Source organism: Calonectris borealis, chromosome Z, assembly GCF_964195595.1.
Source record: "Calonectris borealis chromosome Z, bCalBor7.hap1.2, whole genome shotgun sequence".
Taxonomy (NCBI): Eukaryota; Metazoa; Chordata; class Aves; order Procellariiformes; family Procellariidae; genus Calonectris; species Calonectris borealis.
In genome coordinates, this window is record NC_134352.1 from 87,340,491 (window position 1) to 87,410,198 (window position 69,708).

Here is a 69,708-nt window from a genome sequence, read left to right on the forward strand (position 1 = left end):
ATCAGGCTGTAATTGGAGGAGCTACTGTCTCAAAATATCACTTGGTCATTACATTTACATACTGTTGCTGTTAGCAAAATGAGCAGAGCCCTTTATATGCAGAGAAACGTCTCTTCATCACGCAGTGCCAGCATTGCTCCAGATGCTTTACCTCGCTGAGATGTTTCCCACCCATGATGTGCTCCACTCATGTAATGTCAAGCACTTTCCAAATGCTCATAAAAGTCAAGGCACTGGCATCGAATCGCAGACGCTATGGCCAGAGGCCAAATTCGTCTCCATTGAACTCAGTGACCCGGGGCCAGATCGTCTTATATGGTGCTATGATTGAGCCTTCAAGCGCCATCACATACATAATTTCTCTTTTGTTTTCCTAGGCAGTGTTTTAGCCTCAGTTCCTCAGTGCAGGTTAAGCAAATAGCAAATAGTTAATGAATATCGTTATCAGCCAGCGCGGTTGCTGGTGCAACACCGCTGATCTTCCCAGGTAATACAGTTACAGAAGAGAGAAGAGATCATGGAAAAGCCACAAGTAGTTCAAGACACTGAGGTGACAAGAAATTAAGAGCTGCAGATAAACTTCGGGATAAAAAAAAAATCAGAACTGTTTAGGAATTAAAATGCATTTGGAAGGCACAGAACCGACATCCGTAGAGAAATTACCGTCGGCCTGTAAGCTTTCCAGAACCTTACAGCTCTGGCTCTCAGAACAGTCATACCTCAACCTGGAAGCAGAGGTTTTTAAGGTGTTCCTGCTCTCCCTCCTCATCTTCACCCCTGCCGTTCTGTGTTCACCTCACCCGAGCTAAGGCTGAGGGAGCTGGCTTTATAAGAGCTCCCAGACCCTTCCAGAAGCAGTTTCACTTAGGCCAGGACATTTTCCGAAGATGTTCGATTCGGCTGTGCTGGAAGTGACCGACCGCAGGTCAGGGAGGCGGCAGCAGAGCTCTTGATTTAACCATCGATCAGGTCTGTCCCCTCGCATCGGTACGGAGTTACGCCTGGGGTCTGGGGGAGGCGGCAGCAACGCCCCACAGCAGACGCACGCACCGCGTCGCTGTCACAAAGAAGACATCAGCACATCAATGCCTGGGTGCACGGCCAAAAGCACCCAAGAAACATTAACCTTTATTGGTAATGCTTACTACAAACCCCCAAGACAACCTGTTTTCCTGCTTCACAGGAGATTCGTCAGGTATTAATATCACTATTGTGACTAATAAAAAAGCGGTAATCTAAGCCTGCCCTCGAATAAATGACGGGTGTTTTATTCAGCGCTGCTCTGCAGAGTCCCTCCTCGTTCGGACGCGGCGGCAGGCACTCTCTAGAGCTGTACCTGCGCCATGCTCTGGCAGGCGGTCACGTCTCGCCGTACGCCGCGGCCCTGGGGACGGGGCAGAGGCGGCTGCAGGCTGGCTGGCGGCGCCAGCAGAGCCCGGCATTCCCGCAGGGAAAGGTGGGAGCTGGAGGGGCACAAAAGAGAGCACTGGCACAGCGGTTGCTGCTGCTGGAAGATGGGGGCACAGAGTCCTGCTGAAGACTACCGCCGTCCCCAAAACACCTGCCCGCGCCCCCAGCCCTACTGCTGCCTGGGCAGCGGCCTGAGGGCCCAGGCGGCAAAGCAGAGGCGAGGCCGGTGGCAGGGACATTTGGGTCCCGTGCTGGCCGTTGCTGCCCTTGGCCCTTCCGGAGCCAGTGCTGACAGGAGGACATCAACCACGAGCAGGGCAAGAGGAGGCAGCGAGGGGGTCTGAACGCCAAACGCGGCCAGCACCAGAGCCCCAGGGCAACCTCAAGCCAGTGGCAGGAAGCAGAGAGGCAGAAGGCGGCAGCGGTGCCTTCTGGTCAGCCCCCGCCCAGCGTTGTGGCTGTCCCGAACCTACCCCAGGTGCTGAGGGTCTGTTCAGACAGCTTAAGGAGGAGGAGATGGGTCGTTCCCCACGTACGAAGGAGAGCAGGTCCGCAGAAAGATGACAAATTGTGGACTTGAAAGATACAAGTGAGGCAACTTTAGGAAGAGCTGTGTCAGATACTTCCAAGAGAGCCCAGTTGTGCTGTGGTCACAGCCCATCAGCCATGACACAGACGCACTGCACCACTCGGAAAAAGCGCGTAGAGCGGCGCACGAGGGAACCGGCGTGCAGCCTCCCGTAACTCACCTTCCACCCTGAAGAGGACCGTATTAGAGCAACACAGGAGCCCTGGAGGTGATGGAAGACTGCTCTTGGCTTAGCATCAGGCCTCCTATAAATACCAAACTGACCGGAGTTTCACTGAGAGGTGACAGGACGGTGGTCGGGTGTTTGGCAGTCACAGCTCCGGGACCTGCTGGAAGTCTCTCTCTCCCCGTGACCTCTGGACTCGGAGACTGTGCAGCGGGGTACGTGGGGCCGTGTGCTGCGGGGGCAGCTGCAGGGGCAGAAGCTGAAGGGACAGATTTTGCAGAAGTGTTCTGCAGGAGGCCTGCCGGTGCAGGCAATGGTCCTGCTGCCAGGGGCATCGCTTCTGCACTGCCTCTTGATGCGATGCAGCGCTGAGGGTCGGATTATGCCCGTGACACCGTGTCTGCGGGCTGATACAAGGCATGACAAGGGGAGAGAAGAAAATAAGTGACAATTAAGCCTGTCACTAGAGCTGAGAACCCTGGGGAAGGAGGTGGGTGAAACCTTTCTGAGGCTCGTGAACTTTATGGTCATCCCCCATTCACGAAGAATGCAAAAAGCATTTCAGATAATTTCAGATTCAAGCTAAGCTGGTTTTATACAAAAGCTTTAGCAGTTTTCATAGGAAAAAGAAACAAAACATCCCATAAGCCATCTCAGTGTTCTCCCCTCCCCCAGCAAAAAGCGAAACCTAACCCATTACACACATTTTTAGTTCACCAAGAGACTCTTCTTGAATAAGGATTAAATATTTCCCTTTGTTAGAATTTTTTTTAAAACCTTTTTACTTTCCCCTCATTTACTCTTGGGCAGTTTTAAAAATTAAACTTTTTTTTCACTTGGAAAACCCTAAACATATTTTCAAGTTGTTTCTGATTTTTTTTCTATTCCTTGGGGGTAAGGGAAGGAAAAGAGAACATTATTTGCTAAATTCAATTGAATGTTCAGATAGTTTGATCCCTCCCTCTCCTTCCCCTTTTCCCCCAGAAAAAGAAATTATTTTCACAAATAAACTGTTCCCTGAAACAAATGTACTCAGCTGTAATCAGGTTAGCTATCCAGATATTGGGTTGCAGAGCAGACTAAAAATGTTGACTCATACATTTAGAAACACAACCATGCAAAGTGACATTCTGGTTGAAAACTCTGCCTGTGAATAGACCCTTGCCAGCTACCAAGACAGATAATAAGATTCATGAGAGGAGTTACACAAGACAAAAGCCATGCATGCTCTAAAGCAGTGGTCTCCAAAGTGGGGTGTGTGCACCCATTGGGGTGCAGGAAGAAAATATTTTTGCACTGTTAAAAAATAAAATAAAATAAAATAAATCTTTAAAAAATGTTTATTTCACCTTTAGTTCACCCTTTTTTATTTTTGTGTATGTTTTATAATGCGCATAATCTATTAGTACAGTAGTACATTTATGCAATTTATAAATAAATAAGTATACAGATATTGGGGGTGCATGCTTACAAATTTTTTACTGATGGGGGTGTGTGATCAAAAACGTTTGGAGACCACTGCTCTAAAGAAACATCTGTCTCCTGGCACTATAGCATGAGTCGAAAAAACTTTTACTGTGGACAACAGTAAGCCTGTTTTTGCAGAAAATACTTCTAGGTTAGGGGCTCTGCCAGCGATGCAGGGGGGCACCAGGAACCCTTTCCGCTGGCAGCCCCAGGAGCCACGGGAAGGCAGGAACTGTGCTGGGGGCAAAACCCATCACACCTCCAGGACAAGCGCCAGACCCCCCTTTGGGAATCGCCCCCAGAAGGCATTAGACATTTGCCCTGCTGTCAGCATATTCTGGGTAAGGGAACGGCTTTTGAGGCTGCCCAGAGAACACGGAGACCCCTTCCTCGGCTGCAGACAGAGCCGATGTAGGCAGCAGCCCCTTCCTCGGCCACCTCTCCCGGGAAAGGTGCCACCTGGTATAACCTGCTCCAGAGGGGAGAGGAAGGAGTTCCTAAAGGCCATTTACAAAGGAATCCTTGCGGAGATGTTTTAAATTACAAAACTCTTGCTGTCCAGCTAACACTTACCCTTAAAGCAAAGAAAGGAATTTTATTGAGGTAAAGGGCAGATAAATTTGAATGCAATACAAAACCAAAATAAGAGACAATGGCAAAATAAGAATGGCCCTTGGAGGCATGCACCGAACACCACAGATAAATCAGAGCCTTCACGAAGCCCCAGGGAAATGTCTGTACTTAGATTTTCAGTGACTGAGAAAAAAGCCTCTCAGAAGAGTGAGACTTGAGCCAGAAAGACCCATTAATAACCCCAAACCTGCAGGCCTACATTTCCACAGTGACAGGTCATTCTGAGAGTCTTGCCTGTCGGGTGCCCAATTTTAAGGAACCTTAATGGGATTTCAAAGGCAAGGCATGCGGTATTGCCTGAGACTACTTGGTGTGTAGTCTAACAGAACCATCTGAAATAACTTCAAAAATCACTTTTAAGAGCAAAGGTGTGTACCTGGGGTCACATTCCACTGTACTGTTTTTCACACACAGGAAAAACAACCCTTCAGCACATCGGTGGATATTGTGTGTGTGAAAATGAATGAGACTGACGATGTGTTGAAGATAATGAAGCCACACGTAAACCACACAACGAGGAGGAAAGAGGTACCTAAGACTCCCTGCCGGCTGCCGCAGGAGAGCTGTTAGCATTCCTGTCATTGTCAGAAACGTGATTTCATGCAGAAGGAGGCAAACTGAGCCAGGGTTACATTCCCAGCAAGCTGGCTATCCCAGCACATACTGTCAGCTCAGCTTTGGGGCTCAGAGAACGGTATAAAATGTTCAGAGATCGATTTTTCTGAGAAACTGAAGAGACGTAGACACTGGGTCTAGCGTGGAGTTCCCGGCAGCCTTGCTCAAGTGCGTAATGTTGGCTGAAAACGTGGAGCAACGAGATCCGAAGACAGAGACACCTGGTCCTGCATAGTTCCTCTGACAACAAACTCAAGATAATGGGAGGAAGTGTTAGGATCATGATCCTGCTTATGGACATGGTAAAAGCAAATCAAACCGAGGCTGGCCAAGAAGGTGAAGAACTGTACAGTCTACAGGATGCACATGGGCCAGTGTTGCTTCCAGAGCAATGGGTTCAGAGGAGACGTGTTTAGTGAATACCCAAGCTGCCTGTTGACATTCATACTTTAGTCCCTTTTCTCTGAAATACAGCCCTTCTCTGACACATCTTTCCCCTTTCAACGCTATTGCTTGGCAGATAGAGCAGAAGCTCCTTTCAGAGCAAAGGAAGCTGCTTTCCACTTACTTGCACTCAGATGCAACTACTCAAATGGCTTAGTGCTCCAAGTATTAGAAGAATCCAGAAGAGAGTGCGATATTGGTGTAAGTGGCATCCTGTTGCTTTTGGACAGCACTGTGTGCATCACTGGCTGCTCTAACAGGCTGTTGAGCAACAGGAACGGGAAGCAGAATAGTTCCAAATGTATTTGGAACAAAAGAGTGCTCACTGGGGAAGTCAGTTACTGCATTTCTTCTGTGCTTTACTCTGAGTGGCTGCAAATGGACTTCTGTGGCTTTGCCTATTAACCTACATTTTCAGGTGCAAGGTGCTAGTTATTTGCCCATGACCAATCTCTTTGAAAACAAAGAGCTGTAATCCAAATATTATATATACAGGTAGCAGTAATGCCTGGATGTTTGCAAAGGTCTGACAAATCAGCCAGAATGTCAAGAGCTACATTTTTCTGTGTACTAAAAAATCAGCATAATTTTCTAGCTGCAGAGCTCCAAAAGATCTACTGTACAAATATTGAAGTCAAACATCCAGAGTATGGGAAGATTTCAAAATACATGTAACCTTTAATAATCTAAATCATCCAGATGGTAAAATAACAAAGCCACCAACCGAAGTGTGGGTGATTCCTAGCATCTGTGGAAAAGGAAGACAAGCACATTCCTAATATGTTTCCCTTGACTCACCATGAACAATGGGTGAGTAAAAGTGTTTTCTGAGCTTTGGAACTCTAATTAACAGCAAATTGACAGGCAAAGATACTAGCAAAGATACTATGGTCTCCGAATTAAGGGTGGGTTTGTGTCTTGGACAAAAGAATGTAGCATCTTTGTGAACAAAAAACTAAGCAGCTTCAATCCTACCGGGTCTCAACACAAAGTTGCCCTCTTGCTTTTCTAAGTTCTCCATACACTAGCTCTGCTTTCTCCCTCTCCTTGTTACAAAATTAGGTTTTATCATCTGAACTTCCACTTTTAATTCTCTCTATCAGGAATGACTGCAAGGAACGATTCTAATGCTGACCAGTCTTTGTCATTTGCTTTCTCTAAGATACTGCCATTTCCCTGCTAAATGGCTTGTCTTTCAACTCCAGAATTAATGTGTTCCTACTTCACAATAGGCAAGAATAATTTTCTGCCTGTTTTGAGAATTAAAGCACTACCTACAAATAATACTCAGAGATCATTCCCCTATCACAGCCATTTGCCTTCATTCGGTGTGTTGCAGCATTGCAACTCTAGTCCAGGATGCAAATTCATGCATTTATTTTCAGCCATTCATTTTGTGACTTCTTAACTACGGCGAGCTGTACCGAGCTATCTTTGCAGGAAGATGTAGAAGCACAATAGCATCCTAAGTCTTCCTGTCTCCTCTGCATCAACGAAATCCTGCAACAGCTTCAAAAGTCTCGTGATTTATTCCGGGTTGCAGCAGCCACGAGAAAGCACAGCAAGGCATCAGCTAGCCCACAGGCTTATCAGCCATACCTTCTTGGACCTGTCCAGTCCATTTTTCATACTGTAGTAGCAATATTTGAGGACTGCAGAGCATGTTTACAGTTGGAGAGCTAGAGCACAATCATGCACCACAGTACTGCACTGTTTAGTTGTTGAACCAGGAAAAACAGTCTGAAACAGTTTATTGGAGGAGATATTGTTAACCAACCCGAACCACTTTGAACATCACAACCAGTATAAAATAACCCTGCAAACAAGGTTATAAACTTGCTTAGAAGAACTGGATAATAGAAAATTGTCAAATACATACCGTTAAATGTAAACATATAATGAAATGCAAAGTAAGGTTTAAATCTGTTCTACTTTAGTAGGAATTTGGGTGTGGTACACAGTATTTTGGAACAAAAGCTGGTTTGTTGTGGGGTTTTTTTTATATTAAGGCAAATATGATACTCCGCATTAATATAATCAGTTATTTTAATAGCTAAAGTAAAACGTACATCTATAAGCACAAGAAATAACATAAAGATTTCTTCCAATGGCAAAGTAAATTTAACAAAGATTTAATTGTCAGATTGTTTTAGTCTAAACTCAGTTCTGCTACCCTAGTGGTATATTCAATGAGGTTTTTAGATTTACTCCAGGTACAATTATTTCTGGTGTAAATGAGAATTTCACCTTTTTTTGCTTGAAAGGCACAATTTTCTGGGAGAGAAATGTAATTAGACAATGGGTAGCTTATGTGTTATATATTTTAATTAGTAGTTTTGTGATCATCATTTCCCAGTTGTATAAATATCAGACATGTGGGAAATGCATTTATGGGAGCAGTCAGCCATTGAAAAGCAGGATTAGGTAGCACTGAAAGGCTTTACAGGCTCATAAATAGGCATGGGTTCTAAATCATCACCACAGTACGCATCTCACAACAATACAGAAGCAATTGCCAATTTATTCATCATGAAGAGACTAATTTGAAGCAGAAGAACATGTGAGACACTCTGAGTTCTTTTATGAGAATCAGCAATTAGCTACTTTCAGAGCAGCAAATGAAAAATCGAAGACCTGAACGACTACCCTCTTACAGTAACAACTCTCACATCTGTGTCCTGGGCAGAAGGGAACCGACAGGTAATTGGACTTTTCCTAAAGCTTCGCTGAACTATTACCTTTATCATTCCTTTTCTCTGTCTTATATGGACACCTCTGTAAACTCTGCAAAAGGATTCAATACGTCATAGAAGCAGCATGAAAAATACGTGGCTCCAGATTTTGTGGATAACAGTCACCCACAAGAGACTGTGATTTGTTAGTCTCCCTTAGACGGATTCCACTTCCTGATCATTTTGTCCCAGTCAACATTTTTAATCTTTGTCATTTTTAAAAAAAACTGGCAAGCAGATCATCCTGGTTCCGGCTGGGACAGTGTTAGCTTTCTTCCCAGTAGCTGGGGGGTGCTGTGTTTTGGGTTTGGTGTGAGAGGAGCGTTGACGGCCCATTGACGCTTTGGTTGTTGCTGGGCGGTGCTCGCACCTGGGGGCTTTTCGGCCTCCCATGCTCTCCAGGTGCAGGGGAAGCTGGGCGGGGAGCACAGCCAGGGCGGCTGACCCAGCTGGCCAATGGGGTATTCCACACCATGTGACGTCATGCTCAGTATATAATTAGGAGGTGTGGTCTGGGAAAAGTGGGCTCTTGTGGTTTGGGACAGGTGGGGTGTTGGCCAGTGGTCGGTGAGCAGTTGCATTGTGCATTGCCTGCTTTGTATATTCTGTTATTGTTGCTGTTATCATTGTCATTATCACTGTTCTACTTTGTTGTATTTCAATTATTAAACTGTTTTTATCTCAACCCGCGAATTTTCCTACTTGTGCCCTCCCGATTCTCTCCCCCATCCTACCGGGGGGGGGGGGGAGGGGGATGAGCGAGCGGCTGTGTGGTGTTGAGTTGCTGGCTGGGGTTAAACCATGAAACAGATTTGTACACAAAGGAGAAAACCTCTTTTTTTTTTTTTTTTTTAATCTGTCTAAGTAGCATGGTATGAAAAACCTACTCCAGGGAAATTGCAGAAAACCTTTTGCTGGGCAAAAATCTACCCAACATTTCAGTGGGCAGATGTCACTCTTAAAGCATAGATCTTTGTTCCACAACTTTTTAATTAAAATCTTAATTACACAAAGAAAATTCAGAAATCTTCTAGCCACCTTTGAGTTTGCTCTTGTGTATTTTCCTTCTCCATGTCTGTCTTAGTAATTACTTCTGAATACTACATCTGCTCAAAGAGGGATAATGACAAATTGTATCACCTATTTTGTTGTGGCTCCAGGGACATCTGTCAGCCATGTTCTGTGGCAATGGTGACGTTCCTAGTTTTAAAGGACAGCTGTGTGACTCAGGCTGAGCAGACAAGGCAGCCAGATGTAGCGCTATCTATAGAACCATCAAAACGAGAGTGCTTTGGCTGCAGCATATTGTCGAAGCCTGGGCGGCCAAAGGCCATCTAGGTCTTTTGACATACCAGTGTAGGGTGCAGCTGCTATGATGGGCTCTTCCCAGTGCTGCTGCTGAGGGTTCCTGGTAGGACAGTTGTCCCCGGGACCCACAACCAGGGTCTTGTCCAGGAAGGTTTTGAGTGTCTCCAAGATGACTCCACAAACTCTCTGAGCAACCTGTTCCAGTGCTTGACCACCCTCACAGTAAAAAGGGGGGGGGGTGTATGTTTAAATGGAATTTTCTGCATTTCAATTTGTGCCCATTGCCTCCCATCCTGTCATTGGGTACCAGCAAGAAGAGTCTGGCTCTTTGTTCAATCCATCCCATCAGGTATTTATATACATTGGTAAGACTCCGCTGGAGCCTTCTTTTCTCCAGGATGAACGACCTTGGCACTCTCAGCCTCTCCTTTTACATCAGAATTCGTCACACAATCCTTAATGGGTGCCCTGGGGGCATGGTTAACACAGAAAATCAACTTCAATATGATTTTCTCTTTTGAGTATTTAAAGGATATCAGAGAAAACTAACCTGAAATAATGTAAACTTAGAGGAACTCCTGTGTAGCAAGTAAAAGAATACTGGTGTCACTGAAAGAATAATCACGTGAGAAGATCAAGGATCTTGTCAAGATAATGCCTAGCTAAGTGTCCTTGGAGCTTTCTTTCCAATGTCCATTTGCCATCTCTGTCCATTCATGATACCATTACACGTTCCTCTGTGATCTAATGCCAGTTCTGCCACTGTTAGTCACTCTTTCCCAACTGTTTGCTAACAGAAAGTCTTGAGCAACTTCTGGCAAACTGTGGAAATACCTTTCCAATGCTCCTTCAGACAAACGATTTGCTTCCATTTATCTTAGTAGTATTTCCCTGTGTTCTTTGTCCTCCTGTTGCCATCCCCCGTCTTCAGGAGCTAATCCTGAACTTGGTGAAAACCTCATTTAGTTTGGTTCACTTCATTCCCAGGAAATCTACAAGCTCTGGGCAATGAACCTCTTTGGCTGCTGTTGTTTCAGATTTATGCAATCATTCAAATGCAGAACTGGAAGAGACTTCCAGAGATCATCTGGTCAGCCCTTCTGCATGGAAAGTTAACTTCCGGCGGATGATGGTCTGTTTGTGGAACCATGCAATGAACTGAATTTGGGAGAAAATACAGTTTAAAAATAGTCACCTCTTCATGATCCTCATCTTTTTTATCTGGAAGTATTTTTACATGGATTAGTTGAAAATCCAGTGCACTGCATAGTCATACAGTTTTAAGAGCAAAGCCACAGCAGTGCTATAGGGACAAGTGGCCTAACGATGGGCAAAACTCCTTCATCCGGCATTCCTGCTGAGAAACATCCACAAAACCACCCCCAAACCAAATCCAGCTCCCTCACCACTCTCTGTGAGGTCACATTTTTTAAAAACATCCGTTCCTGTGTGACGAAGGAGGAAGGGAAGACTGTATAGCTCTACGTATACATGGTCCCTGTCCTGCCTGCAGGACCTCAGCTGCTGCTAGCCATTTTGTGGCGAGCACGAACCCATTCCTGTCGGCAGCCAGGACGGCGGAAAGGACTGAGCTGCTGCCACATTAAGAGTGTACTTTTTTCTAGGACTTTGCGGTTTTCTCTTTTCAAGGCCTGTGTAGCGGCCCCTGAACAAACGCCGAGGTGAACGTTGGCTGCCAAAACTGGACGACCTTGGTCCCTCCCGCAGCCGCTGAGGCAGACTGCTGTCCCCCGGCTCCGAGTGCTCCCTGAGGGAGACCCCGCTCCCGCCGCCAGTGCCCGCCCTGCCAGCAAGGCTGAGGCCTTACCCCCACCACGGGCAAAGCCCCGCCCCTCGGCCACCGCCCGCAGCCGGCGGGCAGCCGGTGCCGCCCCGCCCCGCCCCGCCGCCCCTCAGCGCGGCGCGGGCCCCGCCCCGCCCCGCCCCGGCCCTCCCTCGCTTGACCCCGCCCCACCTGGCCGCTCTTCCCCCCTCGCCCCCCCTCCCGCCCCGTCTCGGCCCGCCAATGAGCTGCGCCCACGCAGCGAAGGCCGCAGAGAGAGCTCGCCGGCAAGCCGCCTGATCGAAAAGATATGGCTCAGGGAGGCCGGTGCCGCCGCCTTGCTGCTCCACGGACGATCTGGCTCATTCGGCCGTACCGTGGGGTCTCAGCGCCCACCGAGAGCCCCCTCGGACTGCGAACTGATCGGGCACCTCCAGGGGCAGGAGGCGAGGGGCCTCGCCTTCAGGGCCCTTTGCTGCGGTGCATGCTGGGCATTGTAGTTCGGGTGGCCGCAGAGGCCCACCGCGTATGAGCGGTGCGGAGGGAGGAGGAAGACTACAACTCCCGGGGAGCAGAGGGGCTGCCCGCGCCGCTGTTCCCCCGGGGCCGGCGGTAGTTGTGGCTAGCGGTCAGTGCTGGGCTTCGGGGTGCTGAGCGCCTTCCACCGCGCCCCCTCCTGAGGAGCCGCCCGGGAGGGCGCCCGTAGCTTCCCGCCGCCGGCTGGGTGCGGCCCTTCCCTGGGGCCCCGCCATGGATCTCTTCGGGGACCTGCGGCGCATGAACAAGCGGCAGGTAGCGGCCGGGGCTTGCCGGCGCCGGCCAGGCGGGGGGACCCGGGCCGTGCGGGCCGAGGGCGGGGTCGCGATGCGGAGGCCGCTCGGGGCTTCCGCAGCTTCGGAGTCGCCCGGGGCTGGGGCGGGCCGGGTGTCCGGAGCAGTGCGGCCCGCCGTGCGCTGGGGCCGGCGGGGGCGTGCGGCCCGCCGTGCGCTGGGGCCGGCGGGGGCGTGCGGCCCGCCGTGCGCTGGGGCCGGCGGGGGCTCACGGCCCGCGGAGCCGGCCGGGCTCCTGCGAGCGAGCTGGGCTTCCCGCTCGGCCGCGCTGGCGGGGCGGGAGGCGGCGGCTGCCCGGGAGGGGCTTTCGGGTCTGGGCTTTAAAGCTGAGAAACCGTATTTTTGCATTCCTGTCAGTAAGCAGCTTCGCTCTGGAGGTGCAGCGTGTGGAAGCACAGGGGTACTTTTGAGCTCTTGTAGTTCAAAATAGGTATCTTTGTTTTATCTTTACCGGGTGATTATGCAGATAACTGGTTGGAAGGGAGAATATAACACTGGTGAGAAACCTTCTGATTTCCAAGCTGTGAAAGTTCCCTTGCTGTGTTTCTTTTTAACATCCATCAATAATTTAAAAAAACCAAAAAACTTCAGAGCAGATTTTGAAGCTTGACCAATGCTAAGTTAAGTGGGTTGTATACCTGAAAATCCTAGCATATGTATTTTTAAACTGGAGCGATGGTCTGGAAATTTCTGGTTCTCTATTTTGCATCAGTGAGCCACATGATAAATAGAGATGGGCAGGGTTGTTTTCCACCAGAAGTATCTTCATATGTTGCCAAGGAGGAAAAAAAAAAGAGATAGTGTGAAGAAAACATATCCACTGCTGTAATGGCTGGCGAAGCAGTAGAATTTTGGGGCAGAAAATTAATCAAATCGAGAAAAGGTTTTCCACATAAGAAATTTCTGCCTGACAATAGCAGGAAATGATCATTGTCATCTCTTTTCTACTCCCACAGCTCCTCTTTTTAAACAAAAATGACTGTGCAAAGTACAAAGTCTGCTATTGCTAATCTTATAGTATTTCTTATGTGTGTTTTAAATACTTATGAGCTCAGGCAGGAGTCAGAGACGTGTGATCAAAATGGATTTGATCATTTGCCATATAGCTTCCTGTATTTTAGAAGTCTTTGCTAGTGAGTTCGGTAGCTTCTAGCACTAACAAATAGGACTATTGCACAGGCGTAATAAGCCAAGATTGAGGCACACAATGGATTAAAACTTTATGCTGCAGTATGGTTTATATGGTTGGATTGCCGATACAGCAATCTATTCCACGAGGCTTCTGTTGGAATACGATTTTAGCATAGACGTCCACATGCCTGGATTGTGATTCAGTGTTGCATATGGGTTGAAATTCTATGTTGTGCTCCTAAATACAACACAGTAACTTTTAAAAACAATTTTCTTGTTTCATATAGCTGTATTATCAAGTCTTAAATTTTGCTATGATAGTGTCTTCTGCCCTTATGATATGGAAAGGGTTGATCGTCATTACTGGAAGTGAAAGCCCTATTGTTGTGGTGCTCAGGTAAGTCAATGTAAAGGCTTTTTGTTAAAGTCCAAATATTGTTTTGTCCTTTGCTTCCTCCCCTTCCCCCTTGGATAGGTTTGGAGTTTGAAATCTCACTTACTCAAAAAAGTACTCAAACATTTATTTTCTTCTAACTCTGTTTTTGGACACTTAGCAAAGGCTGCTTTCATAATTGCAGTGTAGTTTTGATTGAAGTTTGTAGAAGCAGTAGATACGTGATATATAAAGAGCCAGTCCTGCAGGCCCCTGAGTGCTGAGCAAATACTTGAAGTTAAACACATGTTCGTGGAAGATTCAGCCTTGCAGAAATTAAACGTGCGTCAGCAAGGAATGTATGCAGTCAATAACAGTATTTTAATGGGAATCGTCTGTTCGTGTTATTAGTTATGGGATCTGGAATCCTGCCTTAAAGGTTGTTACCAAAAGATAACTATGGCTGGCTTTGAAAATAGGCATGGGTTTTGTGATCATTAATAGTAATCACTGATGTAAGCATAATTCGTGCTCATGTTAATTAAACTCTCTCTATGTAGAAGTACTTCCTGTTGTACTGTGAAACATTTTTGGCTTTTCGCTAGTGGATTGGTTTTCTTCACCAGAATGGCTCGTTTTGTTCCTTCCTCCTAGCTACAATACTGTTAGTTTTCCATACAGCTGCTTGCTTTCTTTCACTGAGGGAGTAAGAAAGTATTCTATAGCCTGGCTCAGCTTGGGACTTACTGAGGTTTGGGTTGTGTTAAATGTCTGTGTAATGTTACTGAATGGGTGAAGCTACAGATTTCAGTTAAAATCGTGAGTTTATCTGTAAGAATTAAATATTCTTTGTTTTTGTGGTTCTCCTTTCATTTACTATAATGCTAATAAACTCTTTCTTTTTATTTGTAGTGGCAGCATGGAACCAGCTTTTCACAGGGGAGACCTGTTGTTCTTAACAAATTTCCATGATGACCCAATCAGAGCTGGTGAAATAGTTGTTTTTAAAGTTGAAGGCAGAGACATTCCAATAGTTCACAGAGTAATCAAAATACATGAAAAGTAATGCAACTTGGCATTTTCCTTGTTTCTAAATATAGTTTACTTCACCGTGACTTTCACTTACATTTTAATTTGGTAGTATTTTATGAAAAAGGCAAGCGAGGATATGCTGTAAGATAAAACTCATCTCTAGGATGTGATCTGCTTTTGTCCAGAATTCTGTGGCACACTTCTTGAGACCCTGACTCCTGTCCCTCAGTGAAGTGGCTCAGGTTCGAAGTAGATAAACCTATGCCAAAGAGGAGTCCAGTAACACAAGCTATACACGTTATTTTTGCCAGCAGTAGCAATATGTGTGGGAGCAGAGTCCACTTCTGTACTGACTGTTGTAGCATTGGGATTTTGGTTATGAGAAATAGCTACTTCTAAAAGCAAATCTCTGAAAGAAGGTGAAGATTCAGAATCAGGAAGTTTTCCAGAAAAGAGATTTGACTCAGAATGAAAGAAGAGATTCTTATTCTTTTTGTGTCTGTTAGTCACAATGCCAACAACAATTCATGCTGAAAAGCAACAGGTAGATTACTTGTTTTTACCTTTATTGCATATCCCTGGTATGATAAACAGTTCCTTCTTAAGAGAGGCAATTCTGTTTCTAATTCTGCACAGCGAAAAGCTAACCTGGAGGTGGCAGGCATTGACATATTTGCTCCTCAGGAGGTCCTGGCCATGAACTGAAGGTGTTTATCTTTTGAGTAATACCTGTTCTGCAGTGCATTTTTGAAACAAATACATGTATTGAAGAATTACCTCTTTTTTTTTAATACCTAATTTGTCTTCATAAAAACTCCTTGTTTCTTGATATCACTACTTGCAATTAGCAGCTTCTTGAACAAAATCATTCTGAAGACTGTAAACTGACTTTTTTAAATGGGAGTGTTGAACCGAAGTCTTGCATGCATTATCTGCACATACGCCTAATGCTTGAAAGGGAGCGAAACATGGCAGGCTTTCTAACAGCAGTGGTTAAAGTATATCACGTTCAAAACGTAGCGTAAGATACTTTGTTCATTTGAAACCGTAGGGAAAGGTTACGATTTGGGCGTGTTCAGGGTTTTAAACCTCTATTCCTACAAAACGGAACGAGCCTCCTTAATGGCCAGGAGAGGTCAGGACGTCCGAGGGAGCAGCCTGGCTCTCTCGGCTCTGCAGGTGTGCATCTGTGGGGGGAAGAGTGCCACCTAATGAAGCGTTTCTGTCGCTTGGATTTCTCCATGCACTCCCCTAAAAACCCCACAGAATGTTTTGTCCACATGATGTTATTTGAAGACTGGTTACATGTATTTTTTATTTGCCACATTAATAAATATCAAACTAAGTGAGGTTTTGCCTGGAACTCACTATATTGTTTAACAATTAATGAGTGACCTAAAACTCTGTTACAGTGTTAGTGACAAAATACTGAATTTGATGCAGATTTGCAGCTACTTTAGAGGCTCTTCGGTATTTATTTCCATCAAAAGGAGAACAAAGCTTTATTTTGACATAAATATGATTACTAGGAGTTAAACAAGTGTATAGAACTTAGAGGAAATTTGCCTAAAGCATTGTATTATTATACCACTTTCTTTCCTAAGGGAAGATTTTTAGGGTCTACCTCATCTGAAATTTGTGATTAAAATTCAATTAAATTCATTCTCTAATGTGTGATGACTTCACAGGATCTTATTCCACAATTTGTAAAAAACCAACCAACAAAAAAACCCCCACAAACCCAAAAAAAACTCTTAGTAGGGTATTATTCAGTATTTCAGAGTTAAATTTCTGTTCTGTTGAAAATGCAGAGGGCTGGGGTTTTTTTTTTCCCCACACAGGCACATACTGCTTTTGTTGGGGAAGTTTAATGCCTGCTCTGGATGGACAATATCCCTTTCGTGTTCGCTGTGTAATTGCTTACATCAAATGACAATCTAGGAGTGTTTTAAAAAATACTTCTTGTTAAAATCTATTGACTCTGTCAGTGAAGTCTGTAATGTTAATGATTTAACGGTGTTTGTTAAATAAGCAGGACAAGCAGGACTGGAAGTAAATATTGTTATCTAATCTTGTAGCACTTTTCATCTTCATTGTGCTTTGTACATGTTAATTGAGGTTTTTAAATTAAGTGGTATTTAGTTTATCACCTCGTTGCCTTCTAGAGAAAATGGGAACATCAAATTTCTGACTAAAGGTGATAATAATGAAGTTGATGATAGAGGCTTGTACAAAGAAGGTCAGAACTGGTTAGAGAAGAAAGATGTTGTTGGAAGAGCAAGAGGGTAAGTAATGCAAAATGTCTATGTTCTTTGTAACTAAAATGGAAAATTTAGAATTTAAATCGGTTCTGCTGTTGGTACAAACTAGATCTGGTATGGTATTTTTTTAATTTCTTAAGTAAAATAGTGATTAAAAAATTCGTTTTACCTGGAAAAGTTGCTTTCTGTAGTCCTCTCACTGATGTGGAGAGTGGAAATTAATTTTTTGAAAAAAAAATTTATTTAACAAATAGTTCACCAATAGATACAAAATTAACCAGCTTGTCCTTGTCATTTCTAGAAATTACTAGGAAGTTATTTCCACATTCCACAGGAATTTTTTGCAAGGTTTGAGCTTTTGACTTTGTTCCCTTCCCCAGTTGAGATGAAATCTCTAAGATTTTTCTCAAATAACTTGATTAAATTTTTATCTAAGAAAAAAAAAAAATTTCGCATTCAGATATGCATTAGTGACAAGCGTTAATGATTGTTTTACACTGTTCTTATTTGGAATGCTTTTGCTTAGAGCCTGTGGCAAAGTATTGTTTGAACTATGAGAGTCTTAGTGATGCCATGAGAAGCTTGATGCGAGTTCTGCTGTGTCCAGTCGGCTAAGATTAATGTCATGGGCCAAACCCAGTGGAAAGTAGGACTTCTTGTATCGCATTACACACCTGTGTATTTTCTTGCCTAATATAAGAGTTCCATAAGTTGTTATAAATATCGGGTTAACTTGCATAACAGTACAAAATACTTTTCTGCAAGACTATTTATTTGCTTGATTTTTTTAGATTCTGTCCCTGCCTTCAAGTTAAATAAAAAGAAACACTACAAGTGCCCCTCTAAAACTTCAATGCTGATAGACTAGGTTAAATGCTAATTTTAAATACTTTCCGTATTAGTTCGAAACCGTTTCTGTGTTAGATTATGTGGCTTTTGTAGCTGCAGAACAACGGGAGACCCTGAAGAGCTGATTCCCCTGTGTTGTAGGATGTTAGGCTTTTGGGAACCCCTCATTATGATGATACTTACTTGCCATTTCTGGGATCCATGTGTATTTTTAATGCTAGGAATAATATGCAGCAAGATGAAGCATGGGAGGAGAGGGAAATCTGAGAGATCTTGCCCCCAAATTTTCATTAAGTACATATTGTCTTTAAAGCTCTTGCTGTCTATCTGAATTTTTTTTTTCTCTGAAATCCATTATCTAAAATATTCAAGACTGAGTAACATTGAAACGTTTCCATGTCATATTTGAGGGTTAATTTTACATTCATCTGTTTTGTCAATTACAGATTTTTGCCTTATGTTGGTATGGTAACTATAATAATGAATGACTATCCAAAATTTAAGGTACGTATACAGACATTTTGTATACTTGAATTTAAAACTGTAAAATGGCAAGCAAAGGTAGTAAGAATCTTGCATATAAGAATACATGTTACTAGGTTTGTTTCTGTGGTTTGGTACCTAATGTAGAATGAGCTGTGTTTTCTTGCTTATTTTAGCTTGTCTGTTATCCAGTAGAACTTAGTATTTGTAATCATTTGAAAACATTTAATTTGTAGGAATGTTGTAAGTTCAGTGTGTACAGTTCTGATGCCTATTTATAATTAATATGATCACATTAAAATATTCCTGTAATTCTGTAGGAGCACAACTCTATAGTTGTGTACTCATCTAGAAGGTGTAATGTTGGAGAGGGCACGCTTTGAAAAATTTGTAATTTCAGAGCTTCTATGAAGAGAAATTATAATTGGTCTTTATTCTCTATTTTCTTTTGCAGTATGCTCTTCTGGCAGTAATGGGAGCATATGTACTGCTGAAACGTGAATCCTGAAAAAAAAATAAAGGTCACTTTTCCAACAACAAAGTACCAAGTTAAATATACAGGGGGAAAAAACTTAATATATTTCAGATGTTTTCATTTCTGTATACATTTACAAAACTGCAAGCTTTTGTCTTGTCTAAATAAACTGTACAACTAATGAGTAAAGCTTTTGGCTGCTGGTTAATTACGTAATGGCATATTCACTATTTTAAAGAGATGCCGCTTTCAGTTAGCCTTCTGCTTGTTTGGAAGACACTGACTGTCAGGTGCTAAAGCAGCTTATGGCACTCCTTGACATGCTGTGTTGTTTTTCTTAAGTGGTACTGCATCTGAACCCACTTTCTCCCTCCTGTTTGTTAATTTTTTTTGCTTGATTATTTTTAATCTCTGTCAGCGCCCTCTCTTTTCACAAGCATACAAATTGTTTTTATCAGTACTTGTAAGGACACAGCACATGTGTTGGAACAGGTAGTGAGTTGTAGGAGTTTAGTCAGACTTACGCCTAAAGAAAGTTGTCTAGATATGGCTGACAAAAATAGACAGGAAAGGGTCTTCCATTCTGATTAAGAACTGAGAAATGGAAACTTGGAGCTTTTTCCCTGAATTTGAAACTTGCTCCTTTGTGGTGTAGGCACAAAAAAACTAATGGCCTGATTTTGAGAGGCCTGATTTTTAGGGACTCTGTATGTTTCTAGAATTCAGGCTGTTCACCATTCTGCCTTTATGATCCTAGCTATAAAACAAACGTAACAAAAAGATTTTATGGGGCTTTATTAACAGTTGTAAATTACTGAATGAATAGCACAGTAGTGTACTTAAGTAATATTACCAGTAAGGGTAAGATATAACTCATATTCCAATTTTGAGTATGTATTGTCCTCTCCTATCATATGATACCTGAATAGTGTTAAACATAAAATTGATTTTTCATTTTAAAACTTACCTGATAATTGTCTTGTATGAAATTCTGGATTTTTCTCTTCTTGGCTTCAGACATCAATGTTGTACCTTCAACAAAGCAGAACTTGTTTTCCTCGCTTGCTTTGTTTTTGTAGCTTTGATAAGGAACAGCGTGATGCTTTTTTTCCTATGGAGTTTTGTTTCTTCTGTAATCCCCTACCTCTACGAAAGTATACTATTATACAATAATGGCACCTCTTCTGTTGTAACTGCTGGAAGACAGACAACTGCTGAATTTTTCCAAGTAATACTACTAAGCAGTTTTCATGACAAACTGTATTATAAAAATGACTTATTTTGTGTCAAATTGTGTAGAAATAAAATTGAGTCTAATAAATGGCATGTCAGAATAATTTAGGTATCCTTGATGCAGTCTTCCCAGAAGTGTACCAGTTAAGAAAAAATAATTTAATTTTTGGAGACAGTGTAGTAAGATTTTCCCCTCACCCCAGTATTGCTGAAATCAGAATTTATTCCTATCCACCCCCCCAATGCAACCACAGTCAGCTCTAACTTGGAGAGTGGGGTTTTGGACATAACCCACATGACAAATTCAACGCACTGTTGTGGGAATTTATTCTTGTGTTGAGGAAACATGGATTAGTAAAATGACACAAGGATAACATCTAAATATGTGGGTTCATGCTCAGAAAAAAAGGTTGTATTTCTTGGGTATGATATCTTGTGTCTTGTTTTAACTCTTCTTGATAAAATCTTAACCTGCAGAATTGACTTGCACGATGAAGGAAAATGCGGTTGTCAGTGTGGCAGATCTGCTCTTCCAGAGAAATGTTGGGTGCAGCGCGGCCCAGTTCATCTTCCTGGTTTTAGCTGGATGCCTTGAGCTGCTAATTGCATCCACCAAAGCAACTTTGGTCAGCCACGTACAATAACTTGTTCAACCATATAGGTAATCTACTTTCTCTTTTGTGATAAACAATAGCTTTTTTTTCAGCTAGTAGGACCAGGTGCTGTAATGGTGAATCTTACATAAATATGAAAAGTTCCTGCCTGCGTGGGAAGGGTATAAAGAAGATGAACATAGACTCTCCTCAATGGTGCCCAGTGACAAGGCAAGAGACAATTCCATCTGAACATTTAAAAAAAAAAATTTAAATTTAAAGACTAAACTTAAAGACTAAAAACATGGTAAAAACACTAAAACATGGTACAGCTATTCTTACAGGATAAAAGGACTTCCCCCCATTCCCTCTGATTTAGGAATCTCATAATCGTTTCTAAAAAAATTCTCATGGTATTTCTCATGCTAGTTGGTCACTAGCAAGCTTACCTTTTCGATGAAGAAATACATTAGTTTTCTAACTGGTGGCTACTTTGTTCAGGTTTGGTTGGCTGCCTGTGAATGCTTAGAGATTACTCATGACCAACCGGATTGGATTGCTCTTGATTCTGTTCTTGACTTTCATTCCCATAATGGTCTGAGCCACTTTAAGCCAACCATTTCCATTTCTGATGATCTGCTTAGACAGTGCTGCTTATTAATTGCCTTAGAGTAGAAGTCAGGGAGGGAAGGAGTGCCAAAATTTTTGCCCAGAATCTGAATTTCTGGTATAAACCCTTTCCTTCTGCTAGATAACAATACAAAATCTTTTAGTTCTTAGGCTGATAAGTAATGATAAATGAGCTTCAGTGGTGAAATGCATATCAGGAGAATGTTTTTCTTCTGCTGTGAGTAAATTGCACTGTACAAAGCTTGCATGATTTAACGTCCACTAAATATTATTAGTGTTTGCAGCAGAGAGAATGCAGTTTGCTGTTTGGTATATTTTGTAACTGAATGTTACCAGCTTCGCCTGCTTGTCTTGCTGAGAAGGTGACTTTGCATGTTGCAGCTGCACTTACCCATCAGTTCCGATTGCTGGGATCAGATGATCATCCTGCTGCCGACAACATGGTCGTATATCTCTTTTTGTGTAAGCTGTTCAGTGGAGCCAGTGCAACTTGTGGAGCCAGAAAGAAGTTAGTAGTTCTCTGCCGGGTTTGTGAGTTGAGCAGGCTCAGCAAAGCACACGGGGCGGGGGAAACCAGAGCATGATGGAGGTGAAGGAGGAGATATGAGTTTAGCCTTTGGGAACAGTAAGCTGTTAGATTTTCCCAACTCTAACATGTAACTTTGTGTTTAAAATTTAAGAAGAATGTTAAGGTACTCGGATGTGTCCAGAGGAGGGCAACAAAGCTGGTGACAGGGCTGGAAGGCATGTCCTTCAGGAGCAGCTGAGGACTTTGGGCTTCTCTAGTTCAGAGAAGAGGAGGCTGAGGGGCGACCTCATTGCTCTCTGCAGCTTCCTGAGGAGGGGACGTGGAGAGGGAGGTGCTGATCTCTTCTCCCTGGGATCCACGGGCAGGACACCTCGGAATGGCTCAAAGATGCGTCAGGGGAGGTTTAGGCTTGGCGTTAGGAAGCATTTCTTTACCGAGAGGGTGGTCAAACCTGGAACAGGCTTCCTGGAGAGGTGGTTGATGCCCCAAGCCTGCCAGTGTTTAAGAGGCATTTGGACACTGCCCTTAACAACAAGCTTTAACTTTAGGTCAGCCCTGAAGGGATCGGGCAGTTGGACTAGATGATCAGTTTAGGTCCTTTCCAGCTGAACTATTCTGCCAGCTATTCTATTCTATCCCATTCATCTGTTTATCACCTCTAAAATAATTTGCAGCAAGGGCACAAGCCAGCCCCAAATTAAATTTATGTATATTGCTGCTCCTTGTTCTTCAAGCAGAATTTTGCATACGCTCTTCAGAGGTAAGGGACAAACTGTGCTTGTGCATATGTTTCGGCAGGTTATAGATGGGGCCGACTAATAAAAAGAAGTGGGTTAAGATCCTATGTATTTGATGCATCAGGCTGCTTTCCCTTTTCACAAATACAACTCCTTTTTTCAACTGCCTGCTCTGCTTCTAGGCCACAGCTTCCCTTTGAAGTCAGGACAGATCAAGGATATAATTGGCGGATCTACTGACTTATTAACTGGAGGCAGAGTGCTCCATTGATCCTTGAAGCTGCGGTAACTGGTTCACCTCAGCTCGCATGCTGCTTAGACATCAATACTCCCTGGGAAGAATGGCTAGCTTGGCTATTGGTGTGAAATACTGTGCATTGTGTCACTGGAGAAAAGAAAAGAGCATTTTAAAGCAAATGCCTCCATCCTAGCAAGGCCTCTGGATGAATTTTTTTTTTTTTGAGGAAGATCAAGATGCTACAGGCACAGGCAGTATGTTTTTAACTGAGCAGTTGGGAATAGGAGAAGCTCAGACTTTGATTGAAGCTGTTTGTTTTTTCTTTCCCGTTAGCTGCTTTTTCGCAGCTCGGCTAAAAACTGCCCCTGTGCACCCAGGGCGGTGCAGGCTGCAGCATGTGCAGAAGGGGGCCGTGGGCATCGTGGGGACCCCCGGGTTGGGGCCATGAACGAGGGCTGGGCACCAGCACAGACCCTCAGGGTGAGGGCAGGGGCTGGTCCCCATGGCCGTGAATACTGTTGTGCTTGCAGGAACGGGCTGAGTAGGAGACGGGCTTTGTTCGGTCTCCGTGTCTCTCTCCTCAGCACTTTGGTGTTTGACGTCGGAGTCACAGAGGCTGGGGGTGTGCACGGCAGCCCCAGCACCGCTCGCTGGGTGCCCGTCTGCTCCTCAAGGCCCTTCTGGCAGGGCAGCACTGGAGGCCTCCGAGACCTGGCTGCCAGACATCCAGGTTGAACTGCTGCCTGCCTTGGTAGAGGTAAAACGAGTACGTGGAGTAACTGGAGAGATCACTCCAGTTTAAGCCGTGTTAGCAAGTCGTTTCTCTCTATGTTTAATCAAGGTAGCGAGCAGCAGTGATGAAAAGGACGTTTTCCTCTGCGTGCATCGATTTTATCAGTGTTTCTTTGAACATCTTAGGGGCCAAAGGCAAACAAAACGTAAGCCACCCACATGACAAAAATTCAGTATATTTCTCTGCTACACAGCTTGGCTTAAATAAGTATATTCCATCTCTTCTGTCATCAGTTACGCTTTTGTATATAGAACCAACTCTGCTTCTCTATCATTTGTGTGTGAATACGCTATCAGCAGAAACTATATATACATATGCTATATATAGTCTATATCTATATGTGGGTATATGGAAATCTGTCTTGGACATGACTACCACCTGAATTTTGAAGCTGTTTGAAATACGCACCTCTGTCTGGATTTCAGTTTTACAGATAAAGCCGCTGTGGACGAAGCTTTGTTCCTTTTGCGATCACATTAGGACATCACTTTCTAGTGCTGATGACCACGTTTGCTAGAGCTAAACTGAAATGTATGTGAAAAATCTGACTGCAAGGAGGTGCGGGGAGCGGGGTGCTGGTGCACCAGCCCTCTGCGAGCCCCCTGGGCGCAGGGGCTGCGTTTCCACTGCGTGCCGGGGTGCAGGTGAGGAGAGGTGGAGGAGGAGAGGAGGCCACCTGGGGTTTTTGTCATTCTCTGGGCAGGACGCACAGTGTGACTGCCCCAGGGGTACCTGAAGCCTTGGCTCGCCATCCCGGCCAGTGCTCCAGCGGTTGCAGCGCAGCCGGGGCTGTGTGGGGCTCCTGACCGTGGCCAGGGGCTCGGGGCTGGCCGCAGTGCCTCCCTGCTTCCAACAGACAGCGACCTTTCTCCCAGCCGCTTGATGCGGTGCTGTTTTGTGACACTTCACTTCTTGTGACAGGAGTCTGGGGCCACCTGATAGCCTTACGGTCTGCTAACGCCTGTCCGTTCTGTCACCTGCACTTTCCTGCTCTTTGTCTGTTCGCTGTTTGGAGTTGTGTCATGCAGGTTCCTCAGCTATATTTTCTCCAACACATATGGTGTTTATAAATCCAGCATCAGCAGCTGTATGTGGAAGCAAGTTGACATTTGGGAAACAAAACTTGTCGTTTCAAATTTCCTTGGTGCTTATTTTCCATAGATTCACTTGCAAAATAACATTGGCAGATGAGTCACCTCCTGGTTGCTGCACTATCCTAGCCCCAGCTCGCATGGAAAAGGCTGAAAGGCTCAGATAGTCCAGGGAAAATGAGCCCTGCCCCGTTAACATGAACCCCATGCTTAACCTGTTCCCTGATCCCTTCCCTACACGGAGGGCTTTCAGCAGAAACCGTGGCTTACCAGAGCTCGTCACACCACTGCCTCATGTTTCCAGATAAACACATGGCAAAATTTGAAGCCAACGCAGAGTCAGGAATTGCCCTCCCGGGTGGAAGGAGGCACAGTGTTTGATCCATGTGCGTGTCCAGGCCTGAGTGTCCTAGCGGCCCAGAAGTCCATATTTCATAGCAGGGATGTAAGTGTGAAAAAGTAATCATGAATTGAAACTGGAATAACTGCCCCTGCCAACTGCAACTGATCTGGCCACTTGGGATGTGTCTGTTATACCTTACTTCTCCAAATGCTGAAACGTAAAAGATACAGATACCATTCTTCACAATGATATTTGCCAAATTGATTCCGATTGCCTCTGAAAGAGCAATCAACGCAAGCAAATCGTTCTGCGTTGCTCTTGCCTTGCAAGCGAGTTACTGACCCGAGCAGCAGCAGCAGAGCCAAGGTCAGCCTTTGGGGTGCACGTGGCTGGAGCGGTGCCGGGCAGAGGGGCTGCTCCAGCCACCGGCCCCGGTCAGCGGGGCATTCCTACAGGCTCTGGAGCCACAGAATGGTGTTGGGTGTGGGCCGAGACCCAGACGGGCAGCCCTGCCTGCGTCTCTGGGGACAGGCAGCCCCGGCTGTCGTGCACAGCAGGCTCCCGGGAGGATGGCAGCAGGAGCGGTCCCTGCAGTAGGAGCTGCGGCCGCCAGACCTGGAGGGGCTGTGGGCGATCCTCCCACCCCGGTGAGGAGCAGCCCCTGCCACACTGCGCTCCCCCAAAAGCCCGACAGAGCCCGCTTCCAATGACTGCTCAAAATTGGAGGAAAAGAAAGGGAAAAAGTGTGTATTGCACATAGCTGTGTCAACCCTCCTCCAACCTTCCTGGAGGCCCACAAGAGTTCGCACCCCAAGCCTGGGGCATGTTGTCTGATGGGCTGAGCGAGCCCAGGGCATGCTCTGTGCACCAGGCGCTGAAGATAACGGACATGAGCCGGCAATGTGCACTTGCAGCCCAGAAAGCCAACCGTGTCCTGGGCTGCACCACCAGCAGCAGGGCCCGCAGGTGGAGGGAGGGGATTCTGCCCCTCTACTCCACTCTGGTGAGACCCCCCTTGCAGTGCTGCGTCCAGCTCTGGGGTCCCCAGCACAAGAAAGACCTGGACCTGTTGGAGCAGGTCCAGAGGAGGCCACGAAAATGGCCAGAGGGCTGGAACACCTCTTCTATGGAGAAAGACCAAGAGAGTTGGGGTTGTTCAGCCTGGAGAAGAGACAGCTCCAGGGAGACCTTTGTGCAGCCTTTCAATATGTGAAGGGGGCTTATAAGAAAGTCGGAGAGAGACTTTTTACCAGGATCTGTAGTGACAGGATAAAGGGCAGCAGTTTTAAACTAAACCGGGACATAAGGAAGAAATGTTTCACGATGAGGGTGGTGAGACACTGGAAGAGGTTGCCCAGAGAAGCTGTGGATGCCCCATCCTTGGAAGTGTCCAAGGCCAGGTTGGATGGGGCTTTGAGCAACCGGATCTAATGATGTCCCTGCCCATGGCAGGGGAGTTGGACTAGGTGATCTTTGAAGGTCCCTTCCAACCCAAACCATTCTGTGAGTCTATGGCTCTATGAAGATGACCTGTCCCTGCCCTGAGGTGCCTGCAGCAGGGCACAAGCTTGGTGCCTGCAGTTCACGTCCCCATCGCTCTGTGCTCCCCGGGACCAGGAGCGCAGCAGTGTCGCTTGAAGCATTTTGTCTTCTCCAGGAAGGCTCAGCTGGGACTGCCTCTGTCCGGGCAGCAAGAGTTCCCGAGAATTTAGAAACATAAATGCTTCCCATTTGAATTCTCAAAATATTGAACCCCTCCACCACAAAAATCACAAAAACAAAAAATGTGATGGCTAATGCAGCGCATTGACATACACTGAATGTGCAATAAGCAATCGCTTTAGTTAAGCTCCAACTGTCTAGGTCTAGGACTTCCTAAAATGCAGCACGAACAGTATCAAATATCTTAAACTGTGCCTTATTAAATAAATGTTTATTATTCCATATCGTTCAGCCTCTCTACAGTTGTGGAGCTCTTTTCTGAAAAATGTCTTCAGTTCTTCAGGGAACTGCTACTGCAGAGAGTCAATTTTCAGGTTATTTGCAGAATGCCTGCCCTGACTACAGGTTTGAAGTGCTGGACATTAGTCAGTTCAGCATCTTCAACATTTACAAAGTATTCCTTAGGGATTGTGCCCTGTTATTACATCGGTGATATGCTTAAACCGTTGTTTGTTCTGTACATACATTATGGCTGTCTGTAACGTCAGGATCACTACAAAGAAAATGATGAAAGGCACACCATTTTTCTTTTATCCCTTTTTATTTCCATAAAATCTGCCTTGCTGATAGAACAATCATAGTTGTCTAAAATGTAAAGGAAGCAAATTAAAGAGTGTTATTGTGGTAATAGCATTTAAAACCCATTAATGTTTTTCTGCCATGGAGCGCAACAATAGTTCACTTTGCCATGGGATATATGACAAGTGGAAAGGTATTTTAAAATGAAATGAAGAGAGCTGTTTCTTGATGTTCAAACACAAATTTATGTTATCGGATTTCTCCTTTAAGAAGGAAAGGTTGTCTCGAATGAGTCACTCACCGTTGATAACATGTGTTTATTGTACCTGGCTCCTTTTCTGTTGTGGGGGATCCAGTATATTATTTCTGTGTATTATCAAATTATTACTTTTCTGAAAAGGTTAATAAAAATAAGAATTAGAAAAAATCCATATTACCTTTTTTATCCTTATGAACAAGTAAATAAAGAAATACTAATAACGCACAAATGTATTCAAAGAGCGGGCTGGATCCTCACCTGGGCTGAGGAAGAGGTGACGAGGCCGAGGAGAAAGGATGGGTCGTTGGGCCCATCCCTGCCATCCCCGCCTGTTCAGACCTGATAGGCACCCAAATAACCTGACGAGCACAGACCAGGCATTCACCAGCCTTCGTGTGGTCCAACCCATGGGAGCCTTGACAGCCTCTTCTGCGCCCGTGCCCGTGCCCCCCGTTGGACCCGCAGCTCCCTGGCTGGGGGTGGGACCCCGCAGCGCCGCCCAGCCGCGTCCTTCGCAGAGGTGTTCCGGTGTGAGCCTCTTCATCCAAGAGAGCGCTGCTGACGGGGGTGCGCGAGACCTCGCGTCGATCTGCTTCATGTGCTCTTTGTTCCCAGGGAAGGGACGGGGTGCGTGATAATGCTTCTTGCGCCTCCTCCCCTGTCTGGCGCGTGCCACGTTCACAGCTCTGCTGTGGGTGGGCTGGGCGGGGGGTCCCGTGCCCGGGGGCTGCAGGTGGCCTCTCTCGGCTCTACTCTGGCTGGAGGTCTGTGGCAGTTGCTGTTTTACCTGGCTTCTCGCTGCTGTGTTGGTGGGGCTTTCAGACACCACTGTGTCAAATTTCCTGCTCTTGCCGCTTTCTACATTTACATATCGGAATATTTCGGCGTCTTTGCAGTGGTTTGGCTTAGTTTTAAATAGATGTTTTGGTTTTATTTATCAGGGATCGGGTTGTTCTGCTTCAGTGCTGAGTTCTTTTTCCAGTCATGTTTCCCTTTGCTGAACTGTTGCAGCCCGGTTCTAGCTGTGACCCCACAAAAGACATGCCAGGGTCATTCATGCCCCGTTAGTCCAAAGGTGCTAGCAGGGAACGGCGCACGATAAAAAGAGCAACTGCCAGCCCAGGCCGAGTAAATCCCTGGGGCTGGAGGGGACACGAGCCATGGCGTGCAGAGGGTAATCCTGCCGATGAAAAGTCATCAGGGCCTACAATTCCCAGCGGTCATGGCACAATATATAAGTCAAGGAGCGGCTTTTTCCCTCACAGCCCAACCTGCTGCCGAGAGCCGTCGGCTGCAGCAAGCAGAGGACCCCTGAGCAGGCAGTGGGGTCTGGGACGCTGCCAGACGGCCCCAGGGGTCTCACCGGGGAAGCTGTGGGCAGAGACCTGGTCCTGTCTCAGTCACCACAGGCCAAGGAGCGCAGATGTACTGCCCGTTAAAAAAGCAAATTATACATTGTCTCCTGCTCAACAAAAGCCACTAAGGGCCTGAAGGGGTGCGGGGGTGGTGTCAAGCCACAGGAGTATTTATGGAAGAGATTCAGTTAGTTCGTTTAACTAATGTACCTGCCCAATTCCCGTAAGGCCATGAGCAAGCAGCATTGCTCAAGCACATACACACTCCGCTGCGATTAAGGCATCTTCATCCCAGCAACACAGCTGACAGTGCTCAGCGCTGTGACAGGACCGAGCGCACACGCGTTGCAGCCACGGTTCCCCTCCCTCCTGCAAGCAGCAGCTGGCGGAGTCTGTGACAACCAATGACGCCTGTAGCGGTCCATGATAACCAGTGACACCTGTAGCGGGCTGTGACAACCAATGACGCCTGTAGCGGTCCATGATAACCAGTGACACCTGTAGCGGGCTGTGACAACCAATGACGCCTGTAGCGGTCCATGATAACCAGTGACACCTGTAGCGGGCTGTGACAACCAATGACGCCTGTAGCGGTCCATGATAACCAGTGACACCTGTAGCGGGCTGTGACAACCAATGACGCCTGTAGCGGTCCATGATAACCAGTGACACCTGTAGCAGGCTGTGACAACCAATGACGCCTGTAGCGGTCCATGATAACCAGTGACACCTGTAGCGGTCTGTGACAACCAATGATGCCTGTAGCGGTCCATGATAACCAGTGACACCTGTAGCGGTCTGTGACAACCAATGACGCCTGTAGCGGTCCACGATAACCAGTGACACCTGTAGTGGTCTGTGACATCCAATGATGCCTGTAGCGGTCCGGGCCAATGCCCCTGCCTCTCCCTGCCACCCTGTGCCCGGCCAACCCCAAGGCTCTCCACCGCAGTTCGGGTACAACCACTCCAGCATCACCTTTTCTTCAGCCCACGGCTGGATGTGGAAGAGTGGGTCAGTTTACCCCAACCCCCTGGGCTCTGATGAATTTTGGTTGCAAAACTGATTGCCAGTTATTCTGACAGAGGATGAGGAAGGTCCTAAGAATGTCCTGATAGACGTTTTGATCCCAAAAGCCAGGCAAGCGTTTCACCAGGCAGAAGAAAGCCCCAGCTATATATTGCAGATAAGCGAAGCAGAGTTTGTGATGTGTCCAGCACATACTACAAATAATGCAATCTATTTTGGGGAAAGCATAAGTCGTGCAGCCTTGGCTGCTTTGGAAAAATACAAGCCTGCCTCTAACCCTCCCTACAGCCACATTTAGGAGACTGCCGAGGGCTCAATACTTCAGGTCCATTATTGTGGGTGTCAGCTCTGTGTACGCATGAGTCAAGACACACGTGCAAATTATGGGATTAAGGATCTTACTAGGGTCTGTTTCTTTTGAAAACAGTAAGAATAAACTTCCATTGAACATATTCAATGAAGAGAGGAGGCTCTCATGATGGCTGTCAATACAAAAGCAAAGGTAAAACTAAAAGAGATAAATCAGCCTGTAGGGTTGCTTTAGTTTAGTTTAGTTGCTTTCTTTTCCAGAAAAATAGAAAATCCTCAAACTGAGGATTTTTTGTCGGTGGCTTGCTTCAAATAACCCAGTTTGATTGTTTGGAGGAGTTAAACAGATTTATCTGTTTTGTATTTGTTTTATGACAAAACCCTGAAAATGTATTTTTCTTGGCAAAAATATCCCTCCACTCAAAAAGCTAATCCTAATTAAAAAGAAAACTCAAACCCAAATTTGATCAACTCTCTAAATCAGTATTTTTCACTGTAACTTTAATCACCTAAGGGGCAAACTAATTTAAACTTTCATTAAGTCCATAATTCAAGGAATAAAAATGGGAGTGTATAAGGAACAATCTCAAATTAAAGTAGCTCAAGGCAGTGCAAAATGAGATTTAATGTGAAGGCATAGCCTTTAACAGGTGAGATGTACGAAGACGCAGTATATATACAAATTGTGAGAAAGGTTTATTTGTTTGCGTAGTGTTTGTGGTAAAGAGCCTTGGGACTACTGGGCAACAAGGAACTGAGTAATGGTTGTAATGTCATGGTTTGGCATTACTAGCCAAAGCTTACTAACAGCACAGATTATATGCAGCTATATATGACTTACTGACCAGAAGGTTTCAATATTGCTTTATGTTGTTAATCCTCAGTAAGCCCTACATAAAGCAAGAGAAACAAAACCACCGGAAACAGTTGAAAGGAACAAAAGTACTGCGCCGAACCTAGTACTAGGAAACAAGTGACTTCCTAAGTTAATTTGTGCAAATGTAGTTTCAGGGAGACGACCTGCTGATGGCTTCCCCTCGGCTCAGCTGTCTGGTGGAGCAGGGTCTGAGGGAACCCGTGTTGGTGGCTTCTGGAGCGACCAGGGCTGAAACAAGGGGCAACAGCAGCCGCGCTGTGCGGAGGGCGTGCGGTGCTGCACTGCGCTGTGCGCCAGGGTCCCGGGGCCACAGGGAGGGCTGACGAACGCAGCCCAGGGCTGAGGCCCCAGCGCAAAGGTAGAATCATAGAATCATAGAATCACCAAGGTTGGAAAAGACCTCTAACATCATCAAGTCCAACCGTCAACCCAACACCACCATGCCCACTACACCATGTCCATAAGCGCCTCATCTACACGTCTTTTAAATACTTCCAGGGATGGTGACTCCACCACTTCCCTGGGCAGCCTGTTCCAAGGCCTGACCACTCTTTCAGTAAAGAAATTTCCCCTCATGTCCAATCTAAACCTCCCTTGGCACAACTCAAGGCCATTTCCTCTCGTCCTATCATTAGTTTCTTGGGAGAAGAGACCGACCCCCACCTCGCTACAACCTCCTTTCAGGGAGTTGTAGAGCGCGATGAGGTCTCCCCTCAGCCTCCTCTTCTCCAGGCTAAACACCCCCAGTTCCCTCAGCCGCTCCCCATCAGACTTGTGCTCCAGACCCCTCACCAGCTTCGTTGCCCTCCTCTGGACACGCTCCAGCACCTCCATGTCCTTGTAGTGAGGGGCCCAAAACTGAACACAGGATTCAAGATGCAGCCTCACCAGTGCCGAGTACAGGGGCACGATCACCTCCCTGCTCCTGCTGGCCACACTATTTCTGATACAGGCCAGGATGCTGTTGGCCTTCTTGGCCACCTGGGCACACAGCCGGCTCATGTTCAGCCGGCTGTCAATCAGCACCCCCAGGTCCTTTTGCTCCGGGCAGCTTTCCAGCCACTCTTCCCCAAGCCTGTAGCGTTGCCTGGGGTTGTTGTGGCCGAAGAGCAGGACCCGGCACTTGGCCTTGTTGAACCTCATACAGTTGGCCTCGGCCCATCGATCCAGCCTGTCCAGGTCCCTCTGCAGAGCCTTCCTACCCTCCAGCAGATCAACACTCCTGCCCAGTTTAGTGTCATCTGCAAACTTATGAGGGAGCACTCGATCCCCTCGTCCAGGTAGGTCCAGCACAACAGCCTGGGGAGGCAAGGACAGTCAGAGGGCTTCCAGTACAGCCGCTGCAGCTTAGGAAAGCCAAATATTTTGCTTTGAGTTTTTTTTTTCTGAAAATGGACCGTTTCCTGAATTTTCCATTTCCTGTCTTGAATTGCAGTGAACAATTAGAATTTCCCACGGATGGCAATATTGTATTTGATCGGCCGTCACTCAGCACAGAGCACGTTGTCTGTAGCTGTACTGCAGGCTGCACAGTGATACTCGTGATTGAGGCATGAGAATACTATTGTAAATTAAACAAGAATGCATAATTAATAACCAAAATAAAAGAATGAATCACATTAATCAGTAAAAGAAGATGCAGTAAACTAAGACTAAACAAGGAAACAATTTAGCTCATACAGTAGGATACACAATTGACTTCAAAAGGGATTGTACTAGAAACTTTGCCCAGTAATTATGTTAACTCACATCCATGGTAGTTTCCATGGGGTATAGCTCAGTTCCAGCTGTGCAGGGTCAGCTGAAGGATCTGGCAAGTCCCTTGCAGTCAGCTCTGTTAACTGTGTATCCTACTTCCTGACATAGTTCTCTAGACAGCAAAATCATCACATAAACTGTACCAATTCTGCATGACTTCATCCATGTCTCTGTCGTTCTCTGCATTTGCGAAAGCCCCTTGTGTCTCCTCTCAAACCGCACGCTCCCGCAGCAGGGCCATCCCCCCCCTCGGCGCCTGTCGGCTGTCTGTGCCTGTCGCCGACCCCGCACACGCGGCCCCGGTGAGGAGGCCCCGGGCTGAGGGTCACGCTGGGCACCCCCGGCAGCATCCGTCCCGCAGGCTCTGAGGTCCCTCACAGCCGCCCGGGCCACCTCGGGGCACCAAACCGCGTAAGAGGAAGGGAGGTGAGGGGAAAACAAACTTCTGAGAAGCTTCTGGTTTTCGAATGTAATCGAGAAAATAACCCCAAGGGACACGTTGGCCGGTCTCTCCGGAGGCACGAAAGCGCCCGGGACCGACTCCGTGCGGCCGGGCACAGCGGCGAGCAGGCACGGGAACCAGCCCAGCGCGCTCAGCCCGGAGGGGGCCGGGGCCAGCCCGCCGCGCGGGGGGACGATGCGGAGGGGGCCCGGGACGCCACGAGCGGGAGCGGGGCGGGCGACGGCGGGGCAGCGGCGGCGCGGCGCGCCCCGGGAAAACCCGTCGAGCGGCTGCCGGCCCCGCGGCTCCCGCGGCGGCAGCTGGGGAGGGCAGCCCGGCGCCGCGGAGGCCTGAGCCCCGGGGCCGGCACCCCCTCGCCTCCCCCCGCCGGGAGCCTCCCGGGGCGGGGAGGCGGGCGGGGGGCCGGGGCTGCCGGCAGCGGCCCCCGCCCCCGCCGGAGGCAGGACGGAGGCACGGGGGGCTGGGGGCGGCCGCAGCCCCGGCCCCGTGAGGAGGCGTCAGGCGCGGGAGCTCCGCTCGCCTCCGGTCCCGGCTCCGTATAAATGGGGGGCGGCGGCGGCGGCGGCGGCAGCGCTTCGCCCAGACGGAGCTGGAGCCGGAGCCGGCCCGCAGCGGAGGGCGGCTCGGCGGCGGCGGCGGCGGCACCGGCACCGGCACGATGGGCGGCGGCGGCGGCCCGCGGCGTCCCGGCGCTCTGCCGCTGCTGGCGCTGGCGCTGCTGGCGGCGCAGGGTGGCGCGGCGCCCCTGCAGCCCGGCGGCTCCCCCGCGCTCACCAAGATCTACCCCCGCGGCAGCCACTGGGCTGTGGGTAAGTCCCCGCCGCCGCCCGGCGCCCGGCAACCTGCCCGCGCCCTCCCCGCCCTGGCTGCCCGTGCCGCCGCCGCCCCGGCCCGACCCTCTCTCCGCCCGGCCCCTGTCCGCGCCTCCGGGGGCAGCGGCACGCCGCCGCAGCAGCTCGGCGGCCTCAGCCGGGAGGACAGGGTTGCGACAGCCCGGCATCCCACCGGGCCTCCCGGGCCGGCTGCGCGGTCCCCGCCGCCGCGGCGGCGGAGGCCCCGGTGCCGGGACAGAGCGGAGGGCCGCGGCGAGCGCACCGGCGCGAGAGACGGAGCGGCCGCCGCCGCGCCAGCCCGCCGGCGTTCTCCGGCTCGCACCGGCGCCAGGCTGCGCGGCTCGGCGGCGCCCCGCCGGTCCCGCTCGGCCCCACGCGCGGCGGGCGGCCCCGGGGCCGGCGACCCGGCCGCGGGAGCCGCCCGGCTCGCCCCCTCGCCCGGGCCGGTCTTGTCCTGCCGGCGCCGTGCGCCCCGGAGCCGACGGCGCGGTGCGAGCGCGGCCCCGACGGGCGCTCCCCGGCCGTGCGCGCTGCCCGGAGGCGGGCCGGGGCAGGGAGGGAGCGGCGCGCTCCCCGAGGGTCCGCAGCCCCCTGTGCGGGAGCGGGCCGCCGCCGCCGCAGGCAGCCCGCCGCCCCCGAGGGTTGGGTGCGGGGCAGCGCTGCGGCGGAAGCCACCTGCGCGCCGGACAGCCTTCGGCCTCCGCCCCAGCACCCCGCACTTGTGCGGGGCAGAGGGTGCGGGGTGACGCGGCTTTCCCCGCTACCTTTGACGTGTTTATTTGGCGATTATGTTTCCTACCGCTACCTTTCTTCATAGATGGGAACCCAGACCCAAGTCCGAAGGCAGCTGGGCGGGACCCACGAGCTCCCCAGCACCCCGAGGCGCAGCCAACACCTTGGGGAGCCCTGGTCCCAGCCGGGGCCCTGGGGCACTCAGCCTGGAGCCCCCTCTCCCTCCCAGTAGCCTCCTTTGCAGCCAACTGTGGTTTCATTTTGATGACAGTAAAGCGTGGTATATCAAAAGTGCATCCAGTTTACCTCCTAGAAAGGGCCTGGAACATAGGCTTACACTACAGTTCGCACATCCCATGTCAAAGCAGGGAAAGTCGAAAACCTACAGCGTCTCCATCCACTTCTTACTCCAGCAAATCTTACCAGGTGCCTCTCCCTAGCTCCAGGCAAAACGCTTGGTTCTCTCTGCCCCGTTCTCAGCAATGTTTTCTTTGACAATGTAGCATAAGAGACAGAGGAAATTAATTGTGTGTGACAGTGACAAAATCTCCAGTCCTGGTTGCGCTTCACCTTTGACATCCTCTAGCCCCTTCCCTTCCCTCCATGCTATCAGTCAATAACGATTTCCAGCTGGTGACTGAACAATCAAATCCATACCTGTTTTGGTTAATTTCATGCTACTGTCGTTGTTACAGGACATTTAATGGGGAAAAAGAGCACTGGAGATTTTCCCTATGTTTATGAAGAAGAAAACAAGACCCCGTTTTCAGCATTACCTGAAGATATCAAGCAGCTGGAAGACTATCTGCAGTGGGAAGAAATCTCAAAATATTTGCTACGGCTGCTGGAAGGGAATGAAAATAAAAGTGCTCACTTTTTAAAAGGAGGGCTTCCCTGGTATACCAGGAACACCTGGGAGACAGATGACAATAGCAGTTGGAAAGATGTAAGTAAGATAAAACCTGTAAGAACACTCCATATATTCAAATTTCATTTTACAGTAACGTATCAGCTTCCTCTAACTTGTGGATTGTCCGGAAAAGTAGCAGAAATGCATCTCGTGCACCAGTCATTCCGTAAAGCAAGACTCTACTCTTGATTACAGATTGTCACTCACAGATTGTATTTTTTATGAATTAATTTGCTAGTGGGCATAAACTCAGCAGACATTAGGCAGATTTTAGTGTCTTGATTCCCTTCAAGTTCCTTGGTTGTTCGATTCTTTTCTTTTCTAGCTCAGATGACCACATCAGCACCAAGTTCTGTATTAACTCAGCACAAACAAGCCAGTGTGAAAAACAGGTGTGAATAGAGAGGGCAGGAAGAAGGCAAAGGGTGTTGTGTATAAAGGCACATCAGATTGACTGTCTCCCTCGGCTGCCGTTCTGGCTGTCATTATCTTGTCTGGCTTGTGAGGTCCTGCCGATCCGTGGATAGAGCGACCTAGGTTGCTCCCGGCTCCGTCTTTGTCTCGTGCAGGTCTTTTCCCAGCTGATGGTGCTGGCCATACTGTGGTCATTTGTGGTCTTGCAAAATGAGTCTGTGGCTACTGATAAGCTATAATGTGTGCCTAGGACCCACCTCTTCTTCCCTCAAGTTATTATTAGCACTATTTCACAAGATAACAAGACTTTGGGACAGTTTCACCCCTATTATCTTGGGAAATCCTATAAAATACACTTGGAAGGATACCAGTGAGGTTTTACAGAAATCAGGGTCTAAATGACATAATGTAAATTGCAGAATTTACTAGAAAACTCCTTTCTTTATAATGCATCAGGTACAGTAATGGTGATATAGCTGCCAAATTCTTTTGGGTGACATTGAAATGAATAAAAAGATTAATACCGCCCCTTAAAGACATTAACGGGAAGATTTTTTTCTTCCCATATTCTACTGTAATATGATGTAGTTAATATTCCTGGGCTAACTTCAGCCCAGTCTCCCTCCTGAAATCGTGGTGCAGTGAAGTCAGTGAATACTTTGGTTTTGACCTGAATATGGGTAAAAAATTACCCATTAAATTAAGCCATGATTTAAGTCTCTTACCAGTGATATGAACACTGTCCATAGGTTTCTTTCTGACTATGGCTTTATGACAGTGATGCTTGTAATAACTGTGATTAATACTACCTAAAAAGGAAACTCTCTCATCTTCAGCTCTGCAGTGTGCAGCTTTGTAATCAAATTAGATGAACAAATTCCATTATGCTATGTAAAGAGGGAAATATTTTGACTTCTAAAAGTATCTGGTAATAAATCGTACTTATGAAGGCTGAAAGTTGCCTCCGATAAGTTGAATCATATCCATATATGTGTACTTTTATCCTAAATTAATATCCACATTTTTGTGGTCAGACATTGAACATATACATGGAATAATGAGGTTATTGCCTTAAATATCCAGATTTCTCCAATGATTAGTAAAAAAAATCATGTCTTTCATGTGACTAAGATATGTGACAAGCTGCAGAACCTCATTTTGCCATAGAACCTTTGATTTCCAGCATTCAACAGTTACTTTATCTCCATCTTGAAATAAAACATAATCGTCAGAGTAGTACGTAACCTGTGCTTTCCTACTGTTGGACACAAATACCTGATTCTATGTAGCCTAGATAAGATATGATGTATAGTTTTTCCTTTGCCTTCAGAAAGTAAAAACCCAGCACCTGAAAGTTAAGCTATATATCTTTTTGAGATCTGCCTTCCAGATGAAGATGACCTGAAGATCGAAAGGAATGTGCTTTAGTTTTTTTGAGGGTTGTGATAGTTTCCTAAACATTTAAATAATGATAATCGTTATTTTTAATAAAGGAGGCCTTGTTTATTTATAAAGGTGGAATTCTGGTATACGTATGAAATTCAGTCATACATGTTCACAGTGATACAAGAGCATAAATCACCTTTGGATTTTGATTCTGTAGATTTTTCTGGATGTGAGGGGTCCCGTGTTGTAGAAGCTTTGGTTAGACAACACTTTCGTTTAAGGTGCTGCTGTACCACAGCTAACGAAGGTGTCCGTGTACACAAATGATGAATGTAGCTATCTGCCTAGGTGGAAGATGGCCAGGTAGACTAAATTGACGATGATGATGCAGTGCATATGAGAAGTTTGTACTTGGCATTAAATACTTTTCCAGCCATATTGTGGTTGAGTTTGAAATAGAAACTAATTCTAGGAGGAACCAGACACCATATTTACAGCGGTTACTATTCACTGTGAAACGGCCTGTTGGATTGAGGTATTGAAATGTGACCAAAAACAGGTAAATCATGAACCCTACTGTCAGCTGATGGAATAGCTGTCCCAAGACCATATCACCATCGAGGGGGCTTTAATTCTCGCAGACCGAGTATGCGCTTGCAGAGATGCTCACAATGAGGAGTCTACCTCTGTGTGTGTGCGACCCTATGTTCCCATCTACTGAACATAAGCGAAGACAGGCTGTGTTGGGAAGAAATGTACTATGAGGGCTTTGTTTCATGGACTCTTTCAAACTTAGCTGATTTAATTTAAAATTTGAATTTTAAATTTAAGATCAGAAATCCCCAAAGCTAAAGGCTGCAGAAGTAAATACAGATATGTACTTCAGGTAACTCCATTCAGAGTCTTGCTTATTAGCTCAAATTCATTCAGTGCATTATTCACCACTAATGCTCACACTGTACTGTACATTTCTCAAGAATAAAAACAATTCTTTCTAAAAGACTCACCCAGAGTAGGGAAAGTGCTGTAACACACGAATAGTCAAAAAAGCCAGAGAGATGTGCATAATGGTTCTGGGAATTAGGCTTAGAGTGGTGCACCTGAGTCATTTTCTTCTGTTTTCAGTTAATACCAGGCAAATGAAGATCTTGCCTGCTCTTTATTCTGTGAATAAATTACAGTTAAAGTAGTTAAAGATCAGAAGGGAAATCTCTCCTGCAAGTTGGCCTAAGTGTAAAAGTAAGTTGGAAAATAAGCTTTAAATTGTTTCTATGACTTGGCTTTTTAACACTAATGAGACACTGTATAAATGAGATGGCAGACAGAATTATTTGGGAGAATGACTTTCCTCATACTTTGGCAGTTGGTTATTGCACTAACCAAGACAAATGAGGTCTGTTTTGGAAAGATTATTAGGAATGTGTTTGTTATGTGAATACACAGAGCAGATGTATATTAGGCTTATTAAATTGTGAATGACTTTTTTCAGGACTGGTCTATAAATAATATTTTTCTCTTTTTATTAGATGATGGACTATCTGCTTCAAGTTGTGAATATGAAAGAGAGCACTCCAAGCTGAAAGGTGGTCTCTAAATCATGAAGAAATGGAATACTTTCCGTAAGAGACTATTTCACAAGCACTTGATTGTATCAGATAATCAACAAGGTCTCTTTTCTGTAAACAAGATTTCCTTTGTGTAAAATATCTAAATACACGTATTCTTGTATGTTTCAGCAATGACTGAACTCTCTACTTCATTTTCAAGGTTGCATTTTCTCACTTGAATGGCTTTGATATATATAATTGTCACGGAAGGGTCTTCCAATTAATTATATGACTTACCTATCTAATCAGTTCATCTCTTAGTTCGAAACTACATGACATTTCAACATTCACAATAAATAATACTAATAAAAAGGCTGAGTTTATACGTTTCTTTGAGTTAATAAACTGGAAATTGGCTGTGCCACAGCTGGTAACAAAGAAACAGCAGAATGATTCATTTTCCACTGAAGCTTTTCTCCTTCTTGAATTGCTCCCTGGTCTGTAGTTTTTTTTCAGTGGAGGGAAGCTGACGCTGCCTTCCCAAGGTATCGACGGGCCAAGTACAGCACGTGTGACGCACTTCCAGGTGCAGGCAGATCTGCTGAAAGATACTCTGCCTCCTTGTTTGATTGGGGGGTGGTGCGGCAGCTCAGCACGCTCCCACCACACACTCCTAACCACGTGTTAGCAGGTCTGGTACCACTGTGTGCCCACATGAGACTGAAGGAAGGACATTGCCTCCCGGGAGAGGAAGCTCCTGACGCCTGTTGTGGGGCTCCAGCACACTGTAGCCAGGCAGTGCTCCTTGCTCACCTGTAGTCTTCTGGACTGGACAGTCACACCGTCAGAGGCCCAGGCAAGGAGATCCTGTGCTGCCACCTTTTCTCAAAGGAGAGCACTGACAGACCAGACTGTAAGGACAACAGGAAGCATCCGTCCCTGCACAGCTCAACACAGAGCAGGAGAAGCAGGTCTGGATAAAGAGGTGGCACTGCTCAGCACTGTTGAGGCCACCCCTGCAGTACTGTGTCCAGTTCTGAGCATCCCAGTACAAGAGGGACATGGGCAAACTGGAGAGAGTCCAACAAAGGGCCACAAAAGATGATTAAGGGGCTGGAGCCCCTCTCCTACGAGGAAAGGCTGCAACTGTTCAGCCTGGAGAAGAGAAGGCTCAGGGAGTCTTACCGACGTGTATAAATGCCTCAAGGGAGGGTATAAAGAAGAGAGGACCAGGCTCTTTCCAGTAATACCCTGTGACAGGACCAGAGGCAATGGGCACCAACTGAAACTCGGGAGGTTCCCTCTGAACATCAGGACACACTCTTTCACTGTGAGGGTGACTTCAGCACTGGCACAGGCTGCCCAGGGAGGTGGTGGAGTCTCCCTCCTTGGAGATATTCAAAAGTCATCTGGACACGGTCCTGGGCAACCAGTCCTAGGTGACCCTGCTTGAGCAGGGGGTTGGACAAGGTGACCTTCAGAGGTCCCTTCTAACCTCAACCATTCTGTGAAATGGAGAATAGATGAGGAGATGAATTAGTCAGCTGCGTGTTTTTCCACAAAGTAACTGCGTTCGTGCAGATGATCTGTCAAACACGCGGGTCATCACAAGGCGCGAAAGGTCCCAGGCCAGCTAAAGGTCCGTCCCAGCTTTAAACCCCACGGAGCAGGGCCGGCCCCACCGGGCAGAGCCGTACCCCGAGCGCGGGCCCGCGGCCGCCGGCTCCGGGCGGCGTCCAGCAGGCGGCGCCCTCGGCCCACAGATGCGCGCCCCGGGCCCGCGGAGCGGGGCGGGGTGGGTGGGAGGGGCTGCGGCCGGGCGGGCGGGCGGGAGGGGCGGGGCGGGGCGGGCGGGAGGGGCTGCAGCGGGGCGGGGCGGGAGGGGCTGCGGCGGGGCCGGGCCGGGCGGGGCGGGCCGGGGCGGGCGGGAGGGGCTGCAGCTGGGCGGGCGGGAGGGGCTGTGGCGGGGCCGGGGCAGGCGGGGCGGGCCGGGGCGGGCGGGAGGGGCTGCAGCGGGGCGGGGCGGGAGGGGCGGGGCGGGCGGGAGGAGCTGCGGCGGGGCCGGGCCGGGCCGGGCGGGGCGGGCCTGGGCGGGTGGGAGGGGCTGCAGCGGGGCGGGGAGGGAGGGGCTGCGGCGGGGCGAGGCGGGGCGGGGAGGGGCGGGCGGGAGGGGCTGCAGCGGGGCCGGGCGGGGCGGGGCGGGGCGGACGGGAAGGGCCGTGACGGGGGCGGGCGGCCCGCACAGCTCGGCCACGTGCCGGTGCCCCCGGCCCCGGTGCCCGGCCGGCAGGCCCTTGCGGGAGCGCTCCGCTGCAAGGGGAGCCCCGGGGCTGCGTCTCTTTGTCACGGTGTCCAGTGTGACCCCAGCGGTGCCGGTGACCTCAGGTACGGGGAGAGCTGGGCGTCCAGGCTGTTCACCGGGAGACCCCGCGCCGGCGGGGCGTTACCCGGGCCGGTGCACGGCAGCTCCGCCGCCGCCTCCCCGTCGCACCAGGGAAGCAGCCGCTGCTCCTGCGGCGGTGTGGGGCGGGCGCCGTGGGGAGCGCGGCGTGCCTGCAGCAGGGCATGGTGGGCTGCTTCATCACGCGCCGCCTTTTCTTGCCAAAATTGGTGGCGTACCATGTGTATGAGGTGGGGAGCTACTGCCCAGAAGCACGTATGGCATTGACACGTAATGCTTGCCCCGTTAATCTCTCATCTGTGCCCAGTTATGCGATTCTAATTCCGCTTTTAATTTCCTTTTGTAGCAGTTCAATGCTGACTTATTCCCAGAGAAGTAGTAAACTGAGGTGAGGACTAATTAATGTCCAAATGCAGACTCTGTAGCCCTCTCATTCAACCCTGCAGGTCTTCTCAGACAAAACTGTGGAGAAAAAGGCACTATAGTGCCAACTGGGTATTAAGTCAATTAAACTACTAGTGATTACCTGCACACTTCATCTTAGATACTCTGAAGTCCAGGGCAAATCCCGTTTATCTCAGTGGACATCCCAACCTATGCCAGCCAAAGGGAATACCCAGTGTATTTAATTGCTGTCCCAGGATCTTTATAACTTAAAAATGTTTATTCTTTTCAATTTTGCCTTTCTCTTTTTGTCCCTGTTTGCCACCTTGCCCAAAGAAAATGCAGAGTCTTGCCAGGAGTTAGGATTCGCACTTCAGAAAAATCCCCCTGCTCATGTGGTGTGCCAAGTCTTTCCTACCCTCCCTCCAAGGCCCTCTTCCCTCCTGGATGAGGGATCTGTGAAAAAGGCCATGTGAGAAAGCTCATGTGCAGTCTGGGTTCTGCTATCAAGTGGTTTGACTTTGGCTCAATGCAGGGCCAGGCTGGGACAGCTATACCTAAGTGCTTTGCCAGGACACCCAGAAGGAAAGCTGCTCAGAAAGACAATAGATAGGAGCAATCCCTAGACGAGCAGGAGAAGCAGGAGACGGTTCTTTCTGGGGTGGAGTGGAGGGCAGGCTCTCAGTTCCCCAGCGAGGTACCGATTACCCACGTTACACAGTGTGCAGCAGCTCAGCCAGCGCCACATACCTGCAGGGATACTAGGCCATCCCCAGAAAGCTTTGCTCACACATTTGAGTCAACCTTCCCCTGCCCAACCTTGGCAGTGATGAAGGCAGAGTGGAGGAAGGAGTTGAGCAAAATAAGAGGGGCACCACAAAAAGGTGCTTGGGAAGCTGGCTTTAGTCTTCGTGTGGCCAAAGTCACTAGAGTGAATATGTGTGTGTGTTATACACCCAAGAAATAAAAGAGAAGAAGCCTGGCCCAGAAGCCAAAGCATTATCTGAAGATTCGAGACGTCTTTGTACAGACTCCAGGTGGGACGTTAAGCACAGGCATCTACTGCTGTTAGCACACTTGGCCTCCAGCTCTGGAACTGGAGTAGTACGGGGTCTGTCACAGAGCCTGTGTCGTGTGTGCCAGGCATGTGTGGATGGCTCACGCTGCCCGAAGGGGTCTCAAATGGCACGAGGGGCATGAGGTAACTCAGTCATGTCTGAGCTTGGGTGAGTCATGTTTCTCTGCACCTCAGTTTCTCTGCATGTAAAATGGGACTCCCCTATCCCACAGAGGCAGAATCAAATAAACTGGGAGGGTATTTGTTAGGATGTTTTGGGGAAGGGATGGGGGATCAGCAAGTTTATGACCGGTTCATCATAAGCTATGAAGCCATGAACAACTGCAGGTTTGCCTGCCATACAAGCCACCCTGGTTTTGAGTCATGCTGCAGCCAGCAGAGGCATTTGAGCAAGAACAAGCTGCTGGTGAGCCAGACTTCCTGAGGAGCCCTTTGTTTAAAAGCACTGATTAAAACTAGCATCTCTTCGTTGACGTTCTGAATTCGCCCAGAGCCCTGCCTCTTACTCCCTGCACCTGCCTCTTCACTGAGGTGGAGGCAAAGGAGGGATATCGGACCCACCTGCGCTGGTCAGCAGCTGGAACACCAGCCTCTTTGTCTTCCCCACACTCCCTTCTCTATCAGTGCCCAAAGCTTCAGTCTTCTCTCTTCTTCCCTCCATCCAAATTTCTGCTGCCTTCGTTTAAACTCTCTCCTGAATGTCTTGCCTAGCTGACTTTAACTTTTCTACACAGAACCAAACATTTCAGAGCTGATTTCACAGTTCTTAGTGGTGCAGAAATGTCATATGACAGAGAGATGACTGCCAAATGTCAGCCAATTTTCACATCATGGATTGGCAGAACACAGAGATGCTCGGAGAGAGGAGACACAATATTCATTCTACCAGAAAAACTGGTTATGTTGTCAGAGTGACCAGCATCCTCACTTTTCCAAAAGAACGAAAGCATCCAGCTTTTCGTTCTGCTGTCTTTTGTTTGGTTTATTCCACCATTTTTTTCTATGGTAGGATTTTGTAAATGAGTACTCTGTGGTTGACAAACTATTGAAGGAAGTTGATAGAAGTCCCAAGGTTATAAGCCATGGCATCAGTGACACAGGAAGATGCTGAACCTGAGTGTCCAGCCCAAAAACACTGTAGCTGAAGGGAAAACCCTTGAATTAATGTCTGTTGGAGTTGGACTTCATAGTATGTCCCGACAGACTGAACCGAAACAAGACATAGCCAGGAGCTTTGAACAAATACTTGAGATTTTTCAGTAGTAAGTAACTAAATGTTCTTACTGGAAAACCCCAGGTGTAGCTGAGGCAGCTGGAAAGAAGATCCTTCAACTGTCCATCTCGCCTGCGGACATGAACATGTCCTCGACAGAGGAAGGGAACAGTATTGCCCCCAACCCCAACAGCTCATAACAGAAATTTAAACTGTGACTGGGCGTTTTCATCTCACAGGGGCTGTGACCCATCGTGGCTGGGGAGCAAATGCAGCAGCCGCCCCGCTGCTCCAGAGGGGATGACACTGGGGGTATTCTCAGGTAATAACCTATGTAGCTGCTTCTCCTGACCCCATCCCGTAGGGACTGAGGGTCAGTCCTGGACAGAGAGCCAGTCTCGCTCCACTGGAAAGCAGCTGAGCTGAACTCCATGTCAAAACTCTCCTTGGCTTAAATAGGTCAGAAACTTTGCTAGTCTTCTTGAATACTTACAGGATTTTGAACAGGGGTGGGAAGGAAGAGAGATTAGAATACATTTTCTGCTGGGAAGTGGTGCCATTGAGACCGAGTTTCATGATGGCATTTTCCTGGTAATTATTAATTCAGAGATCTTCAAAGCTGTTTATAGTAATTGTCTTCTCTCTTGCATAGCTCATGCTACTGACCTGTGCAAAACTCTCCACACCACTTCTGTATGTTAAGCCTGGGATTTCTGGTCTGGGCAAAGACAGCTAGGCCTAATGGAAAGACTTCTCATGAAAAACAGTCTACCTCTCCGCATTTCACATCTTAATGAGAAATCACCCAGGATTAACATCATTTGCCAGTGGAGACATTGCTACAGATGAAGCAGATGCAGAGATGGTAATTTGATTTTACTTTTCCAGAACTTTGAAACAAATGCAGAGTGGACAATTTAATGGTCTGCATAATATAAAGAAATGTATATCCACCCCTCCGCTCCCCTATTGAAAAATAGGAAGCTCAGAGTGGTCATGTGGGATTTACCTGGGAATGAACTAGGCTTTCCAAACACAGCTGGGGTCCTAGTTCAGCCTGTTCACCCAGTGAAATGCAACAGGGAAGGAAAGGCGAAAGAGCTCCTCAGCGTCTGACACTGGGTGCCCTCCTCAAGGCCCATTTGTCTATGGGAGAGTCCAGTTTGACTGGTAGCAGACACAACTTGTCTTGCCTCCCATTCCCTCCTCACTAGTCATTTGCCCTGTGTTGAGAAGGGAGGTGCAGCACCCCCAGGAGCAGGGATCTGTGCCCATACGAGCGTAGCAAGGATTCATCTCCGTGTAGCAATGCCTCCCAGGAGTCTCCTGGGCAGCCCTTGCCAACTGCCCCATATTCAGCACACTGAGCGAAGACCAAGTTACTCTTGGGAAAACTCTTAAGAAGTATTGACAGCTTCACGCACCAAAGCCTACACACTTCTGTGCCTAGCCACGACCGCTGACAAACCCTGTCCTACAAGTCCAGCTCTCCCAGAAGGTGGTATGCCATGGTTAGCATAACAACGTTCACTGTCTGCAACTGTCTCATTGCAAAGGAGTAAATTTCTTGATATTTTCACTGGCAGTCTTTTATTGGTATTATTCTTCCTCAGAACTTCAGATGTTGCAAAGAAGTCAAATATAGACACTAAAAATACTATCTTGCTAATACAGTTTAAGTAAAAGAAGAAATAGATCACTCAGAAAAGGCCAGGCTAATAGCCTTAGCAAAGTTAGAGTAAAGAAGTGGTTAAGGATCTAGATGATTTAATCCAGTTTTAAGAAAAGGTTTTACAGTGAGCAATTAGATGCTGTTTAAGGAATTAATCACTAATGGGTCATTAACTCTGACTGCTATTGTACAGTTAACAAGCTGAGGCAGGATTATTAGACTCAGCACCCAATTAAGAAGAAGAAGATATTTACAACAAAATGAACAAATGAGCTTTTAAAATGGAATGGCACAATCTGAGAGAAAGTGTAGGAACACAAAAAACTAGACAAGGTACAAGAAAAATATGAGTTTGCATATGCCTCTGTTCCTTTATTTGTTTGAAAAATATTTACCTGTCTGTGCCCGTTTATGTTTAGCTGGTTAAAATACTTATTTTTAGCAACAAACTCATAGCTTTCCTTGAAGGACATGCCTGCAGACAGTTTATCTGTTACAGGGTTCACATGTACAACGTATAACAAAAGACCTGCTTAATATGTCAATAAAAGAATAATCATCATAGCTTGACATAATCTTTCGGGTTTTGCTTGCAGGTGTTGGATCAGGAGCTTAATAAAAGCGAACAGGTGCCTTCAGCTGCTATTTCTGCTGTCCTGTCATTGTGGTGTTATCTACTGTAAGTCTTCGACTATCTCAAGTAACCAAGCGCCAGTGCTGGTTACAGCGCTGATCAAAAAGCCAGGGGGGGTCTCTCCAACGGCTTCACAGGGTGCAGAATAACCAGAGGCAACGGGGGGGAGGGTAGTAGGGTTAAAATGTGGAAGAGCACCACCAAAATCTTGGGGAGTTGCTTGTAATGATGAGCAATAAGCACAGCTAAGAGCTTCTGGGCACCAGTTAAATGTGCTCACATGCAGGAGGGTTTTCAGCATCAGAGCTGCAGCTGGACTGCAGCCAAGTAATGACAAGTGGGATTGTTCCTACCCCCGAGGAGGAAGAGTGTGCAGAGCCTGTGCAGTCATTTGTTAGTGTGTGTCCACTACTGATGCAGCCCAGGGTGTGCAAGCACACCAAGAGACATCCTTCCCTCGCAGCCACCAGAGATGTGCATTCTTGCAAGCCCAGCCTCCTTGTGATGCAAACAAAGCTCACCTGTGAAAGGAGCACTGGAGTAAGACCTAAAAACTGAAGCGATAGAGTTTTTGTTCTCCCCTCCCCCCCAGAAGTTTACGCAGGTCTCCCTACTAGAAGTTAGCAAATTATTTCCCTGGTCCCAACAGCGACAGCACTTTCTTCTCCTGACAGCACAGCACTTTCTTCGCCAAGGAAGCAAAGAGCTGTGTGCTGGGAGGCTGGGCACCACCACGGACACACACACAGTGGCACTGACAGGTCCAGAGCCCAACAGGAGGGTCTGGCCCCAGCAGGGACCACTCACTGGTTCTCCCTGCACCCCCTGGACCAGCACAGCTCAGGGAAGGGAAGCCGGGGCCTGGGCACAGCATGTGCTCTGGTAGAGAGAGGCAGGTTGGACCTGCAGGGAGGCCGGGGAGAGAGGAGAAGGCGTTTCAGAACAGAAGGATTCCTATTATTATCTGTAAAAGCAGCTCTCCAGACAATAGATGGGGGCTGCTGTGGAGAAGGCTGTGAAGGGATGTTTAGAAACTGCTAAGGTTAAAAAGCTCTCTGAAGTAAAGCTGAACAAAGCTGACATACTTGTTTCTGACAGGACTCTTAAAAGATACGCACCGATTGTGAAAATATAATTAGACGCCAGCCTTTGTCTGGCCACAACGAGTGGGAAATGGTGAAAGGAGAGGTCTCCCAGTTTGTATTGAATCATCCCCAGGACACAATGAGGGCGCTTGTGCATCCTTCTCTCTTCGCTAATGAGAAATGTTAATTGCCACAACCTCCAGAGTGTGTAGAGCACCCCATGCCCAGTGGAGGAGAAGGGGTGTTTCATTACAGCTTCTCAGCCCCATTACAGGCAGTAACGGAGATAATGGAAAATAAAGATGCCGCAGTTTTAGTTTCAGCAGCTTGGCGGTGGGCACTGGGTAGGCGGGGGAGCAAGCACGGTGCAGCGCCATGCCAGCCTCCAGGGGCTGCACTGGGCAGCCGCACTGGGCAGGATGCACCCAGCGGGCCCCCGCCGACAGTTGGGCATCCAGTCAGCTACCGCCCATCTACCCCCATGGGCAGCTGGGCTGTGGGGGCATGGGGCCCTGCAGCACCTGCCAATCCCCTTCTCTGAGCAGGCAGCAAGGGCCAGGGGACTGGCACCGACCCCAGCCCGCTGGCGCAGGGGTGGGCAAAGCCCATCCGAACCCAGGGCTGCCCCCCACGGGCAGCTGTGGGAGTGCTGCACCTGGCCCACGGAATGCCAGGGCTCTGGCCCCTCCTTGCCAAGCGGGGAGCCTCTAGCTGGGTGCGCTCCCCACCGTGGGGCTGCAGCCCCCAGCCTTCGGTGCTCGCAGCCAGTTTGGGCAGGGTCCTGCTGCTGGAGGGGGAGGGAGGAGGGCCCACGGCCAGGCCTGTCCCACCCCTCTGCGCATCACAGGCAGTGGAGGGTCCGGCCCGAGCAGCCCACTCACGTGCAGAAACACGATGCACAGCCTTCACGCAGTGCGTGCCATTTAACGGTGCAAAACAGAAGACCCTCCCCAGGTAATGCAGGCCTTGGTTCCCAGCCACCTTACACAGCTCTTCGCCCTACTGCAGCTTTTATTGCAACTAAAGCGTCCAGCCAAGGTGGGAGAGCGAAAGAGATTTTTTTCCTAAGCTATGATCAGGCCCGTAACTCTGCAGGGCATGTGGAAAAGGGAATTAAGAGGACCACAAAATACAAAGCAAGTTGGGGCGTGGGGGAAAGGCTGGTGCAAGGGACAGCCGCCCTCCTTTGCCTGGCCGTGCGGGGGACCCAAAGCAGGGCAAGGGTGTCCCTTGGTCGTCCCAGGACCAGCCTTCCCCATGGGTTTCTCCCAGGTGCTGAAGAGGGAGTTCAGATTGTCTGCCAGGGTTTGCCGATGGACTGGATGTGCTCCTTGGCCTTCATCCGCAAGGCAGCAATGCTGTTGTTGCGCGGGTCTGCCTCATCCAAGGGGAACTTGTCCACGAAGGTGGCCCCACACTGGTAAGGTGGCGGTGGCCCCATGGCCCCCAGGGGCTGCAGCGCATGGGTCACTGCCGGAGAGTTCAGGAAGGGCGGTGGTGTGTAGCTGCCAGGCAGGCTCTGCGGCGAGGCCACAAAGCCGGGCAGGGTCTGCAGGGCTGTGCCGCTGGGCACAGGCGGGCTGAGCCATGTCTCCAGGGGCAGGCTGCTGCTGAGAGGACCCATGGGTGTTGCCTGCGGTGAGCGGTTGAAGGAGAGGATGGGTGAGTCCTGCAGCTTCATAGAGGTCACCTCCAGCTTCTCTTGCCGCCGCCACTTGGCCCGTCTGTTCTGAAACCACACCTGCAAGCACAGCCGCGTTAGCCGGGCCACAGGGCGGCACGGCAGCGCTGCTGCCCCACGGAGTGCAGGGGCCCTCCCCAGGCTGCAGCGGCGCACACGAAATGGAGCCAGTGAAAAACAGGGAGCAGCAGGCAGGGGCAGGAGTGGGTTCAGCCGCGCTTCCCCCGCGGGCTCGGCAGACCCGCAGCCCCTCGCTCGGTGGAGAGCAGCAACACGGGAAAGCAGCGCAGCGAGAGCCCCGCGGCGGAGCCGGCCCGCCCTGCCCGCCCGCCCGCTAGCCGCCGCCCCGGCGCACAGCGGCTCCGGCCGCCCCGGGCCGGGGCCCGCCAGTCAAAGGGCAGCTGCGCTGACGACGTGGCCAGCGGCCGGTCCGGGCGGAGCGGCCGGTCCGCGGCCCGACGCCGCGGCTGCCGAACGGAAAACGGCCTCGGGCTCCGCGGTGTCCTGCCGGCCGGGCCGGGCCGGGGCCGCCGCGTCGGGGCCGTGCGGACGGCGCCAGCTGCAGGCGCGCCCGGCGCTCCAGCAGTGCCCCGTGGGGCCGCTCAGCCACGCACCGGCCGGGGCTAGCGGGGCCGGGGCCGGGTGCGGGTCCCGCGGAACGAGGCAGCGAGGCCGTCCGCGCGCCGGGGCGGTGCTGCTCCGGCCGCCGGGAGCGCGGGTCCACGCCGAGCCGGGGGCTCCCGGCGCCGGGAACGCGGGGCTGCGCCGGGCCGGGCCGGGCCGGGCCGGGCCGCGCCGTGCCTGGAGCCCCCGGCGCCGGGAACGCGGGGCTGCGCCGAGCCAAGCCGGGCCGGGCCGGGCCGGGCCGTGCTACGTGGGAACGTGGCGCCGGGCTGAGGCGGGCGCTGCCGGCGGCGGAGCGCGGGGCCGGGACGGCGGGGCGGGGGCGGGCGTTACCTGGACGCGGACCTCGGGGAGGTTGACCTTCATGGCGAGCTCCTCGCGGCTATACACGTCGGGGTAGTGGGACTTCTCGAAGGCGCGCTCCAGCTCGTGGAGCTGGTACGTGGTGAAGGTGGTGCGGTTCCGCCGGTGCTTCTTCTTGGGCTGCTCCTCGTCCGACGGCTTCCCCTCGCCGCTGCTGCCGGCGGGCAGCTCGGGGCTGGCGCTGCCGGGGCAGTACGGCTCTGGGAGGGGAAGACAGGCGGGTCACCGGGAGGGCGATCGCCCCGCGGGGCCCGCCCGAGGGCGCGGAGGAGAGCCGCCCGCCCGCCCGCGACCCGGCGCCTCTCGCCCGCCGCGCTCACCTTGGAAGCGCTCGGCGCGGCCCTGCGGCTCGGCCGGCGGTGGCTCCCCGGGCATCTTGGGAAGGCAGTGCCGGGGACCCCGCCTGTCCGCCTCCTTGGCGCTGCCGGCGCTGCCGTCGGGCGGGAAGGGGCCCAGCAGGCCGTCCTCCTTGGTGAACCCCAGGATGGCCTCGATGCTGTGCAGCCTCGACGGGTTCCCCCCGGGGCTCCGCGCCGCCTGAGCGGACAGCGAGAAGGCGCCCTCGGCCATGGCGAGCGGGGCGCCGGGCGGGTGCATGGGGCGGCCGGCCCGGGGCCCCGGCGCGGCGCTGCGGTCCCGCCCGGCCCCGGGGCGGCGCGGGCAGCTCTGGCACGGCGCCGCCCGGCGGGCTGGCCTCCTTGGGGCGGGGGAGGAGTGCCGGGGGGCGGTGGGCGAAAGGGAAGGCGAGGCCCCCGCGCCGCTCCGGCATGGCAGGGGAGGCAGGGCATCCCCAGGGCCCCGCCGGCAGCGCCCGCTGCCCCCCCGCCGCCCGCCGGCCGCCCCGCCCCGCCGGCCCCGGCCCCGGCCCCGGCCCCGGCCCCAGACGGCGCCGGGCGATGCCATCCGGGGCCCTCGAGGCGGGGCGGGCCGGTCCCCGGCGGCTGCCGGGGGCTGGCCCAGCCGGGCGCCCCGCCGAGCCCCGCGACCGGAGCCCGGGGGCCCGGGGCCGCGCTGCCCGGGCCGAGCGCCGTCGGTAATCATCGTGGGACAGGCGGCTGCCGGGGCGCGGGGGGACCGACCCGGCACGGCAGTGCCCGGGACGGCGGGAGCCGCTTGCCGGGAGCGAGGCTCCACGGAGGGGCTGGGGAGGGGCGGGAGCCCCGGGGGGGGCCTGGGCGAGAGGACAGTGGGTACCCGGCTCAGTGCCCTGCGCTGTGCTGCGGGCTTTCGGAGCCTCTCCGAATCTCTCTCGCTTGACAGCTCCAGCCTACAGCCGTCCCAGGCATTTTTCAAGTGCATCCGTTTCATAGGTAGCCTCTCAAAAGATGACGTGCAGGAGGATGCCGTGGCACTGTTCTGTGTCAAATGCACAGGGTAAAAAGCACTGGGAGTAAAAGCTGATGCTCTGGTCCCCTGTCGGGATGCTTGCCCTGCGCCTGGCTGCCTTCAAAGCCAGGTTTACAGACCAAGTGAAAGTGCCTGCAGGCTTTTGGGGAGGATGGACTCTGGAGACATCCGAAGGAGCTGGGCTCAGCCTTTCAGCCTTCACAAGTCTGGGGAAAGCGCTAGGCAATATTTCTGAGGACATTTGCCAAGATGTCGGTATAGGACAGACCCTGTGAGAAGAACTGATTCTGTGATCCTGTCCTCCACGGCCGGGAGGCTAGACGGCAGGGCATGGCTTCATGGGAGATCTACAAAATGCTTTTGGAGGTAAGGGAGAGAGCCAAATCCCATACCTTGCTTTGTACTTGGCTTGGTGGAGGACATGGACTCAGCACAGTACTAACCAGGCAACAGCATCATGTCTCCTGCCTCCAACATACTCCTTCCTGCATCAATATTTTTCCTGCTTTTCTCTTTCTGTCACTTTATCACTTTTCATGCTAGCAGCTGCCAGTTCCTCTAAGGTACCAGACGTCTTTTGTCCTAGCTGTTTTAAGTGACAAACACAGTAACATCCAGAGTGGTTTTCAGCCTGCACTTAGCTTTGAAGATGCTTCCATTTCAAGCCTGAGGAGAGTGTATGTGAATGAAAAACACCACTGCTCCTTCTTCTTCCAGATATATTAGCTAGTCTAATAAAAGGTATGACCTCTCTCAACGAATTGCCATTTTTGCTTCCCCCTCTGCCCCAACAGGATGCATTTTGTGTAGATTTTTCCAGAGGAATCGCTTCAAAACAAAGATTGGCAGTGCTTGCCTCTGCCCCGTGCCCACACCTTTTTAAGGTTTACGGCCTGATGTCCCAAAGTTAATTCCTTTTAGAAGTGCTCAGCTTTTCCTGCTAGCTCCAGGTGAGGTTTGCCTTCACTGACTGCTTCTGGGGGTGGGGATCAGGGGCGAAAGAACTCAGCCATCCATTGGCAAAGAGGGAAGAGGCCACCAGAAGAGACAAGAAAAGGTTAGTGTGGCTTTTGTGCACAATATGAAAAGCAAGTCAATACCATTGTAGAGGCATTGGAGGGTACTCAAAGCAATCAGCCAGGGGCCATTGTGTTCCTTTAATCTACATGTGTATTTCCCAAGAACTCTATTAGTGAAGATGAATGAACTGTGCAATGTCCCTAATTTCTTCTAATTTGGAGCTGTGGTTTTATGGCACTCACAACCAGCACAAAACATGCCTGTCCCTCCAGGAGCCCTGGGCAAACTTGGGAATCGTTTTTGCTTGTTGTAGCAAAGAAAGATAGCAAGGTGAGACGTAGGAGCAAAACCCCTTTAGCCAGACTCTGGTCTGGCAGTAAGTGCCATAAAGGGCACTGGGTCCTGGCACAGATGCTGCTTTTAGGGCATCTGTCAAAATTGTCAAATACAGGAACAGTACTCAATGTTTTTTTGCTGTTAATCACAATGCAAATGTACAGCAAAAAAACTTCCACCCCCAAAGCAGGGTACACATCCCACACAGTACACGAGAGACTTCCTCCCTAATAGAGAAGGATCCTCCTTCCTCAGCAGTAGATTAGAATCATAGAATCATAGAATAGTTTGGGTTGGAAGGGACCTTTAAAGGTCATCTAGTCCAACCCCCCTGGTGTGGGCAGGGACATCTTCAACTAGATCAGGTTGCTCAGAGCCCCGTCCAACCTGACCTTGAATGTTTCCAGGGATGGGGCATCTACCGCCTCTCTGGGCAACCTGTGCCAGGGTTTCACCACCATTATTACAGTTGTATTTGCTGTATGGAACTGCATTTGTCACTGTAGCATCCTTCTTGCAGGGGAGTGGAGTTGTCGAAAGAGGAAGCAACTCCCTTGGTCACAATCTGTAAAAATCTGGAAAAAAAAAAAAATGTAGCAGAGCAGAGACCAGCTCTGACTTTTCCAGCTCCAGATCTATCTTTTCTCTCTTGCCATGCTTAAGGCACAGACTGTGGTGCCCTGACACACACTTGAGGCATCACACAGCTCTGGGGAGGGAGGAAGTCTAATGATTCCTCTGATAATCAGAGAGTAACGCAGAGTTCAGGATGACAAAGAAAGGTAACTGTCTGAACATTTCCCTTTGGGTCTGCTGTACTGGCGGTTAGCTAAATCCCCTGCTGCCACAGGGTGCCCTGGGACGCGTGGCATACTAGAGACCTCATCGCGCTCCACAACTACCTGTAGTGAGGTGGGAGTTGGTCTCTTCTCCCAAGTAACTAGCAATAGGGCAAGAGGGAATGGCCTCAAGTTGTGCCAAGGGAGGTTTAGATTGGACATGAGGAGAAATTTCTTTACTGAAAGAGCGGTCAGGCCTTGGAACAGGCTGCCCAGGGAAGTGGTGGAGTCACCATCCCTGGAAGTATTTAAAAGATGTGTAGATGAGGCGCTTAGGGACATGGTTTAGTGGGTATGGTGGTGTTGGGTTGACGGTTGGACACGATGATCTTAGAGGTCTTTTCCAACCTTAATGATTCTATGATTCTATGATTCTAGTATGAAGCCTCAGAAATTGATACTGTGGTACATCACAGCTTCGCAAAGACCATTTACCTTTGGAAATTTACAGGGGCAATCAGGATCAAATTTGACAATATTAATTAGGGGATGAAATAGGTGGCATTTGTTACTTGCCTTTCCAAAAAATGGCCCCCATTCCATCACCTTTTTTAGGTTTTTGCAATGTATCATTACAACAATTACTGCTGAAATCATGTTTGGAAGCTAACAAAAATTCTCAAGATGGACAACCTCTAAAGCGCAGCTGTCTGCTATACCTCCTTCCTGTGCATGCATAGTGAAGGCTAAATGGGAATAGTTTTGATCCGATCCTGTTTGTGCTGTTGAGACATATGTATGGGACGTGGCTTCACACAATGAAATCAGCACCATAAAATGCCACAGATTCTTGCTTCCTTTCCTCCTGTCTTTTCTTTATGTCAAGCTGAAATAATTACTGCCTTGAAGGGCAGGCATTTGAAGCTGAAGTCACTCTGCAGGTGGGACATCACTCTCCAGACCATCACTCTCCAGTGATGTGCAGCAGGGAGCGCCTCCCTGAAAGATAAACAGGACTTGCAAGGTCAGACAGCAAATCGACAAGGGGCGGGGGGGGGCAAGGAAAAGGGGGAAATATTCACCCAGCGGGAACCTGTACCCTGCTGCAGTTTGCATACTCTGTATCATCCAACAGATTGTTAAAAAGTGGAAAAACTGGCTTTGCTTTTTTTCTCCCCAGAAGTTCCTAAGTGTGCAGTTGAAGAACCTTCTTGAAAGCACGATGTATGAGGAAGCTGTTGCCTTCTCCCGTCACTGCATCACTCATACCTTGGCAGTCACCTCCTGCTTTTTTTCTGGTGAGATTTTTCTTTATCATCTGCCCCTAGCAGAGTTGTTTGTGTTTTCTCCACCACTTACAGGGTGCTGTGTGGCATGCAGGAATCCTTCAGAGCGTGCTGAGCCGGCCCCGTGCAGCACAGTGCCTGAGCCTCCATGAAGCGTGCTGCCCGCAGTGCCCGTCCTGGCTGTGGGCATGGAACCAGCCGTGGCTGCTCTGGCAGCGGGGCAGCCCTTTCTGGGTGGCGAGCAGTACGGGGCTGGTGCGAGGGCTCGGGCAGTTAGGCTCACCATGCTCAGCCATCCCTCCGGAGGGAGGGAGTGGAGGTTCATGCTGTAAGGCTATATTAATGCAATCCTTCTTTACTTGTTTTCCAATTAGCCTAATTGAATTCGGATTGCTTAAAAGTGGGCACTAGAGACATTTATCTTGATGGGATGACGGCCTTGAGCTCCAGCGATCCTATTAACTATAAGAACCCAAATCCCAGGTAGGGTCCGTCCAGCAGTAGCTCCCACGTGACCTAACGCTTTAATCTGCTCCTCTTCCGTGCAGCACACACACACGCACACAGAAACACACACACAGAGACATGTACACATACATGCACACATACATACACACATGTGCATAGGCGCATGCACATATGTACACATGCATTTGTGCACACATAGGCACACAAGTGCATCCCCATACACACACTCCAGCACACATTCACAGGCACACACGTGCAGTGGCAGCCTTAGGAGAAAGGTTGTTTAGCGTAAGACGTAGGAGAAAGACCTCGGAGAAAGACCTTCGTTCCTTTTTCTTAAGAGTCGGGGCAGAGTCAGTGTCTGCCTGCCTGCCCGCCCTGCTCCAGGCTCTCCCACGATGTGTCCCCAGGGCTGAGCATCTAGAGAGCCGCATGCCTGGTGACATGTGCCCCATGTGGCCCTGCCACCTCCTACCCACGTGCCTCCGCAGGCCTGCAGCTGGTGTCTGAGGACAGGGACAGCCGGTGCTGGAGGGATGAGCCATGCAGGTGCTGGCAGGGAGCAGGGCAGCCACCTCCAGCGCGGTGAGGATCAGGCTGCTGCTGGGGGCAGGACAGATTTGCAGCTGTGCCCTGGCCATCACGCCGACCTGCATGGCGGGTCTCAGGGGGATTTGGGGCAACGGTGCTGGCCCCCCACGGGGCCGGGACCCACTGTGCCCCAGCACTCCTGTGCACAGCCCGATGCCAGCCCCAGGGCGGGTGCAAGCCCTGGCCCCAGCACCCCCGGGAAACTCCATCTGTGCCTGGGAGCTCAGGACAGAAAACAGCACCTCCTGTGATGTAGCCCAGCTCTGCCACTCCAGACTGAGAGTTTTTAAGTCTCTGGCTCTAAAAATGGTGCCTAAGACAGCCCGCTCCCCTCCCAGCAGCAGATCAGCGTGGCTGTGGCCAGCGCCAGGGCTGCGGAGTGTCCCACGCTGTGGACGGGCAAGTGTCCCACTCCAGCCCGCAGCCACCTCCCAGCCCCACTTGCCTCTGCCAGCCCTGACATTTTTTTGGAATCTCATTAATCACTTGTTTGGTGATTCTGGCTGTACTTTCTTCTCTGACCCTTTAAACCATGAAAATGCTGATCCTATATGTGCTGACGAATTTAATTAGCTCCTTTAAACCTAGATGCTTTCAGTAAGATTTTCAGGATGTCCCTGAAATTCAAAGGTCGAAAGCCTTAGGCTTGTTTACTTAGGTGTTTTATAGATAAGACAATTCAGTCTGTAAATAACAGAACAGTGTGGAGACACCCACCAGATTTACACACATACAGAGGGAAATGCATTGATGCTCACAAACCAAAGGCCAGTTATGCTGAGCTGGCAACTATTTTAACTACTTTATGTAAAGACCTCCTAAAAGAGCCCACTTGTCTTTCCGCATAAATAATTAAATTCTGTGGTGACGTGTGAGAGAAGGATCCCAAGAGACAGGAATTGGATCAGAAGCCTTGGTGGTTTAGGCAGAGTGTTTGAGACTGAGTTAGCATTTGCTAGCTCTGATGCTTGATGAACACGCTGAAGATAGGTCTTCTCCACTAAAGAAATGACCTGTTACAATACAAGAGCCACTGACGTCCCTCTCTGAATGGACCAGGGCATCCTCTGGAAAAAACGAGGAAGGTAAACCTGGCAACTTCTGTGTTTCTTAAGTAAGACAGAAGTGAGCAAGAAGAAAAGGCAGATTTTCTTGGGACTACAATGGGGAAAATATTTGATAACAGGTTTTCAAACAAATCTATGCAGCTTATATTTGAATAGTGATTGCTGAAAGAGCTTTTCCAAGATGACCTCTTGTGTCCAAGAAGCCCCTCCGGAGGACAGGACCAACACCTGCCACCTCTCCCTGTCCCTGAGCTGGGAACTCCAGCGTCCCTGCCGGGGAGCCGCGGCCGGCAGCTCCCGACGGGACCGGGCGGTGTGCGGCACGCAGCCCGCAGGGCAGGCGGGGCCGGTGGCCGGTGCACCAGATGGCCAAGCCGGACTGCGGCGGGGAGGCAGGTCCAAGGCCAAGCTGGGAAGTCCGCCCACGGGCCAGGACGGGGCCCGGCGATCACCAGGCGGGGGTGATCACGAGGTCCCGCTGGCAGGTGCGGGTCTGCGCCGCGGCCAGGCACAGGGGTGGCTGTGGCCGCGCTGGAGACGGGCACAGCTGCAGCACCCTGCGGGCGGGACTGAAGGCCTGGTCCTGCGCCCAGCTGGAGGCCCAGGGCCCGCGGGCAGGGGGTGTGGGTGAAGGGCCACTGAGAAAATAAAAAGTTCTTTGGCCACCAGACTTGTAGGAGAAAAGTCTTTGTGGCAAAAAGAGTTAAAGCAGCCACTGAGGGTTGATTGCCCTTTGCCAGGGCTGATACAGTGGCCCAACAGGGCAGAGCTGTCTCGGACACCTGGGCCTACAGGCCCTTGCTGGCAGCAGGCATCACAGCAGCCTGGCGCAGGGAGGAGCTACATTAAAAAAAAAAAAAAGATCTGCGCATGTTAAAAACTGGAGCAAGACAAAAAGATCGGATGTTTTCTGTAGCTTCTGAAGGCCCCTTCTAACCTTTCTTGCCATCTAACCTTTCTGGCTTTCTTGCTTTCTTGTCTGGAGGGTTTTTCTGTTGAACAGCAAAGCGGAAATAGACCCCTCCGGGCCCACGCAAAAGGCAGCCTTCCCCCCGCTTCTCCGTTCCAGAGGGGGAGAGGCACACTCTTCTATTAGCAACACCACGGGAAAGGGCAGGCGGCGGTTGAAATGGACACGCTCCTCTAGGAATGACCTGGTCTCTCCTCACAGACGGCACCAGTGCCTCCCCCAGCTCCTCATCTGGGCAGCAGGAATAAAGGGGCTGGAGTGATCGGCAATGGGTTTGCCCTACAAGTTTATGATATTTTCACTTTTCATCTGATTTTTTAAATAAGCTAGACATCCAGAAAGTCATGATGCATCTACTGTTCTCCCCTCCAAGTAAACAGCAAGTGGAGGAAGCAAGAGGTCCACTTCTGTCAATGAAGACTGACACATCTCCCCACCTCTTTCCTAGTCGCCCTTCCTCAAATGTACCCCTGTCTCTTGCTGACAGCCCAGAGCAGGGTTTTGCCCAGAGCTCTCCTCCTCAATGCACCAAAGTGATGTAAGTGACCTGCATGTTTTACAGACCTGGGCCAGTATTTTTCGCGATGCTACAGATTCCCCAGAAGTCTGGAGGCGATTCCCTTCGAGTGACTTCTGGCTAGAGAGGAGCTGGAGATGTACGGTTCTTCCCCTATTGGCTCAGCAGCAGACAGGCCGACACACAAAATGAAGTAGAAACGAAGTCACACGCTCAAGACTCTTGAAGATTCCAATAATGATATGCTTCGGATCTGCGCTCCTGCCACCCAGAAATGTTGTAACAAACAAGAACATTTCAAGGTATGTGTGGGAGGCGTGTTTTTTAGAAAGTGTTTGCCTGTGTGCTCACCAGTACATGAGGGGAAAAATGGTGATCAGCTTGAAATGCTATAAAGGATTCTACTAGAAAATAGATAAAAGACATCATACAAATGAATGTATTTGCCCAGATTAATAAAACATGATCCATATATGATGAACACATAAAACTACACACTGCCCTCTCTGTCCTTGTGCAGCCGTGGAGGAGGGCACCATTATACCCATCGGCGATAATGGGCTTTTTAAAAGTGGCTAATTTTCTCTGGCCTTGCCCCATGTCGCAGCGCCTGTGCCAGTGCTGCAGTGGAAGGTGGTGGGGTGACCCTCCCTGGCAGTCCTGGCGCCCAGCAGCCTGCTGGAGCAGGAGAGAGGTGAACCTCCCTCCCTCCCTGCCCCTCCTCTCCGCCTCACTGCAGAGGTGGCTTTGCCAAAAAGGAGAATTTGTCCTCCTTTCTCAAGGGTCCGGCATGGCACAGGCTCAAATCCTCCCTAAGATTCTGCGTGTCTGCCTGCGCCTTGGCACCGCAGCTGTGTGGCTGTGGGTGACTGCCGTCCCCCGCCGCAGGGAGAGGGACCAGCCCAGGCGAGTGTGGGAAGGTGCTCTGCCCTGCTCAGCCACGGTGGGCTCCCTGCTGAAACCATGGTTTTACCAAGCGCGTGCTGTGGTGTCCCCACGGCAGTACTGCGCTCACCCGGGAGTTGCTTCTGAAGCTGCCGGCAGCCAGGCCCAGCGCAGCCATGCAGACCCGCAGCAGCAGCCAGCCTTGCTCCATCCGGGCCTGCAGCAGCCAGAGGGGTTAGCTGGGGCTGCCAGGTAGGATGACTAAGTCCTCTCACGGTGAGTGCGCCCAGGGAATGACCAACGGAGGCAATAAAGGTGTTTACAAGACATGGTTGATGTTGCGAGATACAAAGGCAGGTGTTTTTCCTGGGGACAGTGCTGGGGACACCCAGCTGTTTTCTGCAACCCCCAGCAGATCCTCCCTGTTGGTGATGGGACCTTCCAGAAAGCTGGTCCACTGGATCACCCAGCTTCTCTCAGCAAAGCACCGTAACTCACTGGGGCTGGGCCACCAGCCACCACCATTCTGTGGGGCTGGAGGACGTGACCCAACTCAGGCAAAGGGGACTCAGTACAGAGTGGATTTCACCTCTGGGGAGCCTGGTATTTGTATCTTTTGCACTTCACAGACCAATACCTGAGGCCAGGATTGAGGAAGAAAGAGTGAGAGAAAAGAGAAAGAGAGGAGAGAAGACAGAGGCGAGGAGAAGGGAGAGGGGAGGGGGAGGGAGGGGAAGGGAAGGGCAGGAAAGGGCAGGGAAAGGAAGGGAAGGGAGAAAAGAGAGACAAGGAGACAAAAGAGTGAAAAGACAGAAAGAGAAAAGGAAGGAAGGCAGGAGGGAGGGAGGCGGGAAGGGAGGGAGGGAGGGAGGGAGGGAGGGAGGGAAAGAGAGAAAGAAAGAAAAGAGACAAACCATACTTACTGCATTTATTCATTTAAAATGAATATTTTTACTTGATTGGGTGGAGACGGGGGGGGGGAGAGAGAGAGACTTATAAACCTGTAGGAAGGTGCTACATGTGTGCATTTGCAAATTTCATTCACAGCCTAGCTCTTGGAGAACTTACAAAGTCCTTCATTTTATTTATAGAATATCTGAGCCCCTCGGCAGTAGCACTGTATACATCATCTATGTGCAAGGGCTGTACAGCTTTCTTGTGGGTTATCATGCATGATAACTACTATGGCTATGCAAGCGCAGAGACAGACTGATGCTCCCATCCGGCTTAACCACAGGACCTTGCTCCACGGGGCTGGTGGAGATGACCTGCGCTGGCCCCATCATTGCTGCTCAGGCTGCCTGGGGCTCCCGGGCTGGCGGCCCTGGCAGCACTGCAGGCTGCAGCGAGTAGCCACCCCTCGGCCAGCTGCTCTGCAGGGGGCCGTGCTCCTCCAACTGCCAGCCAGTATCAGCTCCGCTTGTTGGGGAGTGGGAGGCAATCGGGCCAGCACCTACTTAGGTTTTCCCCAGAAAAAAACTCTGAACAACAGCAAAGAAAATCTTGCTTGGTCCTGAATCTAAAACCATTGGACTGGATCCTGTGTGTCCCACAGACTCAGTAAGATTTAGCACTCGTGAAAGCCATGCTTTTTCTCAGGGTTTAGGTGCCCTACCCCAGCGTAATCTTCCAGGTGGGCCAGATAGAAGGTTTAGCCTTGCATGGAGCTAACTCCTAGAATAAATGTGGTGAGCTCATTTTAGTCTGTACCAGTTATTTGCTGGTACCCCAAGCCCCAGAATTTGGCACACACAGCAGCCAAGCAGAGGGCCGCTGCTGTCACTTGCCGTTTGAACTGCATTTGAAGACCAAGAGGCTGTGAAATTAAAGCAGCTGGAGCAGTCTGCACTGCTAACTGACCATGGTTCGCCGATAGCTACCAAGCCTTGGTTTCCTACAAGTCCTCACTCAGTTCTCTATACGATGACATTTTGGTCCCAAGCTGTAGAGTTATATGCTTCAGTTTTGGCCTTTTGCTATATTCAGTACAGAGATGGTCAAAACCTTTTTTTTTTAAGTTTTTGCAGAAAATGTCAACATTTGAATACTGGGTTTGTTTCAAAATGTTTGAAACAGACATGTTTTTATTACAAATATATGCATTTTTTTCTGAAAGCAGTATTAAATGAGTGGTTACCTATATGCTATGCATCAGAAGCACAATTTTGCTAGAAAATACACATGTAATAGCATTTTGATTACTTTGAAAAAACGGGAAAAGGCACATTTTTTCCCCAATATTAGCTTTTTTAAAGCCTTTTTTTTCCATGGGGAAAAATGTTATGTTAAAAAATGAGGATCAGCTCTAACTTCGCACTAAGCAGTCACAGCACATAAGTTTTGATCCCCTTTGGGGTTTTAAAGTCTCTCTCTCACCCACTTTTCTATATTTACATTTAATGCTATAGAGCTAAGTGCATTCCTCTGCCTGCCCTCACTCTGTAGCCCCTGTGAGACAAGACTGAATTCACAACCCTTGGATAGTGGTGTCTTCTACATCACAGAACATTTCTGCTCAGCAGCCTGTTTCATCTCGGTGAAGGTGGCTTGTGCCTTTTCTTTGATCGCATCCATGTCCATATTCTGGATGTTCTGCAGCTGTCCCAGGATAGAGTCCTTGTCCTCTTCCTCCACCTGATCTTCTGCCACCATCTTCTGAAGGTCTTCTGGCAAACCCACATCATCTCCAGCCATATGTATTTGATTCTCATCCAATTCACTCTGACACAAAAAGCAGAAAATAAACACAGTACATGAGAGTATTTCTGCTATCCCAGGATCTACCGATGAGTCTCTTTTTTGTTTGTTTGTTTTAGGGAGAACGGGAACATATACACAGATTTTTCAGCCAAAGTTTTTAGAGGCTCAATCAGCCCCCATACAAGTGCTAAGATTTTTCACACAGTGTCAAGTGTGTTTCTTTGAAGGGTTTCAGTAATGTCAAAACTGAAGCCCTCAGTGTCACTTGCCACTTAGAAATCCGTGCCGTATGTGTTAACTGTGGTAACATGCTGATGCTGCAGGAAATCCACCACAAGTTATTTGTACCCACCAAAGACATGCTGCAATATACTGCCTAGGCTGTCATCTGTTGTGCGATTTGGTCGACGAAGCAATAGCTTTAGGAAAACTGTGTGGCTACCATTCCCCTATTCATTTGGTGGTGGGCATTTTTAGACATCAGCCCTAAATTGAAGCCTTCCTGAAGAAAGATTAAACTTCAGAAAGAATTACTGGAAAAAAAGGTCTCCATCTTCCCCAAACCATGTCTAAACTATATCTAGGTCTTTGGTTGGCATCTCTGAGTTGTGAATGAAGAGCAGGGGCTGCCTGGCACATAATCAGAGCAGTGTTGCAGTGCTGGTAAGCGGGGTAATAGGAGGACTTAGACAACAAAAGAGAGGATGGAGGTTGGGTGTGAGTCTGAGAAAGCAAAAGGAGACAAGAGAAGGAACTGGTTAAGCAATTAAAAGGGCTGAGATGCAGTAAGCGCTACACACACTTGCTTCCTGCCTGCCCGCTGAAACGCTCTATCAGTGGGGCTATGTCAATTTTTCAAACAATGGCGATTTTGTTCACATTTTGTGGTGGATTCTGATGGATCCAGAGCTCAGAAGAACAGGATATTTTGACACAGTTCACACATCAAAGATAAGCATTAATGCCTCATTACTTCTCCAAAATGAAGCATGACAGCAGCAAAGGCCTGATATGAATAAGCAGCAATGCTGTCAGCAGGAGGTGTTTTTGAGAGTGAGAGGGGTCTTGGGTTTGCATGAATGAATGAATGCAAGAATGAATGGAAGGACGTATATGAGCAATGTCTGTGTAGTTTCAGGCCTTAGCAAGGACGGGCAGACTGGGATGCTTGCCTGCATAACCACTATTTACTGTTACATATATTTGCACAGCTTTATGTTTGCAATAACTGTACTTCCCTTTAACCTGGTTTCTCTCCATATCTCATATGAAGATATGGAGAGGTGTATCATGATCGTTACTACTATGTCGCTAAAATGGGTGAGGACGTCTCTTGACCCTTTGGGTAAGGGTTGCTGCTGTCAGATCTGTGGGAGCTAGAAACAATATCCCAATTGGCAGAAGTATTCTTTATTGATTGCGTAGCAGGAAAAAATGCGTTAAGCTTTTAATCAGCAAGCGCTGGCTATCGGAGGAGTTAGCCCTTTTGAAATTCTTCCAAGTAGCAGTAGAGGATGATAAAGACAGATACTGGGTTAATGACTGAAAAAGTCCCCCTAAGCAGACAATCACACATGTTCTTTGCTTTAGAACTGGTTATAATTTAAGACATCACTGCACACTACTGTATATTATGTGAGGAGATGCCCATACAGCGCACACAAAGGCCACTTTGGTGATGTGAACAATTGTTTGGCACATTCTTGCACCAAAGCCCCCTGTCCTACTGAAGTCTGAGATGTGCTGCACAACACAATTTGGGGGTTCAAAGTGTTCTCTGACCAAAGAAGAACGCATTCAGATGTAGTCTAAAGCAGTACAATTCTGCCCAAGCCACCTGCCTCTACCCCCTTGGCATTTAGCCTGTCCTTGAATAGACCTAGTATGAGCTTCAACAGGGTAGGGCTGCTCAACAACAAGCCGAGAAGCACCTACGGTGTGTATGGCCTCTTTTCTTTCTTCTAAAATTTGACAGATCTGGTTCTGTTACTTTGGTTTGAAATGGAAATGTAACATAAGCAAAAAACCTGTTGGCTTTTTTTTAAAGTCTGGTGGAAATGAGTTAAAGCTTGTTTTCTCACAAGGAGAGGCCAGAAGATTTTCCCACAGGATGGTCTTAAAGTCAGGCTAATGCTGCGAGTGTCCAAACACACAGTAAGCCTGCAGATCCAAGCACGCGCTTCTGAAAGCCAGGAGCAGAAATGTGGTGCTGGAAATGCATCGTGTCTGTTAGTGTCAGACAGCAGCTTGCAATCAGAGTGCGAGCAGAGTGTGCAGATCCCCGCTGCCCCAGCATGCACACATGTGGGGACTGTTAATTGCCCAAGGCCAGACATGGCTCTGACAATGATAGAGGCACTACCCTGCATCAGAATACACTCAGCTTGGACTACAGAGAGCACCCAAAATAGGCAGACCTCATGGTCAGGACCACTGGGGCCATGGGCTCTAACAAAGTCACACAGAAAGCCCCCCTGGACCCTGGCAAACCTGCACTGCCCTGGATGGCCTCTCTCCTGATGACTTGAATCCCCATAGTCTCCAGGTCTCTGCAAGTGTTCAGCCACCCCTTTAGGATCTCTGAGAACACAGAAGCAACATCTATTCTAGTAAATTAAATATGCCTGGCACTGGTGTCTTGCCCCAAGGCCAGCTGGCCTGGAACAACCCACTGCGATGCTATTGAACTCTCTCACCCTACCAAACAGGGTGGTCCCATCTAACTGCCTATTGGGAATGCCTATCCCAACTCCCAAACTGGCCCTGGGAACTGCTTGGGAGAGTGCCCAGGCCAAAACTGGGTCAGACGCTATTCTGACAATTGAACAGCACAGGCGATAGAGTCCTAGTGCCTGGTAATATGCTTTGACCCTGGTTACGCATCTGATGTAGTCAGACTCAGATCCATTTTGTTAGAGGTGCAATATAACACAGAGTTCTTTATACATACATGATACACAGGTGTAAGCAGAAAACAGACAGTCTAAACATCTGTTTATATGAAGTCTGATTGTAAACAAAAGAGATTAAAGCTCACAGACTAATCCACAGGGGAGCCAAACTGTTTTCCAGCATCACTGTGTGATGTACTGCCTTCTTTATGTCTAACTTATCCTGTCATAAAATTTACCTATGCCTATGCGCAGAGATCCTTAGGTAGGTGAATCCAGACCTGATCCTGTGATTCATCACCTACAACGCACCAGTTACATACAAAATCAGAGTTCATCTTGCCTTGACCTGCAAGTGGGATTTTTGGTAAGCAATACAGCAGCCCCATACTGACCTATGCCATCCAAGGGCTGCAGGCGCCTCACAAGTAGGTACGAGGAGCCACAAGTTGGAACCGCCAGCCTTCTCCCCCGCAAACACCCTCTTGTGCCATCCCCACACAGGGATCACAGTTTGGAGCGCAGGGAAGGTGTGCGGAGGCTGCTTGACTCCCCAGCTCTCAGGGCCCCATAGGTACCGTCATGTCATCGCCCAAATTGGCTTCAGCGAGAACCCCCCCAGCCCTGGGGCCCAGAAACCCCATTTCAGCTCAGGTCAGGCCCCCAGTCCTGCCCTAAGCTCTGTCATAGCTGTGCCTGAGCCAAGGCGGTCCCCTGCTGCGCACGGCTTGTTGACTGGTTTTCCAGGACGGACCATGCTTTGCCTTCCCTGACGGTCACTGGGCTGTCGCCGGACCCTGCTGCCCGCCCCAGCTCTGCCCGCTGCGTTCAGAGCCTGCGGGACTGTGCTTGTGGGTGAGGGCACTGCTTGTGCTGGGGTGCCCCATCGCCCCAGCCTGGACCTTCTCAGGGAGCTGCCTCCTGACATCCGCATTGTGACTCCATTTTTCCGCAGTGGATCCACAGCTGTTTCACTCTGGCCTATTCAGAAAACATTTAGATCAGCAAAAGAATTCTTCAAGCTTAGCAAATACTTGTTTTCAGATACTTATCTAAAGTCCGTATGCACTGAAGAGCTTCTCCTGAGACAAGTTTCTCTTTCTGCCTGGTCAATATGCATCCCCCGTGCATAGCTGGAGCTTATGTAATGGCTGCATACAAGTAAGAAAAGCCTTTCGTTCTGGAATGGCACTATTCATTAAATGAAGTCTTAACAATATTCCCATCACAGCACAACAGAGCAAGAGCTGTTTGAGATTACATGACTACATGTCCCTTTCATGGCGAGAAGCTTTCCTTTTTAATGTCTTTAGCAGCACTTGTTATTGAAAAGACACCTGATTGCATCTGAATACTCTTTCCCTCTAAACATTAGTGAACGAAAACCATCCTGCTGTTCAGTAACTGAGAATCTTGTAGAGCAGTGCCCACAGACGTGCTTTGACTAGGGGAAGGGATCCACCTGCTTGGAGCAGATGACTTAGCCCCTTCCTGAGGTGCTAGAAATGCATCTATCGCAACACAACCCCCAGCACTTGGACAGAAGAACGGCACTGATGTGACAATACTCTGACAGACATTTGAGGTGGCATGGCGGATATATGTGCAGATCAGTGATGTGAAAGGGGCGGTGGGGCCCGTGGGGAGAGGTTGCCATGCTGCAGACAAGGTCTTTGGACAGGCTGGACGGCCCTGTGGTCAGATGTTCCTCTGCTGCATCACAGGCACCATCACCTCAAGCTCCTGTGTTTAGACCTTGCAGAAGTTAATTGATTACTGGATCTCAGTTCAGGGAAAAGGCAGTAAGTGAGTAAAAGAGTTTGTTGTGGTTTTTTTAAAATTAAAATATTTATTTATGCAATTTTATTTATTTATATAATTTTTTAAAAATGTTTTGTGTGGAGGTCATGCATTAAATACTCCGAAGATGAAAAAGTTGTCCATAGATCAAATGTCTCATGGCTAAAAACATCTTTCTGATGACAAACCTAAGTTGACAATTCTGTTAATAGGATTAGGTTCATTAAGGGACTGCTTTCTCTTATAAATCTGGCCCAGATAGCATGGAGCTTTAGATTTTGCACTGAAAAGGGGGCCCTGCTTAGTCCTGAATTTCATGCTTTCATTTACAATGTGTGCTAGTGATTGATACTGGTAATATTCAGGGCTTCTATCCCATACTAAGCTACCTGAAATGACTTTCATTTTTCAAAATAATTAATGCATTATCACAGGTCGGAGAGCATTTTGCTGCCATAATGTTGTACCATAGAATTGATTTTTTTTCAGGGACATATAGCATGCACGTAATAATTTCATTTTCTTCCTGATATAACATATGCTTTCATAAGGGCTGATGAAAAGAAAGCAGACCTTCAACCAAGAAGTGCTATATAGGTAGACACAAATGCAGAAAAGCATATCCTGCAAAATTTACTTGCAACCACCGCAGATCAGCAAAGCTAAGTACATGCTTAATATCTTCTTTGCTGGCTTAGAGCTCCTGTCGTACCTTGGAGGCAAGTCTTCTACTGTTATTACTGAAATTTGGCCCCAAAGACCTCTTGGTGTATTCCAAAGTCAAGATCCTGCTGGAGATGGGGCAGATCACCATTGCATGCTCTTGGGTGCGCTCGTCAGAGGTCAGCCACGGGTGGCTGCGGAGGCTTGGACCCCATCTCAGAACTGAAAAAAGCACTACGGATGGGAGACACTCAAAATCGCAGGGAGACACCCAGCTCCACTGACTTTTAGTTGAGAGCCGGGCACAAGTGTCCTGCCGCCTTTGGAACTAGCCCTTCTTGGGATTTAAAGCTGGGGCCTCACAGGTGTGGTGGGGCCGTGGGGCACTGCTGTCCGGTGGCTGGCTCAGCGCAGGCCTCCAAAAGGAAAACAAAGCCTAATGATATTTTACTACTCAGCTGCTAATTAAAATGCTGGTGTTTAGAGATTTAGACCTACAATCCAATCAACCACTTAAAATCTTGTTCTTCATTTTTTTTGCATAATTAATCTTTCTGTAATTAAACTCGCCCTCAGGATATGTTTTCCTCTTTCTTGTCACTACGCTGAGCACCCACAGCCCAGAACAAATGGCATATTGCAACTTATGAAAACAGAAGAGCACAGTGGATAATCTGCCCTCGCCCCTTCTACCCCTACATATGACACTGGTCACGCACAGAGCTAGCATATATCCGTGTTTCTCCAGGCGTATCCCTTTCCCTTCCAGATGGATATTCTGTCTGGAGAGGATCTGAAGACATGGTGCATTTCTCCAGTCTTTTTGATGCCAGGCTATAGCTGTGAGCGAGTGCCAGCAACTCCCTAGCACATCTACCGCAGGAACAGATACCAACCTCGCGCACAGGACGCGGATCCTGCACTGACACCGGGCCCCGTGGTCGCGCCGGCCTCGTGCTGTGCGCAGGCAATGCACACAGCCTTTCTGTTTCAGCGGGGACCGCGCTGCTGAGCTGAAAGAGCTCAGCACCTTTGATTCAGGATGCATTGCAGATGATCTGTGCAGTTTGTAGGAGATGCGCAGGTTTGGTAACGCCTGGAAACGCCAGACTACGCGGTGCAGAAACGCGCGTTTCTACAGAGGGACCTGCAGCCATAGCAGCAACACCTCTAGGGAGTGACAAAGAGATCAAAGTTCAAGTACAAGTAAGCGTGCGACCTCGATAACCATCTGTGAAGGACTCACGGGCTAATGACACTCTCCCTTTGAAGGAGAAGCCATAGGTGTAGCAATACACCTTCACTTTTGAAGATGACAAACTGTGCCTTCAGATAATTTTAAAAGTCAAATGCCCTCACAGAGAGTTTGTTGATCTGAAATGAGTTGTTACATAGAACTGTATTCGCTTCAAATTTGCTTACAAAAGCTCTGTTCAACACCGACACATTTGAAGGGCAAGTAGAAGTAGCTTAATTGAGGTTTCTCCACAGCATTTTTTGCCTTGCTTTCCTCCCCCCCAGTACCTGTCTCAAAACGCTCTGCCATACTTTTTTAAGACAGTACTTCTCTTTCTTGGAAAATCAGTTAGCAACGTTTTGGTTGCAAAAACCATGTTTTCAAAGTTAGAGAAAAATACATTTTTCATCCCTGATTATGAATGAGGCCTGCCAGACTGGTTAAATACAGATGGTATAATTTTATCTTAGTCACAAGGTTGATTCACTTTCCATCCAAATTGTAATTTGCCTTCAGGGTTCAAGCAGATGATTCAGAGTGGTGCAATTTTACGAACACGGCACTAGAGGGCCCTTGGCGGCCCAGGGTTAGAAACAGCATCAAACTAACACTGTAGAAAAAATACGTGCTTTACAATTTGTGTTTACATTACATAATCGCTTTCTGAGCCTAGGTGGCTCTGTTAATTTTTAATTGCTTGACTGCTGGGTCCTCTCCTTCTGGCATTTCTGACGTTTCAGTGGGAAATTCTTCAAAGAGTTCAGCAGAGATGATTGCAAATGTTTTAGTGTTTAGTTGTGCTTGCCACAGAAAATGCACAAATATTCAATTCTATTGCTTGCAGGTTCTGAGATAGGTTTTAGAGTTCCTTAGTCATATTTGCCTTTGCTCCCAAGTCACGCCAGCTAATGGAATCTAAGGGGCTAGCTGGCTCAGACCAAAACTCTGTTAGGGACTGTCACGACAGAGGTGATGGCACTCCGGCACCGGAGAGCATGCCCCCGCACGGACTCAGTTAGGAGTTTAGATTCAGCACGAGACACACAGAGCACTGAGGAAACTGTACAAAAAACCCTTCACTGGCAAAGGGTAGACCTTCTTAAAATGCATCCTCCCCAGGGAACCCTTCACACCT

General features: G+C 49.2%; 4 protein-coding genes across 8 annotated transcripts in view; 2 read left to right on the forward strand and 2 right to left on the reverse strand.

The window, feature by feature from the left end:
* The first annotated feature begins 11,635 nt into the window (after nt 1-11,635).
* Nucleotides 11,636-18,770, forward strand: LOC142075678 (signal peptidase complex catalytic subunit SEC11C). Of its 4 annotated transcripts, none has more exons than XM_075137394.1 (6): nt 11,647-11,939; nt 13,396-13,505; nt 14,394-14,543; nt 16,679-16,798; nt 18,070-18,127; nt 18,561-18,770. In XM_075137394.1, the coding sequence occupies exons 1-6, from the start codon at nt 11,898-11,900 to the stop codon at nt 18,612-18,614; spliced, it is 534 nt and encodes a 177-aa protein (XP_074993495.1). In that variant the 5' UTR covers nt 11,647-11,897; the 3' UTR covers nt 18,615-18,770. The 4 variants fall into 4 exon arrangements, with proteins under 4 accessions (XP_074993498.1, XP_074993495.1, XP_074993497.1 ...); XM_075137396.1 differs by having other exon boundaries at nt 13,430-13,505; XM_075137395.1 differs by having other exon boundaries at nt 11,648-11,935.
* A 14,947-nt stretch (nt 18,771-33,717) lies between these two features.
* On the forward strand, nt 33,718-39,100 carry LOC142075679 (gastrin-releasing peptide-like). The gene is made up of 3 exons (XM_075137398.1): nt 33,718-33,868; nt 35,320-35,570; nt 38,861-39,100. The coding sequence occupies exons 1-3, from the start codon at nt 33,718-33,720 to the stop codon at nt 38,912-38,914; spliced, it is 456 nt and encodes a 151-aa protein (XP_074993499.1). The 3' UTR covers nt 38,915-39,100.
* A 9,323-nt stretch (nt 39,101-48,423) lies between these two features.
* LOC142075512 (retinal homeobox protein Rx2) lies at nt 48,424-50,613 on the reverse strand. Of its 2 annotated transcripts, none has more exons than XM_075136914.1 (3): nt 50,337-50,613; nt 49,987-50,216; nt 48,424-49,089 (listed from the first exon to the last, which is right to left on the reverse strand). In XM_075136914.1, the coding sequence occupies exons 1-3, from the start codon at nt 50,611-50,613 to the stop codon at nt 48,637-48,639; spliced, it is 960 nt and encodes a 319-aa protein (XP_074993015.1). In that variant the 3' UTR covers nt 48,424-48,636. The 2 variants fall into 2 exon arrangements, with proteins under 2 accessions (XP_074993015.1, XP_074993014.1); XM_075136913.1 differs by having other exon boundaries at nt 50,310-50,613.
* A 10,882-nt stretch (nt 50,614-61,495) lies between these two features.
* LOC142075196 (complexin-4) overlaps nt 61,496-69,708 on the reverse strand; it is an 18,428-nt gene continuing 10,215 nt past the window's right edge. Inside the window, exon 3 of the mRNA XM_075136252.1 lies at nt 61,496-62,003. Coding sequence (XP_074992353.1) covers nt 61,776-62,003 — 228 coding nt within the window. The 3' untranslated portion in view covers nt 61,496-61,775. The remainder of the gene's footprint in view (nt 62,004-69,708) is intronic.

Bases quoted from the DNA above. Each gene is read 5' to 3' on its own strand.
- LOC142075678 (XM_075137394.1), top strand. From the start codon at position 11,898: ATGGATCTCTTCGGGGACCTGCGGCGCATGAACAAGCGGCAG. The intron at 11,940-13,395 runs GTAGCGGCCGGG...TGTTTCATATAG, and splicing joins GGCGCATGAACAAGCGGCAG to CTGTATTATCAAGTCTTAAA. The intron at 16,799-18,069 runs GTAAGTAATGCA...TGTCAATTACAG, and splicing joins GTTGTTGGAAGAGCAAGAGG to ATTTTTGCCTTATGTTGGTA.
- LOC142075679 (XM_075137398.1), top strand. From the start codon at position 33,718: ATGGGCGGCGGCGGCGGCCCGCGGCGTCCCGGCGCTCTGCCGCTGCTG. The intron at 33,869-35,319 runs GTAAGTCCCCGC...TCGTTGTTACAG, and splicing joins CGGCAGCCACTGGGCTGTGG to GACATTTAATGGGGAAAAAG. The intron at 35,571-38,860 runs GTAAGTAAGATA...TCTTTTTATTAG, and splicing joins ACAATAGCAGTTGGAAAGAT to ATGATGGACTATCTGCTTCA.
- LOC142075512 (XM_075136913.1), bottom strand. From the start codon at position 50,613: ATGCACCCGCCCGGCGCCCCGCTCGCCATGGCCGAGGGCGCCTTCTCG. The intron at 50,217-50,309 runs GTCGCGGGCGGG...TTCCCCTCCCAG, and splicing joins CGGCGGGCGAGAGGCGCCGG to AGCCGTACTGCCCCGGCAGC. The intron at 49,090-49,986 runs GTAACGCCCGCC...CTGTGCTTGCAG, and splicing joins TCCCCGAGGTCCGCGTCCAG to GTGTGGTTTCAGAACAGACG.